At 34.4% G+C, this 72,089-nt stretch overlaps 1 protein-coding gene across 1 annotated transcript; it reads right to left on the minus strand.

The window, feature by feature from the left end:
- Window positions 1-23,765: 23,765 nt before the first annotated feature.
- LOC149545624 (disease resistance protein Roq1-like) lies at window positions 23,766-58,657 on the minus strand. Its single transcript, XM_089790743.1, has 5 exons — window positions 57,982-58,657; window positions 56,759-57,875; window positions 56,371-56,646; window positions 24,536-25,954; window positions 23,766-24,347 (listed from the first exon to the last, which is right to left on the minus strand). The coding sequence occupies exons 1-5, from the start codon at window positions 58,515-58,517 to the stop codon at window positions 23,877-23,879; spliced, it is 3,819 nt and encodes a 1,272-aa protein (XP_089646869.1). The 5' UTR covers window positions 58,518-58,657; the 3' UTR covers window positions 23,766-23,876.
- Between the last annotated feature and the right edge of the window lie 13,432 nt (window positions 58,658-72,089).

Here is a 72,089-nt window from a genome sequence, read left to right on the forward strand (position 1 = left end):
AAGCAAATGGAGGGGTTTATATAGAGCTCAAGATTAACTAACTCTCGCAAGCCGACTTACCTAGGAATTAATACCCCAAAGGCATCTGAACACGAGACCCAAACAGAGGACCCAAAATAGAGCCTAGTTAGGGGTGTATTGCCCTCTAATAACCAAAGCTATGAACCTCCAAGATCCTTTTGGGATCCCAAAATAGGTCTCGAATCCCATAAATCAGGCACATAATTTGAGATATAGTCATTTCAGTGTGGATAGTAGATTCAGAGTGGTTAAATGAAGGGAAGGGAGGACCTAGGTGAATAGATCCTACCTCAAGCTTAACACCATGAACATTAGATGCTTTAAAGAGGATCTATTAGGTTTTACCTCAATTGCACCTAGGAGAAAGGATAGAAAAGGGAAGAAAGAAGGAAAGGTGCAAAGAGAATGATGATCTTTCCTTAAATGGGTGTTGAATCATCATTTAATTGAAGTTCTTCCAATTTAAGATGGTACATGAACTATCTTATAATCTAATAAAATATTAAATGTCTAAAAGTGGCCCAACCAACTTAAACCAAATCTAACTCGTGCATATATCCATGCAATCTAACTGAACAATAAGAAATCCATCAATTTGAATCTAAAATATGTTGACAATCTAGGGTGAACCCACAATAGTGGGTTACACTTTTTTGCCTAAACTGTCACTAAACTCTAATTTTTTAAGAAAACGTTCACTTTCAAATGCAAATTCTGGTTTAATGGTTAGGAATTTGAAGATGAAGTAAACTAGAGTCTTTTAGGATTTTGTGTCTAGATTCTAAATCTATTTTTTAATTTTTTCTAAAATTGATTTTATTGAATTATTTTTTCTCCTACGAAAATTGGTATGATATCAAAAACCTGATTTTTAAAGAGTGACACTGTTTTTGAGACACAACTTTTTTTCTACAATAGATATCAATGTGATTCTTTCAAATTTAGTTTTTTAACATCCATACCTAAACCGTAGAGGTTTTCTTATATCTTTATTGTTAGTATTTCATATTTTATTGTAGTTTAAAGTTGGCATAACACTAATTTAGACATACGTGGCTTTTGACACATGCAACTTATTATATATTTACCCAATTTTTAAAAAGAAAAATTTGATTAAAAGGTAACTCAAATACAGAGACCGTACTTATTTTTCAAAAAAAATATTTTTATATTTACTATTTTTTCATGAGCGTCGAATATCTCAGTTTATTTTTTATAATAAACCTATATTTAATTCATGTTAAAAAATATATACCTAGAAAATTTGAAAAGCACCAAATTCATAGTCATTAGAAAGCTAGTTCAAAGTACTTCAATCATGTACAATTTTAGGTCTTCAGTGCTACATTTGAACCTGGTAATTTAGCTCCGAAGAAAGGAAATCATTGAAAAAACTTCAAACTATTCATGTGGGCTTCTATCTAGCTAGTTTCGATAGAAACTTAGTTTCTATCGAAACTATTTTGTAAACTTCCGATAGAAACTAAATGTCTTAGTTTCTATTGAAACTATTTGCGGTTTACACTAGCGGTTAGCAAATCGCTTTCATAGTTTCGATCGAAACTATCAAGCTAGTTTCGATCGAAACTATGAAAGCGGGATAATCCCAACCCCGACCATAGGGGTGTTTCTCTAGTCAGCTCCTTAGGGTTTTTCCCTAGTCGGCTAATAAGGAGGTTTTTTTTAAAAAAAAAAATTGTATATAAATATGAGTTTCATTTTTTACAATTCGCATTTATGTGAAATCAAGTTATTGGCTTTTGAATTGGGAAGAAAGAAATATTTGACAAACTTCAACCTATTTTTGAATTTTGGAGGAAGAATTTACGACATGGGCAATAAAGATAAAAGAGAAAGTAAATATGCACGAAGAAGAACTAAGGAACAAGAAGATGAAAATCATCAAAAAATGCTAGCAAGATACTATCTTAGATCAGGTACACATGCACAATCTTTTTTCCAATGTATTTAATTAGTTTATTTAGTTAGGATTAGGGTTTAAATCCAATTATCAATATGATATTTATCTTAAATTAGCATTACTAGATTAACTTAATATTAAGAGTTTATTTGAAATTATGTTCATATTTAGGCCATTAGGGTTTATTCAATTATGTCCATATTAGTCCTTAGGGTAAATATTAAATTATGAATAAATTTAAATTATGAGTTTATTTAGCATGAGAATTATTGTGTTTATTCAATTATGTTAATAATTTATAGTCCATTAAGGTTTATTAGATTATGATTAAATTTAAATAAATGAGTTTATTTAGGACGTAGTCAACCAGGACAACCTACCAACATTGGAGAAGGTTCATCCCAAGTTCAAATAGGTACATGTGTATCTCTTGCAAGTATATAATATAGATCTCTCTAGAATTCTAGGTCTCTATCAAACTTTATATCTTTAATTTTTAAATTTATTGAGCGATATTTCCCCTTATAAACTTACTTGAATTTATTTGTTATATCGTGCACGTGCAACTCTAGTAGATGATGAAAATGTTGGACATGAGGAAATTGAAGATGAAGCAATGGATATTGAAGAAGGACCATCTGAAGGTTAGATAATTTAATCAAGTACATAATATTTCACTTAAGTTAAACATGTATATATGTATAAATATATGTCCCCTAAAGAGATTGTATCTTAAGACTTTGTTTCATTTTTTCTTGTGCAGCTCGAGATCAAACAACAAATGAGAATGTCAATTTAGCTCAAATATTGAAGAGAAAAATTAATCATAGAAACATAGATCATTTAATTGAAATGGATGTGAAAAAATTGAGAGAATATGCTAATCAACCTACACATACTACAAAGAGGAAATTGAATAAAAAGTCTAAAGAAATAATTGCACAATTTGAGAATCTATCAACCGTGGAGAAAACTCAACTATTATCAATTTCACTTCTTAAAGATGAATTAAAAGAGCCATTGAGACTATTGGGTATAGATACAAGTATAAAAAAGAGGAGGACTTCTAAACTAGAAAAAGATATTGTTGAAAGTGTTAAGGAAGGCTTACATTCCATTGGGAAAAAAATTAGATCTGCAAATAAATCCATTGCACGAAGAGTGATACTTACATCTATTTTAAATAAGAAAACATCCCAAAATAGACAGATCTCTTCATTATCATCTCATTTTGGGTATAGTCGGAAGACAGTACTATATTATCTGAAAAGGAGAAACAATTTGAATGATAGTACATTAGCAGGCAATTGGGCACTAATGTGTAGAGCTCCTCAATCTGACATGATTGGGGAAATAGTTAAGAACTTAGTTATTCAATTTTGGATTGATAATACTCATCCTTCACCAAATAGAAGAGATATCATCAAGCAGAGGATTAGGCCTAAGCAATATATTCAACACGCAAAACATTGGTTGGATGTCACTCAACATGAATTGTATCTCTCATTTTGTAATTAAAATCCTAACATTAAGATTGGACAAACAATGTTTGAAAGATTGAAGCCCTATTTTATGAAGATAAATAAATCTTTTGAAACATGTTGTTGTCAATATCATGTTGAATTTGATATGTACTATGAAGGGTTTTGAAAGATGATAGAAGAAAGTGGTGGAACTTCTCAAAATACTTTTCCTAAATGACCGAGTCAATTCATAACATCAATCTTATGTGACAAACCAAATGATTGTGGAATAGGCGAAATAGATTGCATAAGAGGAACTTGTGAAACATGTGGTAACTTGACTAAATTTCCTTTGAGAGAAGAAGATACTAATACAACAAGGATGGTAAAATGTAAGAGATATAAGTACATAAAGTCAGAAACAAAAGCTAGAAAAGAATCAACAAGGTTAGAATATGTAGAGGATGAGATATTGGCTGGAGAATTTATGTCAAATTTTCATAAATTGATTCAACCATATATATGCCATGCATTTTTTGCTAAGTGGCAAGCAGAACAATTTCAAACACTAAGAGAAACTTTCCCACTCGAAACAATTCTATCTGTTGTTGACTTTACAGAGAATGACTCTTTCATATCTCAAAAACAACTTCAAGCAAAATACTACTATACAGAGGAGGTTACTATTATGGTTCAAGTGTCTTATCGACATGCACAAAATGATCTGGATGGTGTGGAAAGTACAGATCAAGCATGAGTCATTAAAAAAGAGTATCACTTTTATATTAGTGATGACAAAGAGCATGACACACATTTTGTGGAACATTGTTTTAAGACATTTTTTGAATATTTGAAAAACAAAAACATTAAAATAGAAAAACATTTTGTATGGTCAGATGGATATGCAGCACAATTTAAATCAACTAGACCATTTTATGCATTATGTAGATATCATCGATACCTTAATATACCACACATTTGGAGTTTTTTTGAGAATGGACATGGAAAGGGTGAGCATGATGGTGCAAGAGCTTGTATCAAACATACTTTAAGAAAGTATCAAATGGACTATAAAGGATATCACATTAATAATGCTCATGATGTGGTTGAGTGGTGCAAAACACATTTTTCGGTGCCAACAAATATAGATAACACATCATCACAAGTGGATCGAGTCATACCATTTAGAGTGTTTTGGGAGGTATCAAGTATATATAAATTAATTTGTTCATATTTTTAAATTGAATCTTAAATTTATATTTCATATGTTACCTTAGATGATCTCTAACTAAATTATGGACCTTGTGTACATTCAGGTGTTGATAGAAGATCAATGCATACATGCAAGAGAGTAGAGAAGACATGATCTTTGCATTTAGTTATGAGTACAAATAGTAATGTGTGGTCATTATACACAAGAGAATACTCATTTTTTTGTCCTAATTGTATTGATGAAGACTATGGTGGTTGCATTAATCAAGAACGTGGATATGTGGGTGAATGGACTTTGGTGCCACTAGATGTTATTAATACGAATGAGTTTGAGGACAAAAGCTATGATGATATTCCATTGATTTCTAGTGATTATAACCATATTTCAAAATTGATCAGAGTTCGTATGTATGAACTATATATATACCTGGATCATGTACATGTATACATTTTTCATAATTTTGGTTAATTTTTATTATATATATGTACTTATGTAAATGATGTGTATCTAGAATTTTGACATATATAAGTTTGTGTAGGAAATGTTTTTGCAGTCATGGCAGAATCGAAAAATGTAGAAGGTGCTAGCTATTATTTATTACGTTGCACCATGGAAAGAGAGAAGCTAACAAAGACTGAAATAAGTGATGAAATTATTTTTCCCACAGGTTAGTATATAGTTGAATTATGTATATATGTATGTCAAGTATCTATATTTTTAATGAATTTAAATTCTTTGACTTAAATTCAAGATAAATGTATTTTTTAAATGTGTACATGTGCAAGTTTTGTTGTTGTACAAGGAACATATTTGAAGCAAATAAAAGTACTTAAAAATGGGATTCATTTCACTCATTATCAACCTAACAATAAGGTATATCAATATAGTAACCATGTTATTGCCACTGGTCTAACTCTTCATCTAGTCAAAGGACCTGGAATACGTAAGTGGAGGCTCCATATTGATGATCGTGAGAAAATATTAAATGTTATCCAAGAACGAGCTGATCCACTTGATATTACACAGAAACAACTCCTAATTTGAAATGTAACTCAAGAACAATTTTAAATTTGGTTCAAACTATTTGAAATTTGGTTGAACAATCATTTGATCAATTTGAAATTTGGTGGAATAACTAATTTTCTAAATTGAACTTTTACTCTTTCATTTTTAACTTGATGTCTTGAATTCAAATTGTCATAAAGTCACTAATTATAGAAATTATGAACTTATATGTATGTGTGTACACTAATTACTTGACATGTGCACCTTGAGGGAAAGAAATTTGAACACCACTTGTCTTAAGGGGATGAAATTAGGAATTTGTAAAATTAATTATATTGAACTTTCTATTTCACTTAAATTGTCAATTTTAGGACACATGTACACTTTCAATTTAATTAATTAGGACATGCGCTTTCAATTTCAAGACATGTGAGCTTTCAATTTTAGGACATGTGAGCTTTCAAGTTCAAATTGTGATTTGTTTAACTAAATTTTGAACATGTACATGTTTTAAGTTGGACTTGAATTAGAACATTGGGCTTAAGAGCTCGATAAAATTCTAGAATATGTGTACAAATTAAAATTTCACTATGATTAAAATTTGAAATGTAACTCAAGAACAATTTGAAATTTGGTTCAAACTATTTCAAATTTGGTTGAACAATTATTTGATCAATTTGAAATTTGGTTTCCAATAACTAATTTTCTAAATTGAACTTTTACTCGTTCATTTTTAACTCAATGTCTTGAATTCATTTAACTTTCTATGATGTTGAACTTTCTATTGCATTTAACTTGTCAATTTTAGAACACATGTACACTTTCAATTTAACTAATTAGGACATGTGCTTTCAATTTTAGGACATGTGAGCTTTCGATTTAACTAATGACTTGACATGTGAGCTTTCAAGTTCAAATTGCAATTTATTTAAACTAAATTTTGAACATGTGCATGTTTTAAGTTGGGCTTGAATTTTAGAGCATTGGGATTAAGGGGATAAAATTCTAGGATATGTACATACAAATAAAAGGGATGAGTTCTATAGATTTACTCAAGTTAGGAATTATGTACAACTAATTACCTGATACTTGAACATTTAATACATGATATATTACCAAACATTTAAATTACATGAACTATATATATATATATATATATATATATATATATATATATATATATATATATATATATATATATATATAATCAATGTACATTAAACATGCACGTACATATCTAAATAAATTACTTACATATCTTAGATAGAAACAATTTATAATATACTAGATCTAGATCTATAATGTACATTAGATTCCACAACATAATGTAACATTTATCAATCATCTCGAGAACAAATAACAAAAACATGTATCAATCTAGAGATCTATCAGAAGATAATATCAAATATAAATAGCGTGCACACATGTAGACATGTAGATCCAGGTACATCTATATCAAATCAAATATAAATATAACATGCATCATGTTTGTATATAAAGTGTCTATTTAATATATGAATGTCTCTCTGGATGAAAGTCTACAACAAATCATCTAGATAAAAAAAACTATAGATCATCAGGTGCAGGACTATCATTTCCACACCTCCTTACAACGCGGTCTGAAGATTAACTAGTATCAAGGTGCTCACTAGGATGTGCTAACTCCTATATATAAATTCAAGAGAAAGTGATATCAATACATACATACATTTAATCAAGAGAAAGTGATATTGAAATACATGTACACATAATCAAAAAATAAATAAACATTACCTATCCACTACTAACATCATCCAATGAGTCTCAATGATGTACATGATCTGGCATCAAAGCTGGAGTAAAAAGAGGCATGTCCCCCTACATTGTACATGTGCACGTGCAACACATCAAATTAAAATTTCTCTACATGATTACATTTGAATCTACGTGCATGATATACATACATGTGCCCACATGCACATGTCTAAATTAAATTAGTTTCAAATGATTGAAATTTTAACATGAACAAAAAAAAAATTACCTATGTAGATTGTGGCATCTGATAATACTCAGACTACCTAACATTGATCGTGTCCACTAATGCATCAAGATTTCATTGCATCGCATCAATGTCAATCTCTGCATCTACACGGGCCCCATGACTGGTGACTAGCACATGTGGACTATGCAGATGAGATGGCATAGAAGTAGAATCATCACGTGTCAACAAGTACATCCATCCTATGGTCGACAAGCTCAAATCAACATCATCAAGGCCCACATATGAACTCTGAGCCTGCACTGTAACACTGGTTGAAGGGTCTGTGGTATGTATATGTCTCTCTGGAGAAAAAGAATGGTTACTAGATGGATCATCATGTGCACTACCACCATGACCACTACCTGATCGATGAGAGATATATGGCTAAGGATGTGTCCTAGTACTACCATGGACATGACCTCGAACATCTGATATGGGTATGCCAAGATGCTCTGATACAAATCTATATGTATCTAATAAATCCTCAGCTAGACCAATCATAGTATCTCATGCCAACACTCCAATGAGACCCTCTAAGCTAGCCACTAAAGGGATGCCTGTTGCACTGTACAAGTCTCCTGAAGATGAAGCATAGGATGATGATCCAGAATACCGACGAGACATCAAATACTGACCAACCTAATCACTCGAAATAGATCTGACAGCTGCTACAATCTCTCCAACTCCCTGAAGGACCCCACGTAACTGAGTACTACGCATGGCCTCATCAGCTGATGGACCTAACATAGGGGAAATAGTAGGTGCCCTCTCTCCGACAATCGATCTATGTGCTAGTGGGGGATGACCTGCCTGCCTATCAGCCAGTCTAGCATGCCCTTGTCCTAAATGTCCTGGTAAATTTGTGTAGTTCATCGCCCTGCGTAAGCAAACCTCTGCATAAAGTTGTCGGGCAAAATAGAGTGGAATTTGGTCGTTATTTGGATAATGACCATGGGCAGCAAGGAAGCGTGGGTATATCAATGCATCCATCTATGGATCTGTACACTTAAGGGGAGAATACCCTCTCACATATTTTTTGAAAGATAATGAGGGAAACATTCCCTCTTTAGGACATCTTTGGGCACCAAGCCCTGCACCTCCTAGAGTGAAAGACCAGAGGAGATCTCTCGTCTCTTACTGTCAAGGACAGTCTATATAGTATGTGCAGAATATGGGGCAGCGCCATGAATCTCATCTCAAATAAATGTTAGGCTGTGTAAGATACTCTGGCATGTACTGTTATAAACACTAGAGCATGTTCCACTAGTTAGGGATTCCTGAAGTCTATGAATCTCCTGGTTAGTGCGATAATGGGGGACATGATGCTGCTCAGGGGGGATAGGCTGCTGCTCAAGGCCTAGGATAGGCTACTCGGGCCCGGATATAGGTTGTTGCTCAGGGCCTGGGATAGGCTGCTCGGGCCCGGGTATAGGCTGCTTGAGGGGGACAAGCTGCTCGGGGGGGATAAAAGGCTGTTGATCAACCATGTCAATGTATGTAGGTGTGTGTATAATGTGTAAACCTAAAAATTTAAATTTAAATTTATGACATTTAATAAAATTGAAATTTATATTAACATATGTATGTACAATTTGACAAAATTAAAAAACTTGTATCTAAATTGTTTTAATAAAATTAAACATGCACGTACATGTCTACATATATATAAAAGTCCTAAAACATAAATGAACATATACCTTAAAAGAAAACTAAATTTTAAAATACACATGTTGTTATATATAATGTTTGTAACTCAAGGACCTTTTAAGAACTACATGTGTGCAAGTTATATTTCTACCTAAGTTAGATTGAATGTTCAAAGGTTTTAGACATATTTGTGCACATAAACTTGTCAAGTGTAATTTAGGTCCACAAAGTAAATATGTGCATATATATGTATATATAGATATATGCATATATGTACATGATATGTATATTTGCACATATATCTATCATGTGTGTGTATATATGTGCATATGTGTGCATATATATACACATACGTGCACATGATATGTGCAAATATACATATCATGACACATATGCATATATAGATCTATTTATACTCTCTCTCTCTCTCTCTCTCTCTCTCTCTCTCTCTCTCTCTCTCTCTCTCTCTCTATCTATCTATCTATCTATAGGATAAATTTTAGGTATAGGGTTTTGCATTGAGGTTAAATGGTGTGGTTGTTTAAATCATGGTTAGCAAATTAGAGTTAAAAGTTGGAATAAAAATATAGTTAGGTTTGGGGATGGCTAGCGTAAGTGTTACTTCTAATATTAAGCTTTAGGGTCAAGGTCAAGTTTAACATCATGATTAAGGTTTGGGTTAGGTTAACTTGTATTAGTGATATAATTAGGTTTAGAATTATTCTTAGATTAGAGAAATACTTTTTTTAGGATTATTGTTAGTGTAACTTTGGTTATGATTAAGATTGTAGTTAAGGTGATGGTTTATGGTTAAGGCTATAATAAAGGCCAGTGTTAGGATTCATATAATGCACCATGTAGGGTTAGAGTTATGACTTTGATTAGGGATAGGGTTATGATTAGTGTTTATATTATCTCTTAGTTAGGGAGAGAATTAGAATTTGGTAGGGTTGAGGTTTAGATATGGTTTGAAAATATTATTTGAGGTTAAGGTTAGGGTTTACATCATGGTTGGTCACAAATAGGGTTTGGGTTAAAATGACATACCTAGGTTTTATGTTTGGGTTATGGCTAGAGTCAACATTAGGCTTTATAGTTGAAGTTTTACATCACATAGTAAGGGTTTGGATTAATGATATATAGTTAATTTTAGCATCATCTTAAGTTAGAGAAATAATTATATTGGGGTTTTAAAAAATTAGGGTTAGCATTTCAATTATGATTAAAATTGCAGTAAAGCTTATAGTTGAAGTTAGAACTAATGTTAGAGATTTTTTTAAAGGTCATGGAACTATGGCTAGTTTTAGAGTTTAGATTAGGTAAAATAGTTAGAGTGTACTTAAATAAACTTTAAATTAAAAGATAATATTATATATTTAGATCTAATATGGATGAAAATTTATCTTTAAAAAATATCTTATTTGCATATTTAGAGATTCACAATGACATTAGAGGCTTAAGCATGAACAGTAAAATAAAATATATAAAGAAACATATATAAAAAATAATAAAATATACAAAAAAACATATATTTAAATACTAAAAAGATATAAATTTTAACTAAAACAACAGAAGAAGGGAAAAAAAAATGTTTCATACCTTTTTTGGACGGTTGATAAGGTGGATGCTGGTCTCTCTCTAACTTTCGATCGAAATGATGAGGGGACAATCGGCTGCTCCCCTATTTATGCTAGTGCATTAGGGTTTTGATTAAAAATTAGGTCAAGTTTCGATTGAAACTTTGAAACCCGCGCAGAAACCCACGTTCCAAGTTTCGATCGAAACTTTGGTATTTAGTTAGTTTCAATCGGAAGTAACTTTCCATCAAAAGTAGAGATTTTCAATCGAAACTTTTAAAATCAATTTCAATTGAAATCTCTCAGATTATTTTTTGCCTCCACACTTTTTTGAAGGAATTTCTTCCTCCAAAAAATTGTAACCCACTATTGTGGGTTGACCCTCCGTTGATCATGATTAATCCAATTATTAAAATATAGATATGTCATTCTCATTCCTAATATATACTCATTATTGTTGAAAAAAATATATTTAAAATATGTAAAATTTTCTTATTATTAAAACTGATTTCTTCATCATCATCAATCAATTAATTTTTAGGTTGATTATGGGTTAAATCTGGGTTTATTTGTACATTATTCTATATGCTTTCCTTTTTGTATTTTCATTACTTCTATTTATAAAGATTGTTCCACCATATAACCATAAGGTCATCATGGTATACCATATTATAATTTAGAAGGAATGCATTTGTATTTGACCTTTTTACACCAACTTGGCATATTGTAACCCTCTAGTTCCTAATAAATTTGTGCATAACATCAAGTATAATACCAATTTATGGTTTGTCATACCATTGCAAGATCACTCTCATAATCCCCCCATCTCTCCCACCACCTTATTATCAAGTATTTGTTTCTCATATATCCATCTAACCCTTTATCTACATTTAGATTACACCCATGTTCTTTGAATTCATTCATCCTATTGAGGGGACATGTTTTTATCTCCTATTAATATCATCTTTCATAAATCATATCTCTCCAATGTCTTGATAATTATGCTACTAGTATTCTCTCATTGAACCAATAACAATATTTAATATATTATTCCACTTATTTTGTTCATGATGCCATATTAAAGAGGGAAAAAACTAGAAATCAAAACTTGTATACATTTCGTTGACATTATATATTCTTCTTTATCCTTAATTCAACTTCATCCAAGTTTGATATCATAGAACATATTTAAACTTATCCAAGGCTTATGTCTTGGTAGGTATCAAAACTTGTAAATGTTTATGATGAAGAATAATCTGTTAATCCTTTTCTATATGTAATGTATTATTGAGATATCAAAATTCATCAAATTCCAATAGCTTGAATAATGTTTAACTTATATTGAGGCATCAAACCTCAACTAAATAAGGAACAAATAAATTTTCAATCTCTAGTGATTCTAATACCATTGAAGGTTTCAAACCCCCTCTGTGACTAATTTCACAAAAGGTATAGGGCTTCAACAAATTTTGATAATTTTTATACTAGTAGACCCTACCCATCATTGATACCTCATATCAGTTCCAAACCTTTCCTATATTTGATACAGATTATGATATTGGATCTTGTAGCATCCTAAATCATAAGAACTTACAATCTTGGTCCTTTGGTTTTTTTATTTTGGTGTCCAAGACTTATACGCCCTTTTTTCTTAATCATGCCCCAATTTGGAACAAATTTTAAAAGCATTATATCAAAATTTACTTTGAATTAAAACTTGAGTCATTTTTACCTCCTTAAGGGAAACTTGAAATATATGTTGAAAGTTGTAAATATTCTGACGTGTATGTTGAGAGGCTCCCTTAACATGCTAACTTGAAAACAAATTTGATTTTTAGTTTTGTATTATTATTTTGAGGGGGATTTCGAATCCTAAGTTATGCTACTTCACCTATTGAGAATTGAATAGACTTGGAAAGGTCAAAATAAATAGAAACCTCACTTATTCTAGTCACGAATAAATTGAGCCAAGGAAAAGGAATCAATCTCATATCAATCAAGGTAATCAAGCATAAGGATTCAAGAAATCAACCATCTAAGGAGTAATCAAGTAAAATTGAACATCAAAATGGAAGATAGAGTAAGGTCTAGATCTTCGCATATGTAAAGTCATTCATGGTCTTCCTAGATCCTATATCAAATATCAAGAAAATATAAAGATAAATTTCATGCATCTTCATGGGTGATTCATCTATTGTGATGATATAAATTTATCAAGCTTTTGATACTTATATCATGCTTCTTCATTTATACTTTTTCAATTTGATTTCAAGGTTGATTTTTATATAGGATTTTGACCAAGATAAACCCCTTTCTCCCAACATTTTCCTTTTTTAACGTGCGAAGGTTACAAGTTGCAAAACTTCATTCACAAATTCACTAAGGCATGATAGTATATTTTAGATCCAAGCTTCTGTGTCAACTTTTGATAGAGGAAGGGTAACTCCCACAAGCATAAGTCACTTCATTCACTCACTATTAACTACATCACCTTTGACATGCATAATTGGTTGAAAGATTTTCTATAGGTTACAGCCTTTTCTAGTTCTCAAATCTATATTAAAAAAAATTGTGTCAATCTATTTGTTGTCTATATGTATAGATTATGCCCATTGCATCCTATTTAATCCTACTTGTTATCATTTCCTTCATTTTGATTTCTATCTATCTATCTAATATTTAGAAAATGGTTAAAACCTTACACTTATTCAACCCCTGAGTTTAGTTTGTCTATGTTGGAAATGATTGAAAAGATCATGAATGAACAATAATGGAACTGGTAAAGAATGTTTTCAATCATTTTTTTGTCATTGATGTCAAACTTGCTACTTGCAGGAATGACAATTGCTTAAGTGATCCAAATAATATCAATTGGTTGATTGATAAGGAGGAGGCAATCAATAAGATGTAACTAGAGAACCTAGAGAAAGGTTGAAGTTATGATGTTATAATGAAGTATAAGGATCAACTAAGCCATTGATGAAATAGTGTATTGATGACATACTCTAAGAGGATGGATAGACTGAGACACATCAAAGATGTAAGGTTTAACTAAGTCATTTGTAAAGCCTAACTAAGTTCATTTGAGAGAGTCGAGCAAGCTAGTTAGAGCCGAGCAAATTCTTGCTTGAAGCCGAGCAAGTTCAACTTTAGTGTGTGCCGAGCAATCCTTCAGGTGTCAAGTAACACAAGGTTATTCAAGTGCTGAGTAACTCAAGAAAAGACTTCAGGTGCCGAGCATCAAAAAAAGGTAATGGATGCTGAGCAAAAAATTTTAGGTGCCGAGCATCAATAAATGCAGTAGAAGCCGAGTTACACAGAAGGAGCCAAGCATCAGTAAACCAATGATGCTGAGTTGTTGCATTATTTGTTAAGACAAAAGATTCACCAAATCAGTAATGATAAGTTTGTTACATTGAATTTTTTGAATTAGTTGGATGATAAGGATGATGAGTAGATGTCACAGAATTTTATGTAAACCATGCAAACAAATTCAAGGAGAATGTTGATGGATTTATCATGAAGTTTCTGGAAGAAACAATTTGGAGGGAAAACAATATCATTTTCTCAGATCAAATCAAGATTTGAGTGGGAAATGAAGAACATAACTTCTTTATAAGGAGTTACAGGTCAGAGATGAAGTGTGTGTGAGAGAGAGTTGGTCATAAGAGTGGTCGTGTGAAGAAGCCAAGAGAAGGCTAGTGTGAAGTGTCAAGAAGAGGACATAGTGAGGAGTAAGAATAGAGCATCAAGACTCTGAGTTGATCAAGTGACAATAGAGTGTGTTGGCATAACGAGTGGAAGAACTCAAGGAGACAAATCTTGAAGGGTGAACAAGTTGTCAGCACTGCAAGGAAGAAAAGCCAAGCAAAGAAAAGAACTGAAGAGTGATCTGAAATCTGCAAGGTTAGAGTTGCTATCTTTATCAGGTCAAAACCTTTCTAATACTCTCATACCATTGTATTAGATATTGAAATCCTACATGGCTAGGTTAGCTTAACAGTTAGGTGGATAAGCCTCAGGAAAAGGATAGAAGATCCCTAGGAGAAGGATAAGAGATCCTCACGAGAAGGATAAGAGATCCTCAAGAGAAGGATAGGAGATCCTTAAAGAGGGATAAAAGATTCTTTTGAGAAGGTGACTATAAATCCCATGGACTTGGGTGGGCCTAACAGCTCTATGTAAATCCTTTAACAGGGTGGCATTCTAAGTTGAATGTTCTTAAGTCCTCTAATAGGGCACACTCCTAACAAGGTGTAGAAATCCTTTAACAGGGTCACATTTAATAGTGTGTTGTAGCCTTTAACAAGGCAGGCCTTTAATAGGGAAAACCATCAGAAGTGGTTGAAATCAATTGTGCACTAATTATGTGGGTGTCATCCCCAACCCAATTTTACCTTCTTATTCCTAGAGGGTTTCTGGGTCACCAAAATCATTTGTGTTATGTGGTGATGCATGTTTACTTTTCATGATTGTTTAATGTTTAATTGCATGCATGATAAGAAAGTAAAATGGATAGTACTTCTGATTCACTCTCATTTTATTAGAAAATTTGGATTGGAAAATATTGGACCTTGAATAACTGATTCACCCTCCTCTCAGTTATTCTAAAGAATTCTAACAATTGGTATCAGAGCCCACTGCTGATTTGTTTCAAGGTACTAGCGGTAGGAAGATCAAGATGTCCAAGAGAGAAGTTCCCAAGCTAAACAAAGAAAAATTTGTTGCATGGAAAAGTTTGATGAAGCTACACCTTGGATCAATAAGTGACTATGCACAGACCTCAATCACAGTTGATCATGTAGATGCTGCAGGACCCCTCACTGTAGATGACATGAGCAAGAAGAAGGAGCACAATCAAGGGAAGTTAGATATTGCTTCAACACTAAGCTATGTCGAGTATGATGACATCAAAGAATGTGGTACTACACATCAAATGTGGGAAACATTATCAAGAATCTATGGAGGAGATGAGAATGTCAAGAGAGCTCAAAGAGAGAGCCTAAGAGGAAAGTTTGATTATATGAAAATGGAAGAAGGAGAGAATGCTGCTCAATATGGTGCAAGGATGAAAGAAGTGGTAGAAGAAAAAGTATGTAGCAAATACTTGAGAACTTTTCTTCCTATCTATGCTATAAGAGTATCAGCCATCCAAGAGCTAAGGTGTGTACTAGGCAACACATTGTCATTTGAAGGAATAATTGGAAGACTCACTACCTTTGAGCTATCCAACTTTGACAACTACAAGCCAAAAAACTTTGAATCTGCATTCAAAGCCAGGATGACAATAAAAGACAATGAGGAAGTGCAAACAAAGAAAAAGAGTGGACAAGAAAAGTATGTATCTAGTGACAGTAGCACTAATGACGATGATGCAGACCAATTGGAGGCATTACTAGCAAGAAGATTTCATAGAGGAAGAGGCAAATTTAGAGGTAAGGTGCCGATCATTTGTTTCAATTATAATGAAGTTGGTCAGGTCACATTGCAGCTAGATGCACACAAAAGAAAAATTACAAGGATGGAGGCAACTTCAAGAACAAGAAAGAGGACAACAAGGACTACAGAGGTAAAGGCAAAAGATGCTATATTGTTGAAGAAGAATCTGATGAAAATGATGATGAACTAGTCTATGTGGCTATTAAAGATGAATCAGATGAAGATGAAGCAACTGCCCTGGTAACATGTATGAACAAGAATAACAAATGGATCATAGATAGCAGATGCTCTCATCACATGATTGGAGATAAAAGTAAGTTCATTTCCTTTACTCAATATGAAGGAAATAGTGTTAGATTTGGTAACAATGCACCATGTCAGATCAAAGGGAAAGGTAGTATCAAGCTTACTGAAAAGATATCATGTGATAATGCATACTATGTTGAAGGCCTAAATTATAACTTGTTATGTGTCTCACAATTAGGCAATATAGGTTGTAAGGTTGAATTTGAAAATAGAGTTGCCAAGATCTATGATTATCAAGGAAGTCTAATAGGAAAAGGTGACCAGATATGGAAGATGCTTCCTGTCTCATTGTTCAAACTAATGATGTATGGTTATGGCACAAGAGGCTATGTCATGTAAATTTTGACAATCTGATAAGCATCAGCAAAATGAAGAAAGTCAGAGCTCTACCAAAGTTGAAGAAGCCTAATAACACCATGTGCAAACAATGTCAATTAGGGAAGATGACCAAGTCAACTTTCAAAAGCAAGGCTTATACTTCTAATGAAGGATTAGATCTAGTTCATACTAACTTGTGTGGTCCTATTGAAGTGCAAAGCTAAAAAGGTGATAGATACATAATGCTATTTTTAAATGACTATTCAAGGATGATGACAGTCATGTTCCTGACACAAAAATTAGATGTGTTCCAAATGTTCAAATGGTACTTGGCCAGAGTTGAGAAAGAGACTGGAAAGAGCCTAAAATGCCTCAAATCTAATAGAGGAGGTGAATTCACATCAAAAGAATTTGAAGAATTCTGCAATGAAAGAGGAATCAAAAGGCAGACATCAGCACCTAGGACTCCATCTCAAAATGGTATAGCAGAAAGAAGGAATAGATCATTTATTGATTGTGCCAGGAACTTAATGATGGAGGAAAATGTTGCACTCAAGTACTAGAGAGAAGCTGTAAGTACTACACTCTACACACTCAATAGAGTTCAAGTCAAGAAATGTACAAATGCAACACCTTTTCAATTATGGTATGGGCATTCTCCTAATGTAAAATATTTTGAAATATTTGGATGCAAATGCTATATATATAAAGAGTCTAGAAATGGAAAATATGATGCAAAGAGTAAGGAAGGCACATTTCTTAGTTATTCTACTAGAAGAAAATCTTATAAGTGCTTGAATGTTAACACTAACAAAGTAGTAGAAAGCAAAAATGTGAAATTTGATGAGCTTGCAGAAGTTCAAAGTGTTAAGAACACCAAGAAAGTAGAAGAATACAAGACCTTTGTATACTTTTATGAAGGTATACCTAATAATGGTGAAGTTGCAAATCAGAATGACAATCAGCAACAAAATCCAGTATCTGATGAGTCACAGATAGTGAATGTTGAGCAGTAGACACATTTAGAAGCCGAACTACAGAATACAAAAAATGTTCATTCAGATTCACAGAGCAGTCAACATGAAGGAAATGAACAAATACCTGATGAAAATATGCATGAAGATTCATATTCTAAAAGAGACAACATGCAAACAAGGAAAGAACCAGTATTGGAAAAGTATGTAAGAAGACATCATCCTATAGATCAAACTATTGGAAATAAAGAGGCAAGACCAATGACAAGGAATAGACTCAGAAGTGAGACATGTCTGCTTAGCAAAATGGAACCAAAAATAGTAAGTGAAGCCATAAAAGATGATGACTGGTACAATGCTATGAAAGAAGAAATAGAACAAATTGAAAAGAATAAGACATGGACCTTAGTCTCAAGACTAGTTGACAAGAATGTAATTGGAACCAAGTGGGTGTTTAGAAACAAGTTAGATGAAAATGGTGAAATCACAAGGAATAAGGCAAGACTAGCCTGTAAAAGGTATGCACAAGAAGAAGGACTAGACTATGGACAAACTTTTGCTCTAGTTGCCAAAATGGAAGGAGTAAGGACCTTACTGGCATATGCAGCTTTCAAAGGATTTAAAGTCTATCAAATGGATGTTAAGTCTGCATTTCTGAATGGTATACTTGAAGAGGAAGTCTACATAGAGCAACCATAAGGATTTGTTGATGAAAATAACAAAAACAAGGTATGTAAATTGCATAAGGATCTATATGGATTAAAACAAGCCCCTAGAGCTTGGTATGAAAGACTTCACAAGTATCTAGTGCAAATAGGATTTGGAAAAACTGATGATAACAACAACATGTACATCAAATCAGAAGAAGGTAAGGATATCCTTGTATCTGAAATCTTTGTGGATGACATACTTTTTGGAGGAAAGGAAGCACTTTGCAAAAGTTTTGATAACAAAATGAAACATGAGTTTGAGATGTCTATGTTTGGAGAAATCAGTTCTTTGTTGGATTGCAAGTACATCAACTAAAACATGGTATATTCATGACACAATCAAATTACATCAAAGAGATACTTAAGACGTTTGGATTGGAAGACTCCAAACCAGTCAATACACCAATGGCAATAGGACATAAGCTATCCAAAAATGATGAATTTGTTGAAGTCAATCAAACAATGTACAGATCCATGATTGGAAAACTACAATATTGTGTACATAATAGACTAGACATAGCATTAGCAGTTGGAATAGTGATTAGATTCTCTGCTAATCCTAGAGAAAATCATCTCATGGTAGTAAAAAGGATAATGAGGTATCTCAAAGGAACTGATGATTTTGGCTTATACTACAAAAAGAATGAGAAGTTTGAGCTCAATGCATACGCAAACGCGGATTGGGGAAGCAACATTGATGACAGGAAAAGCACAAGTGGAGGAGCATTATTCTTAGGTAAAAGGCTAGTTACTCGAACTAGCAAGAAACAAACATGCACATGTCATTCCACTGCAGAAACAGAATATGTGGCAGTAGCAGTCAATTGCACGAACGTTGTGTGGCTCAAACATCTATTGAAAGGAATGAAAGAGGAGGTAACCAAACCTGTGATACTGTATTGTGATAATAAAAGTGCTATAAACATATCCAAGAATCTAGTAATGCATGGAAAAACCAAGCATATTGCAATCAAGAATCACTATGTTAGAGAATTGGTGGAAGACAAACAAGTGAAGATGGAGTACATTCACACAAAGGAATAAACTACAAATATCTTCACCAAACCATTGCCCAAGGATACATATGAATATCTTAGAGGCAAGTTGGGGGTAATACCCCTAACTCAAGCAGTCTAAAGCAACAAAGAAGCTGCCCTGCATCAACAGGAGTAGATCCTTGCAATATTAGAAAAATGATGCAGAGGATGACAATAGGAACAGAAATTCCAGATCAGTCACAAGCATGGTGACAGAGGGAGAAAACAAAAGATGCAAAGCTTATATTCTGCATGATTGAAGATGCTACATCTTTGACATTTATGTCAAAGAGGGAGATTTATGAAAAACTGATCAATAAAAGAGTAAGAGGGAGATGTATGAGAATGTATGAGATTAGTAGTAAGGATGTAGTAGTCAAGAGGGAGAAGCAGAACAAAGGATTCAATTTGTACCAGCAAAAGAGGGAGACATGATACAAAAAGGAAGATATATAATGACAACAAGTTTTCTATTTGGTATATAATTTTGGTGGTAACTAAGTTGATCAACTTAATCAATTGATCAGTTTGGTTTGCCATCAATGCCAAAGAGGGAGATTGTTGGAAATGATTGAAAAGATCATGAATGAAGAATAATGGAGCTGGTAAAGAATTTTTTCAATCATTGTTTTGTCATTGATGTCAAACTTGCTACTTGCAGGAATGACAATTGCTTAAGTGATCCAAATACTATCAATTGGTTGATTGACAAGGAGGAGGCAATCAGTAAGGTGTAACTACAAAACCTAGAGAAAGGTTGAAGTTATGATGTTATAATGAAGTATAAGGATCAGCTAAGCCATTGATAAAATAGTGTATTGATGGCATACTCTAAGAGGATGGACACATTGAGACACATCAAATATGTAAGGTTTAACTAAGTCATTTGTAAAGCCTAACTAAGTTCATTTGAGAGAGTTGAGCAAGCTAGTTAGAGTTGAGAAAATTATTGGTTGAAGTTGAGCAAGTTCAACTTCAATGTGTGCCAAGCAATCCTTCAGGTGTCGAGTAACACAGGGTTATTCAAGTGCAGAGTAACTCAAGAAAAGACTTCAGGTGCCCAGCATCAGAAAAAGGTAATGGATGTCAACCAAATTTCTTCAGGTGCTAAGCATCAGTAAATGCAGTAGAAGTTGAGTAACACAGAAGGAGCTGAGCATCAGTAAACCAATAATGTCGAGTTGCTACATTATTTGTCAAGACAAAAGATTCACCAAATCAATAATGATAAGGTTGTTCCATTGAATTTTGTGAATTAGTTGGATGATAAGGATGATGAGTAGATGTCACAAAATTTTATGTAAACCATGCAAACCAATTCAAGGCGAATGCTGATGGATTTATCATGAAGTTTATGGAAGAAACAATTTGGAGGGAAAACAATATAATTTTCTCAGATCAAATCAAGATTTGAGCGGGAAATGAAGAACATAACTTCTTTATAAGGAGTTACAGGTCAGAGATGAAGTGTGTGTGAGAGAGAGTTAGTCATAAGAGTGGTCGTGTGAAGAAGCCAGGAGAAGGCTAGTGTGAAGTGTCAAGGAGAGGACATAGTGAGGAGTAAGAACAGAGCATCAAGACTCTGAGTTGATCAAGTGACCATAGAGTGTATTGGCATAATGAGTGGAAGAACTCAAGGAGACAGATCTTGAAGGGTGAACAAGCTATCAGCACTACAAGGAAGAAAAGCCAAGCAAAGAAAAGAACTAAAGAGTGATCTGAAATCTACAAGGTTAGAGTTGCTATCTTTATCAAGTCAAAACCTTTCTAATGCTCTCTTACCATTGTATTAGATATCGAAATCCTACATTGCTAGGTTAGCTTAACAGCTAGGTGGATAAGCCTCAGGAAAAGGATAGAAGATCCCTAGGAGAAGGATAAGAGATCCTCAGGAGAAGGATAAGAGATCCTTAGAGAGGGATAAAAGATTCTTTTGAGAAGGTGACTATAAATCCCATGGACTTGGGTGGGCCTAACAGCTCTATGTAAATCCTTTAACACGGTGGTATTCTAAGTTGAATGTTCTTAAGTCCTCTAATAGGGCACACTCCTAATAGGGTGTAGAAATCCTTTAACAGGGTCACATTTAACAGTGTGTTGTAGCCTTTAATAGGGCAAGCCTTTAACAGGGCAAACCATCAGAAGTGGTTGAAATCAATTGCGCAGTTATTTTGTGGGTGTCAATCCCACCCTAGTTTTACCTTCTTATTCCTGGAGGGTTTCTGGGTCACCAAAATCCTTTGTGTTATGTGGTGATGCATGTTTACTTTTCATGATTGTTTAATGTTTAATTGCATGCATGATAAGAAAGTAAAAAGGATAGTACTTTTGATTCACTCTCATTTTATTAGAAAATTTAGATTGGACATTATTGGACCTTGAATAACTGATTCACCCCTCTCTCAGTTATTCTAAAGAATTCTAACAGTCTAGTGGGTACTTTACCCTTCCTAATGAGATGGAAGAAAAATAGAAATTAGATGGAAGAAAAATAGAAATTGGTATATAATATTTCCTACCTTGTTTGATCATTCCAATGAACAATTACTCTATCAACATCTAAACCTTACGAATCCCTTTCAAGGTTGATACCCCAAAGTATCAAAGTTCCTATTAATTCCAATACCCCAATGAGGTATTGGAGTCCTTTATCTTGATGACCTAGTCTATTTAGTCTCTTTTACCTCTAATACCTTGACAAGGTATTATAGGTAATTCTATTTTTATACCTTGCAAAACCTTCATAAAGCCCTCCAACTACACAAAAACATTCATTGATGCCTCTCAAATATACAAGAACGCACATTTCATTTCTCTCCTCTTAATTTGTCATTCTTACACATGTAAGAAGACTTGGTTTCTTCCAATGGATTTATAAATCTATAGATGACTTTTTTTTTTTTTAGCTCAAACCATATTTTTTTAATCTATTTATATTCCTCAATCTTGAATCTAATCTCAACTATTTAATTTTCTTCTAAAAGAACTATAAATTAAAGTCCATGTCTAGCCCAACTTTTATAGTTGAAAAGGTATTATAGGTAATTCTATTTTTTCTACCTTGTGAAATCTTCATAAAGCCTTCCAATTACTCAAAACATGCATTGATATCTCTCAAATAAATTAGAAGTTGCACTTCATTTTTCTCCTCCTAATGTGTCATTCTTACACATGTAAGAAGACTTGGTTTCTCCCAATGGATTTATAAATCTATAGATGACACTTGAATTTTTACCTCAAACCATATTTTGTCATCTATTTATATCCCTTAATCTCTGAATCTAATCTCAAATATTTAATTTTCTTCTAAAAGAACTATAAATCAAAGTCCATGTCTACCACTTTACAAAGTCATGAAATTTTATCCAACAATGATTTTTTAGCTCACCTAAGCATGCAAATTCATTTGAATTCATCCATAAATTATCTTCTATATTGAAATATCATATCATGAAGATTGAAAGAAGCAACTCTAAATACATCAAAGGTACAATTACTCTTTCACTCAATTGGAACTTGAGAATCTATAAAGAAAAGATAAAATATTATAGATCTCTATTTAATCATTATCTCACTAGGTTTAATTTTTTTATTTCTTTGGGAATATCAAGAAAAAGTAAAGGAAAATAATTTGAAAGGATGAAAAGGAGAGCACGATTCAATTTTGTTTAGAGACATACATTATAGATAATAAAAGAAAATGAGTGAAATATAAAAGAAAATGATTGGTTGTAAAACTTAGGCTTGCTTGAAAAGAAATGAGTAATGTTAATATTTTTTATTAGAGAAAAATGAGTCATATTGAAAATTTTTAAAAATATTTATTGTTATTAAGATAGCAAGAACTATCAAATGATAATTATTAAAATCAACATTTGAAATTGTCATTTGTCTATTTGTCTATTAATTAAAAAGAACTATTAAATTAATTAAAAAGTTTAAAAAAACTTCTCATTAGGTAAAAGAATTTCGAAGCTTAGACTACAAAATAAAAATAAATATGATAAAACAAAAACTTAAACTTTTATATTTATTAATATAAAATAAAATTCATCTTAAAAATAAATAAACTATACTCTCTCAAAAAATTAAAAGACAACTCAAACTCTATAAAGAAAGATGACATCTTTTATCCTTCTTAAATAAAATAACATAAAAGAAGAGTCATTTAATAAATAATATAACTTACACGCTTTTTCTACCCTCCGTCTTTGATGCCTATATCTCAATCCCCTTGATGTAATTTATCAACAATTGTATGATACACACCCATAACTTTCCGTTCTTCACCGTTCTTCACCTTTATGTGAAGACTCTTCTTGATTATCCCATACTTGGTTAACTCAAATCGAAAAAAATAGTCCAATTCATAAACTCCCTCTAAAAAATAGTATTCTGAAGAACCAGATGAAAATATCGTAATTATCCATTCTCCTTGACGCATCTTAATGCTACAGAAGTCGCTAAACAGTGGACGTATGTTTATATCCTCCGCTAAAGTAGAGCTGTCAACGGTAACCAAGTAGCATACAACTACTGCTTCAGTATTAGAATAAAGTATGGCAGAAGTTCCACAACCACTATTTTCAATGATTTCATGGACGCCAATACAATCACAAAACAGATCTTTGTTGAAACATGACTCCGCTCCGCCCACTGCTCTTCCAATCATCATCATTCCGTGTGACGGCACACTCTGAAATGGAGAAGAAAATATTCTCAGTTCGTGCCGAGTATTTCTTCCCAATTACAGATTGGAAAAAAAAATCGAAAATATGACTATACTATAAAAACAAATTCAGAAATAGAGATGAAGATCAGAAACGAAGTAAAAGAACGCTTATCATACATATATGATTGTCTTAAAAGTATTGATATCATTACCTTCAAATTATGAATGCAATTACGTATGAATGCATTGCTGCACTGACCAAGTCCCATCCATTGTAATGCAGGCAGCTCTTCAATACCTGATATTTTCTTATATATTTTCTTAAGTCCGGAGAGACTTGGCAGGCCCTCAAGCTCAGGACACTCACTGATAAATAGTTGTCTAAGTTTAACAAGATCACCATTTCCAGACACTCTTTGCAAATCTCTGCAACGTGTTATAGACAGACTGGTGAGTGTTGTTGGCAGAGTTATGGTCTTTAGCTTCTTACAATCTTCAATCTTGATTTTCTCCATGCAGCTTAGTCTGGAGAGACTTGGCAGCTCCTCAAGCTCAGGACACAACCAGATAATTAGCTCTCCAAGTTTAACAAGATCACCATTTCCAGAAACTCTTTGCAAATCTCTGCAACGTGTTATAGACAGACTGGTGAGTGTTGTTGGCAGAGTTATGGTCTTTAGCTTCTTACAATCTTCAATCTTGATTTTCTCCATGCAGCTTAGTCTGGAGAGATTTGACAGCTCCTCAAGCTCAGGACACAACCAGATAATTAACTCTCCAAGTTTAACAAGATCACCATTTCCAGACACTCTTTGCAAATCTCTGCAACGTGTTATAGAAAGACTGGTGAGTGTTGTTGGCAGAGTTATGGTCTTTAGCTTCTTACAATCTTCAATCTTGATTTTCTCCATGCAGCTTAGTCTGGAGAGACTTGACAGCTCCTCAAGCTCAGGACACAACCAGATAATTAGCTCTCCAAGTTTAACAAGATCACCATTTCCAGACACTCTTTGCAAATTTCTGCAACTTGTTATAGACAGACTGGTGAGTGTTGTTGGCAGAGTTATGGTCTTTAGCTTCTCACAATATTTAATCTCGATTTTGAGACTTGGCAGCTCCTCAAGCTCAGGAAAATCACTGATAGTTAGCTCTCCAAGTTTAACAAGATGACCATTTCCAGACACTCTATGCAAATCTCTGCAACGTGTTATAGACAGACTGGTGAGTGTTGTTGGCAGAGTTATGGTCTTTAGCTTCTTACAATCTTCAATCTTGATTTTCTCCATGCAGCTTAGTCTGGAGAGACTTGACAGCTCCTCAAGCTCAGGACAATCACTGATAATTAGCTCTCCAAGTTTAACAAGATCACCATTTCCAGACACTCTTTGCAAATCTCTGCAACTTGTTATAGACAGACTGGTGAGTGTTGTTGGCAGAGTTATGGTCTTTAGCTTCTCACAATAATTAATCTCAATTTTCTCCATGCAGCTTAGTCTGGAGAGACTTGGCAGCTCCTCAAGCTCAGGACACCTCCAGATAATTAGCTCTCTAAGTTGAATAGGATCGCCACTCACTGATACTTTCTGTAAATCTCTGCTACTTTTAGATAATTGATGCTGATGAGGAGAGATCTGCATGGAAAGATTTAGAACTTCATTTCTAGGATTACTTTCAGTTCAATTATTTAAGATGCATGAATGATATCTTTTGACAATGATTAGATTCTGTTATTTCACAAATAAAGCTGCATGTAAAGCGAAACTTTTCTAGATTTCTCTTACCGTTTTCATTAGCTTCGATAAGAATTTTTTTGGCATCGATTTCGATAGCTTTAAAGGCTGGAATAGCGAATTACAATAGTGAAAATCTTTGACAGAAAACTTTTATGATTAATTTCTAACTTCTCGAGGCCACTCAATACCACCTTAATACTACTAGATATTACTCCAATATTCCAATTTACTTTCCCATTCAGAGCCCTCTATTTAAGTTGAATATTTACTTGAACCTTTCAATAGTAATATGGCTCTGATCTTCATTCAGAAAGAGTGGTAAATACAAATTAAAATGGCGAACTCAGTAAGCACAGTGTTTAAAGCAAATAATGGAATTACTACAAAATATGCTTTCTTTCAAAAAACTAAGCCAATACAAAATTTACAAAAATCCTATTTCTTCAAGACAAAGTATGCAAAACAAGGCACCCTAAAAATTTCAAATCGCTTCTCCATTCTCCAATCAACGGATGAAGATGGTCGATCTGCTCAAATAAAAACTATGCACCTTCCCAAATGGTTACAAGTAAGCATCCACCTAACAAACTGAGGCTGTAGGAAAAGGTTTCTTTTTTTAAAACAAACTATGATAAACCAGTCCTTACAACAAGCAAGGGTCAAGATGGATGGATTGTTGCAAATGTTAGAAATAAATGTCATCTTTGTTATTCTTCTATCCCTAGATCTCTTAAACCACAAGATACTACGGATCCAAAATTACCCCTTAATTTTGGAAGATTCATTTTGAGAATCAAGATATATCAAAGATAAAACTTCGATTAGCAATCTTGGTCACTTGTGTTTTCAGTTGCTCTGCAACCTATTAATTTAAAGAATAAAAAAACTAAAACTATAATGTTAAAATGTTTTATTTTTTAAATATTTATTTATTTTAAATTTCTAATTTTCCATGCGTCGTTATTTTTTTTAAATATTTATTTATTTCTACCCTGCCCTGATGTGGGTGCGCTGCAGAGAGTACACTATTCTTTTTCGACTGTAAGTATAGTTTTTTTACTTCTATTTTAATTTTAAATGCATTGTCCATAAAATAATTTACCCAACTACTAATAATTTTTCGTTTTTTACATTTAAAACTTAAAAATAATTTTAAAAGTAAATTCTAGCAAGTATTAAGCTTTTTAAAGTAAATTTAAGATTTTATATAATGTTTCTTAATGTTATCCTTTAATATTAATTTAAGAGGCAATATTATTTTTCAATATTTAAATTGACGAATGAATAAGTTTTTTACTTTATTAAAAAATATTATAATTTCTTTTGAGAAATTACGATTGTATAATAAATGGATAAAAATTTGATTTAATTTTAAACGTTAAAGTTTTGCTAATATAATAGTTATTTTAAATATTTTAAATGTTATTTTTTTGCTAATATATTAGTTATTTTAAATATCAATTGGATCATGGATTTGAAGTAATATTTTTTATATTTGGTCATAACCCAGAAGGCCTTATAGTTCGGCATGTATGCTAATGATTGGATGAATCAATAAAGTGTTTCCTTTCTCCCTCTCCTTGGTGTTGTTCTCTGTGTTGTTTGCTTATGTTGTGTTACTCAGCAAGGTGGTTGGATTAGTTAGGAGTACCTCTGGCCATAGCTATTCAAATCTCTTCTTGTGTCACAACATATGCAATTTTAAAATACACCAGTGGGAAGCAAAGTGCAGAGACACATAAGAGTGAGCAGAGAAAAGAGGTGCATAGAACAACAATGTATGAGGTAGCAAATGGAGGGGATGAAGGAAGACAAAAAGTCAAGGACTCTGGCACTAGCTCCTGGGCTCGTGAAGTGGAGGAAGCATTCCCATAAGACACCATCCACACTTAGGCAGTGAAGAAAAGTGCAATTCACGCAACTACGACTGTTTTGGATCCTACTCATCCTTGATCGGATCAAGTAGCTCAATGGGTGTTCGAAGGCGAAAAATGTGTGGATAAATGCTTGCCCTCTCCCTTGGATAGAGCATCTTCCAGGCATCCCCTTGGTTTGTCAGACTCTCATGGGCTGGAGCTAATCCCTAATCATCATTTTTTGGGAAGGAAACCTAAGGGGCATAGTCATCGTTCACCTAATCCCATCCCAAGATCCCTCTATGGTCAAATGTAGAACATATCGATATTGATGTCACCAAGGAGGTTGAAGAGATTGAAATCCTTAGCAATCTCAATTTCATTTGTTGCTTCACCAATATTAGGCCTTCTAGAATAGTGGTAAATGAGTGGTGGATCACTCAAAATTCAAAGATTGAAGTCATTATGAAATTCTTGTCAAACCAATTCTTTATGGTGGTCTTCGCCAATGATGAGAGTAAGAAATGAAGCACCTGCACAAAAATTTGGTTCTTTGAAAAAAAACCTCTATGCATGATGCCCTAAAATCACAACTTTGATCCCGTGAAGTTTCATCCTTATGAGACTCCTATATGGGTGAGGTTCCCAAATTTACCATTGAAGTATTGGTCTGAATGGTGTTTGGAGAAGACTTTGGGCACATTAATTGGCATTGATCTTTGAAAAATATGTTGCATTCTTTCTTTTTTTTGCTCCATTTAAAAATATACATATGAAGTAAGCTAACTGTTAAAATTAGCTGAGTCATGACCATGTGAAATGGCAAGGTGATTAATCATTATAATTTCATATGAAGAAGAACATGTTAGCTAATCATTATGATGTTATTATAAGATTATCTTGAAATCTTGGAAAGTTGGTTATTCATCATAAATTATAGGAAGTGAAATGGTGGTTAGTCATTATGATAATAACTTCTTATAGTAATTGTGATTATATGGAGGAATATGATACTATCATGGTTAGCTAGTGTCGATAGTAAAGGCCTTGTTGTCAGCAAAGGGCAAGGTGGTGTTATTCTTGTTGGCATCTTTTAAGGGGATTGGCACCTCTATTCTCAAGGTATGTATTGCATGTGATGAGACTAAATTGTAGTCCTAAAGGCTTTTCTCGTACCTATACAGTAAGAAAGTGTCACACTCTAAACCCTTCTATCCAAGTGATTCCATGAGTTTGGAATACTTGGATGCCAGCTTAGAGCTCCCTATCCACAGAGTGCAAGAGAGTATGTTTCAAGCATAAGAAGGCTCTTAGCTGAGCCTTAGAGATACTCTTCTTGCTAGTAAACCATATGATAGGAGGTTCTTTGAGACAAGATGCAAGAGTGCAAGTGTCCACAAAGGGATTCCTCAAATATGTAATGCAAGCATGAATCTACGCTAGAATGGAATGAACAAATGCAAATAGATTAAACAAATGAGATGTGTTACAAAACTAGCCTAGTTATGCTATGTGATATTAGGTTGTTGCAAAAGAGAAGCTAATCTACATGCAACTACACTAAAATTCGATGGATGATAGCAAGTAAACAAGAAGTAGAAGTTCTCCACAAAGCTCTTCAAATATTCAAATGGTAAACCTGTAGCATAATAATACTCAAGAGTGTGGATCCTTTGAGGGGGAAAGCTCTCTCTCATTTAAAGATTTATGTACAGTGGAAATCAAGATCAAATGATGGATGATCAAGGGTGGAGTTTGAAAATGAGATTGATCCATGTGCACACACAAGTCAACCAATAAACAAAGAGTTGACTTTGCATATAAGACAAAAAGAGTCTTTTCGTTTAATTTGAAAAATAGAAATAATGCTTTATGTGTGCACATTGAGTGGGTTAGGAGAATGAGGTATTTTATAAAATTAAAAAGGGACATGTTATTTTAATGAAATAATGAACCTAGGATAGTGTAGTCAAACTATAGATTATAATCAAATTAATTGATTTTTAGCAATTTGGTCTGGGTAAATGATTAAATATTTTAGCCAAAATGTTGAGAAGGGGGCTAATAGTCTAGACAACCATTTATAGGTGATTGCAATACCCATTGGTGTACTTCAAGATATTCCCACTTAGAAATTCTCTTTTTGACACACTAATACTAGATATTTCTTTGTTATTAATGTATACTTCCCTATTAAATTTGAAATTTGTGGCAATAAAATATTTACAGAGTCCTCTCTTTTAGCTTAAGCATGTTCCTTCCTCAGATTTGGAAGACCAAAGACATAAACTACAAAGATTGTAACCAAGGATGCAAACGCCAAAGTTCATGCCTATAGTGTGGTGGGCTTTGATGTAAGTGTTGACATATCATTCAAGTTTGTTATTAGTGACACACACTTATTCAAATTTTGTATGGCTACCTGAGCTCACTATACATTTTATAGTGTTTTCCAAGCATATCAGTGGTTACCAAGCAGATATAGTCAGTATGAAGTCTAGCAGTATAAATTGTGCATTTCAGTGTATGCTGAGTTTATCAATGTTTACCAAGTTCACAGTTCATGTGAAGAAGCTAGTGTTTACCGAGTTAAGTCATGATAAAAAAGTGATGCCGAGTTGCACAATATCTACTAAGTCATCAGTGTAGACCGATTTCAACACTACCTTGAAAGTGATCATTATGGACCGAGCTTCTACATCTACCGAGTGCGTGACGATGCCAAGCAATGATAGTGGATGCCATGTTTAAGAACATCACAGAGTCAGTCTTCAGAACCCGAGTGTCTTCATGTGGGTCAACTTTGTAATATGTGTGTTAACTTGTATAACGGCTGACTTTGTAATTATGTAATTTGGATTAGTATATATATGTAATGTATTGCATCATATCAAAGAAATGAAATATATGAAGGAGTGTATGAATGTGAAAGTGAATGTGCAAGTAATACATTAGAAGAAGAAGGAATTGTAAAGGCCATATTAGCATAAGGTGTAGCAAAGTCTTATCTATCACAAAAAGGTGATCAATACTCAAAGGGAATCTCATTCAACAAATTCAGATACAGATCAGAGATCTACTATTTAATCCTAATAGGTGAACCAGTCAAAATCCTCTAACAAGGTAGACCTAACAGTCTCTTCATAAATTTCTTTACTGAGTGCATACTTCATTGTATGCAAAAAGGTCTCACAAGGTGGACCTAGTAGTCCTATTTGCTCCTAATAGAACAGATCATCAGAAATGATCAATGTAAGCCTTAATAGGCCAACTTTATGTTGCAATATTAAAGTTTGTGGGTATCATCCCCACCCTAGTTTTACTTTCTATTGGAAGGTTTCTGAGTCACCAAATCTTCGTGTCAAAGTTCTATGTTTTTAGTTTCTCATGCATGCAACTTCTTATAAGATAATTGAATTATTGGATTAAATTATTAAAGGTTTAGAAGTTACTGATTCAACCTTCCCCTCTCAATAACTTAGCATAGTCTTAAATATATCCAACAATTGGTATTAGAGCTTTTTGGTTCTCAAGAGAAAGTTTAACAACATGAGCAAAGATCAAGGACTTGACAAAGCTATTGAAATGTCCCTTTTCTAGTTTTATATGATATTTCAAGCCTCTAATCAGATTTTCAAAATCAAACAACCAATATTACAAAGATCCACCAATTTCTCAATAAACCCCAAATCGGGTATGTCCGAAATAGTGCCAAAAACTTCACAACTTCACATATTATTAATAAATCTGAAAATGGACTTTTTTACAGAAATTTCAGCAACATAACAGCCTACAAAATGACATTTCTAGATCTATATAGCATTTACACAAATCGCCCAAACATAGGACAAAAACCATGCTCATCAGACTCCCGAAATTAACACAAAAATGCCTGGAAACACCACAAAAACACTAATAATCTATCTCAGAAGTTTAACCACATCCCAATACATATATTCAGCTTTTATTTAACATCTTAAAGTCTGAAATACAGCAACAACCCAAATTGATACGAAATACTCAACTGAAATCACCAAACTCTCACAAAAAACACACCCTAAAACTCACAAATTTGCACTGTTTAGCACAAGGGCAAACTCTGCATGAGCTTGCACATGGAATGGCTTCAAACTCCCATCCTTAGCCTTCTTGAAAACCTACAAAATCCTATCCTTGGGTCTCCTTCTCCATAGGTTTGGCAGCCTCTGAAGAACAACAAAGCAATAAGCGAAAATCAAGTTTTGGAATCAGCCCAAAATGCCTCCAAACCCCTCAAAAGAGGGCATAACCCTAACTCATGTCCAAGAGGGGTTAATAAAACATATTTTAATAATAATTTTCATTTATTAGTCCAACGGTTTTCAAAGATTAACCCCCTTTTTCTAAAACTTCACCTTCTTCAGCCCGCTTGCCTTGGCAAAAATTATTATTTTTAATTATTTGAAAAGGGACATGACAAGTCCTCCCCTCCCAAATATTGCTTGTCCTCAAGCAATGGCTGAATAATAAACCAGTCAATCCACCTAGATCCCAAATGTAGTGATGAACTATACTACTATCAATTAACATAGGCTCCTGCAATATCCTCTGCAATATAACCAAGAGGAATCCATAACCAAACTGACAATTACAGCTCAACCAAACTCCAAAATCACCACTACCACAGTCAAAAACCCACGAGACACAAACTCTTAGAGCATTAGAACCCAAGTAAAGTGGACAAATCAAACTGCCAACACAGTAAATACCATCAACGCATCCCGCTGGCCTATATGGAATGTACAATCCAACTCTGCAACAATGGTGGACGCTCCTGAATGAAACTGTACCAAGTATGGAGAATCCACACATTGTACAACTCTTGCAGTCAACACAACTCTGCAAATCACCGGCCACTGTCTCATAACCATAACTCCCATGCACTGCTAATGATGAAAAGACATTACAAGATAAATAGCAAGAAATGGAACCCAAACCAAATTTGCCATGAACAAGTGATACAGCCCAGTGTGACTAACCACCAGCTAATTTAGGAGATGTCATAGCCAAAGGAGTAGAATCAATAACAACAACTGCTGAAGCATCACTCCCAAACTCCTGCTCTAAGTCATGTATTATCAAGCTGTCAACTGCAGAACCTATCGCCATGTCATGCTCATCACAACTCTCATCCCGAAGCATCAAACCATCCCATAACTAATGACAAGCACTATGAACCAAAGTACATCTCTGTATCATCATCTCATCAACATGGTCATCAAAGGTAAATTGATGAGCATACCTCACAGTGTAGTGCCGATAGAATGCACCAATCTCAATCGGTGGCTCAGACTGCAATCCAGATGAAACTAACTGCAATTGATCAGTAACCAAGTTGGAATTGACTACTACCTCCGAAGACATTTCCAAGGGAGTAATATTACTAGCAGGAACCATGCCAACTGTCGGCTCACCAACATCACACATGATCTTTGATACAACATCTCTAGTCTCTGTGCCATTAGTACTAGAGGCCACCACCATGTCAAGCATACCACAACAATTTGCTGCAGCACCCAACTCAACTGAACCTGACTCTAGTGGGAATGAACCCGATATGCCAATGTTAGTATCAAGGATGGATGCATCCCCATCTCCACTGTCTCTGACAATCTTGACCATGGACATCCTCAAATCACTAAACACCACAGCTTGTGACTATACAAAATCTAGTAAAGATTACAGTCGCTCCAACTCCATGGTCACCTTAGTCAAATGAAACTACGACTCCTTGAAAGCCAACTGTGTACTCTCAAGAATCTTAGAAGTCACCTCGAGTTGCTGAGTAAGCTCACTCACCTCATCTTCCTTGGCCAATAATGTGTCATATGTTGTACTCCCCCACTCCATAAGATAATCTCTGTCAGCTACCAACTGCATATAATTCTGTCTCAAAATCTGAATAGCCTCTCATAAAGAGTGGATCTCTGTCAAGGAAAGATAACTGCCTTCCTGCTCATCACTAGCAAGAGAACCCCATCCATAAACTACTAACAACGGACGAGTAGCATCGAAATGCTGGCAAGTGATAGCAATGTCTCGCTCACTAACTCTCAACTGATTAGACACATGATGGCACTAGCTAGACTGTCTCCTACAAACCTCCTCTGATGCACTATCTAAAGGAGTATCCTCAAAGTTACTAGTCTCTAGAGTATTACCATCCATATCCTATGAATCAACTCCAAATCTCATATCAACATACGGAGTGGGTATGTGCAGGATCATGGTGTGCCAAAAAGTGGCAATGTGAAAAAAATAGAGTTTGAACACATCTAAAAGCGCTTCAAAATCCGCTCTGACTTTTTTTCACCTATCTAGGTACCAAACCTAGAAAGTAAGGCCCAATCCTTATCGGATATCCGATTTGAGATCGGATATCGGATCTCATATCGAATATCTGATATGAGATCTGATATCCGATATTGGCGGCATAAAAATTGGAGGGAAAAGGCACAAAAATTAGAGGGAAAATCAAATTTCTAAGTGATATAACTAATTTGAGTTATGAAATATGTAAAGATATAATATATAATATAATAACATAACTATTATATATAAAATAATATATAATCTATATATTATATAATAATATAATATAATATTTTATATATATATATATAACATAATGTAAAGATATAATATATAATCTATTAATATATAATAATATATTATTTTATTATTATTATTATTATCTATAAATATAATATATATTATTATAATATATTATTATTATTTTTACTATATTTTTATTAAATATAATAATGTAATATATTATATATATGTTATTAATACATATTATTATTATTATCATATATAAATTATAATCTATAATATATTATTATTATTATTATCATATGTAAATTATAATATATAATATATTATGTTATTATTATTATAATCTATAAATTATATATATATATGATTGTTATACAATATTATTATTATTTTTACTATATTATTTCTAGTGGAGTCATTTATATGGGTCAAAAGGGCTCACAGGATGACCTATGACCCCTTTCGACACATTCCATGATGACATATGTCCCTAAGGGATCCTAGGACCCCTAGGGACATATTAGAATAGTTTATATGGGTCGAAGGGGGCCATAGGATGACCTATGAACCCTTTCAACATATTACAAGATGACATTTGTCCCTAGGGGTCCTAGGACACTTAGGGACATATTAGAATCATTCATATGGGTCGAAGGGGATCATAGGGTGACCAATGACCACCTTCGACACATTCTACGATGACATATGTCCTTAGGGGTCCTAAGACCTATAGGGACATATTAGAATCATTCATATGGGTCGAAAGGGATCATAGGGTGACATATGACCCCCTTCGACACATTCCACAATGACATATGTCCCTAAGAGTCCTAAGACCCCTAGGGACATATTAGAATCTTTCATATGGTTTGAAGGGGGTCATAGGGTGAACTATGACCCCCTTCGACACATTACATGATGACATATGTCCCTAGGGGTCCTAGGACACCTAGGGACATATTAGAATGCTTCATATGGGTCAAAGGGGGTCATAGGTTGACCTATGACCCCCTTTGACCCATTAAATGATGACATGTGTCTCTAGGGGTCCTAGGACCCCTAGGGACATATTAGAATCATTCTTATTGGTCAAAGGGGCTCATAGGGTGACCTATGACCCCCTTTGACCCATTAGATGATGACATATGTCCCTAGAGGTCCTAGGACCCCTAGGGACATATTAGAATCGTTTTAATGGGTCAAAGGGGGTCATAGATTGACTTATGACCCTCTTCGACACATTACATGACAACATATGTCTCTAGGGGTCCTAAGACACATAGAGATGTATTAGAATGCTTCATATGGGTCAAATGGTGTCATAGGTTGACCTATGACCCCCTTCTACCCATTAAATGATAACATACATAGCTAGGGGTCCTAGGACCCCTAGGGACATATTACAATCGTTCTTATGGGTCAAAGGGGGTCATAGGTTGACCTATAAGCCCCTTTGACCCATTACATGATGACATATGTCCCTAGGGGTCCTAGGAACCCTAGGGACTTACAATCGTTCTTATGAGTCAAAGGGGGTCATAGGTTGACCTATAACCCCCTTTGACCCATTACATGACGACATATGCCCCTAAGGGTCCTAAGAACCCTAGGGACATATTAGAATGTTTCATATGGGTCAAAGGGGATCATAGGTTGACCTATGACCCCCTTCGAACCATTAAATGACAACATATATCCCTAGGGGTCCTAGAACACCTAAGGACATATTAGAATCTTTGACCCATTACATGATGATATATGTCCCCAAAGGTCCTAAGATCCCTAGGGACATATTAGAATCATTCATATGGGTTAAAGGGGGTCATAGATTGACCTATGACCCTGTTCAACCCAATACATGATGACATATGTCCCCAAGGGTCCTAGGATCCCTCGGGACATATTAGAATCGTCATATGGGTCAAAGGGGATCATAGGTTTACCAATGACCCCCTTTGACCCATTAAATGATGATATATGTCCCTACCGGTCTTAGGACCCCTAGGGACATATTAGAATTGTTCTTATGGATCAACTGGGGTCATAGGTTGACCTATGACCCCCTTCAACCCATTAAATGATGACATTTGTCTCTAGGGGTTCTAGGACCCCTAATGACATATTAGAATCGTTCTTATGGGTCAAAGGGGGTCATAGGTTGACCTATAACCCCCTTTGACCCATTACATGACGAAATATGTCCCTAGGGGTCCTAAAACCCTTGGGGACCCTATGACCCCTTTTGACCCATTACTTGACGACATATGTCCATAGGGGTCCTAGGACCCCTAGGGACATATTACAATGCTTCATATGGGTCAAAACGGGTCATAGGTTGACATATGACCCCCTTCAACCAATCAAATGATGACATATCTCCCTAGGGGTCCTAGGACCCCTAGGGACATATTAGAATCATTTTTATGGCTCAAAGGGGGTCACAGGTTAACCTTTGACCCACTTCGACATATTACATGATGACATATGTCCCTAGGGGTCCTAGGACCACTAGGAACATATTAGATTCGTTCATATGGGTCAAAGGGGGTCAGAGGTTGACCTATGACCCCCTTCGACCCATTAAATGATGACATGTCCCTAGGGGTCCTAGGAGCCCTAGGGACATATTAGAATCATTCTTATGTGTCATAGGTTGACCTATGACCCCCTTTGACCAATTACATGATGACATATTTCTCTAGGGGTCCTAGGACCCCTAGGAATGTCTTAAAATTGTTCATGACCCATTACATGATGACATATGTCCCTAGGGGTCCTAGGACCCCTAGGGACATATTAGAATCTTTCATATGGGTCTAAGGTGGTCATAGGTTGACCTATGACCCCCTTCGACGCATTATATGACGATATATGTCCCTAGGGGTCCTAGGACCCGTAGGGACATATTAGAATCGTTTATATGGATCAAAGGGGGTCATAGGTTGACCTATGATTTGCTTGGACCTATTAAACGATGACATATGTTCTTAGGGGTCTTAGGACCCTTAGGGACATATTAGAATCATTCGTATGGGTCAAAAGGAGTCATAGGTTGACCTATGACCACTTTCGACACATTACATGATGACATATGTCCCTAGGGGTCGTAGGACCCTTAGGGACATATTAGAATGCTTGATATGAGTCAAACGGGGTCATATGATGACCTATGACCCCCTTTTATCTATTAAATGACAAGACATATTAGAATTGTTCTTATGGGTCAAAGGGGGTCATAGGTCACTTCGAACCATTACATGACGACATATGTCCATAGGGATCTTAGGACCCCTACGGACATATTAGAATGCTTCATATGGGTCAAAAGGGTTCATAGGTTGACCTATGACCCCCTTCGACCCATTAAATGACGACATATGTCCATAGGTGTCCTAGGACACCTAGGGACATATTAGAATGCTTCATATGGGTCAAAGGGTGTCATAGGTTGACCTATGACCCCCTCCGACCCATTAAATGACGACATATATCCCTAGGGGTCCTAAGACCCCTAGGGACATATTAGAATCATTCTTATAGGTCAAAGTGGGTCATAGGTTGACCTATTACCCCCTTCGACCTATTACATGATGATATATGTCCCTAGGGACATATTAGAATTGTTCTTATGGGTCAAAGAGGGTTATAGGGTGACGTATGACCCCATTTGACTCATAAAATGATGACATATGTCCCTAGGTGTCCTATGACCCCTAGAAACATATTAGAATCGTTCTTATGGGTCAAAGGGGGTCATAGGTTGACTTATGACCCCCTTCGACCCATTAAATGATGACATATATCCCTAGGGGTCCTGGGACCCCTAGGGATATATTAGAATCATTCTTATGAGTCAAAGGGGGTCATAAGTTGACCTATGATCCCCTTCGACCCATTACATGACGACATATGTCCCTAGGGGTCTTAAGACCCAAAGGGACATATTAGAATCCTTTTAATAGGTCAACAGGGTTCATAGGGTGACCTATGACCCCCTTCGACCCATTACGTAATGACATATGTTCATAGGGGTCTTAGGACCCCTAGAGACATATTAGAATGCTTCATATGGGTTAAAGGGGGTCATAGGTTGATCTATGACCTCTTTCGACCTATTAAATGATGACATAGGACCCCTAGGAACATATTAGAATCATTTTTATGGCTCAAAGGGGGTCATTTGTTAACCTATGACACCCTTCGACATATTACATGATGACATATTTCCATAGGGGTCCTAGGACCCCTAAGAACATATTGGATTCATTCATATGGGTCTAAGGGGGTCATAAGTTGACCTATGACCCCCTTTGACCCATTACATGACGACATATGTCCCTAGGGGTCCTAGGACATATAAGGACATATTAGAATCATTCTTATGGGTCAAAGGAGGTCATAGGTTGACTTATGACCCACTTCGACACATTACATGATGACATATGTCCCTAGGGGTCCTAGGACACCTAGGGACATATTAGAATGCTTCATATGGGTCAACGGGTGTCATAGGTTGACCTATGACCCCCTTCGACCCATTAAATGATGACATATATAGCTAGAGATCTTAGGACCCCTAGGGACATATTACAATCATTCTTATGGATCAAAGGGGGTCATAGGTTGGCCTATAACCCCCTCTGACCCATTACATGACGACATATGTCCCTAGGGTCCTAGGACCCCTAGGGAGATATTAGAATGCTTCATATGGGTCAAAAGGGGTCATAGGTTGACCTACGACCCCCTTCAACCCATTAAATGACAACATATATCCCTAGGGTTCTTAGGACCCTTAGGGACATATTAGAATCTTCGACACATTACATGACAACATATGTTCCCAGGGGTTCTAGGATCCCTCGGGACATATTAGAATCATTCATATGGGTTAAAAGGGGTCATAGGTTGACCTATGACCCCGTTTGACCCATTACATGATGACATATGTCCCAAGGGGTCCTAGGATCCCTAGGGACATATTAGAATCATATATATGGGTCAAAGGGGGTCCTAGGGACTTATTGGAATCATTCTTATGGGTCAAAGGGGGTCATAGCTTGACCTATGACCCCCTTGGACACATTACATGACGACATATGTCCCTAGGGGTTCTAAAACCCCTAGGGACATATTAGAATAGTTCTTATCGGTCAAAGGGGCTAATAGGGTGACCTATGACCCCCTTTGACCCATTACATGATGACATATGTCCTAGGGATATATTAGAATCGTTCTTATGGGTGTAAGGGGCTCATAGGTTGACTTATAACCCACTTTGACACATTACATGATGACATATGTCCCTAGGAGTCCTAAGACCCTTAGGGACATATTAGAATGCTTCATATGGGTCAAAGGTTGTCATAGGTTGACCTATGACCCCCTTCAACCCATTAAATGATGACATATGTGCCTAGCGGTCCTAGGACCCCTAGGGACATATTAGAATCATTCTTATGGGTCAAAGCAGGTCATAGGTTGTCCTATGACCCCCTTTGACCCTTTAAATTATGACATATGTCCTTAGGGGTCCTAGGACCCCTAGAGACATATTAGAATCATTCTAATGGGTTCAAGGGGGTCATAGGTTGAACTATGACCCCTATGAGCCCCTTCGACAGATTACATGATGAAATATGTCCCTAGGTGTCTAAGGACCCCTAGGGACATATTAGAATTGTTCATATGGGTCAAATGGGGTCATAGTTTGACCTATGACCCCCTCCAACCCATTACATGACAACATATGTCCATAGGGGTCCTAGGATCCCTAGGGACATATTAGAATCGTTCATATGGGTCAAAGTGGCTCATAGGTTGATTTATGACCCCCTTCGACCCATAAGAACGATTCTAATATCTACCTAGGGGTGTTAGGACCCCTAAGAACATATGTCATCATTTAATAGGTCGAAGGGGATCATAGATACCCCTATGGGCCCCTTTGACCCATAAGAACGATTCTAATATGTCCCTAGGGTTCTTAGGACCCCTTAGGGACATATGTCATCATGTAATGGGTCGAAAGGGGTCATAGGTCAACCTATGACCCCCTTAGACCTATAAGAACGATTCTTATATGTCCTTATGGGTCCTAGTAACCCTAGGGACATATGTCATCATGTAATGGGTCGAAGGGGGTGATAGGTCAACCTATGATGCCCTTTCACTGACATGAATGATTCTAATATGTCCTTAGGGGTCCTAGGACCCCTAGGGACATGTCATCATTTAATGGGTTGAAGGGGATCATAGGTCAACCTATGACCCCCTTTGACACATAAGAATGATTCCAATATGTCTCTAAGGGTTCTAGGACCCCTTTGGACATATGTCATCATGTAATGTGTCGAAGGGGGTCATAGGTCAACCTATCACCCCCTTTGACCCATAAGAAGCATTCTAATATGTCCCTAAGGGGTCGTATGACTCCTAGGGACATATGTCATCATGTAATGGGTCAAAGGGGGTCATAGGTCAACCTATGACCTCCTTAGACCTATAAGAACGATTCTAATATGTTCCTAGGGTTTCGAGGACCCTTAGGGACATATGTCATCATGTAATGGTTTGAAGTGGGTCATAGGTCAACCTATGACCACCTTTGAACCATAAGAATGATTTTAATATTTCCCTAGGTGTCCCAAGACCCCTAGGGACATATGTCATCATGTAATGCGTCGAAAGGGGTCATAGGTCAACCTATGACCCCCTTTGTCCTATAAGAACGATTCTCATATGTCCCTAGGGGTCGTAGGACCCCTAGGTACAAATGTTGTCATTTAATGGGTCGAAGGGGATCATAGGTCAATCTATGACCCCCTCGATCCATATGGATGATTCTAATATGTCCCTAGGGGTCCTAGGACCCATAGGGACATATGTCGACATGTAATGTGTCGAAGGGGGTCGTAGATCAACTTATGACACCCTTTGACCCATAAGAATGATTCTCATATGTCCTTAGGGTCCTAGGGACATATGTTGTCATGTAATGGGTCCAAGGGGGTCATACGTCCTATGACCCCCTTGACCCATATGAACAATTCTAATATGTCCCTAGGGGTCCTATGACCCCTAGGGACATATGTCATCATTTAATGGGTCAAAAGGGGTCATAGGACAACCTATGACCTCCTTTGACCCAAATTAACAATTCTAATATGTCTCTAGGGGTCTTAGGAGCCCTAGTGACATATGGCATCATTTAATGGGTCGAATGGGATCATAGGTCAACCTATGACCCCCTTTTACCCATATGAACAATTCTAATATGTCCCTAAGTGTCCTATGACCCGTAAGGACATATGTCATGATGTAATGTGTCAAAGGGGGTCATAGGTTGACCTATGACCCCATTTGACCCATAAGAATGATTCATATATATATATATATATATATATATATATATTACGTTATTATATTTAGTAAAAATAATAATATAAATTATATTTATAGATTATAATGAGAATAACATAATATATTATTATATATTAATATATTATATGTTATATCTTTACATTACGTTATTATATATATATATATATATATATATATATATATATATATATATTATAATACATATTTACATAGTAATATAACAAAAATAATTTATAAATCATAAGCTATAAGTCTTAAATCCAGTTTTATCTCCAAAATGGGTTGGGATTTCAAATTTTCCACCAAAATTCACCTAGTCATATCAATCGGATATCCGATGTCAAATCCGATATCCGATTTGAAATCCGATATCTGATTAGGCTTGGTATTTACCAAGCCTACCTGGTCAACCCAAAAGACGTGTTTGAAGAGGGATTTAGTGATACTCAGACTTCGAGTAGTCGTCTAACAATGTTATTTTCATTGAAATTGAATGAAATGAAAAAGGGTTTTTTAATATCGCTCTCGAGATTTCATCAATATAATTTCTGTCAAATTCTGAGATTGATAAGTATTTATTAGTTAATTATCAATGAAGATTATTGTAAAGTGTTGATTGACATGCTGATTGAAAAACAGCTATAATTTTCAAACGGTATAACATTTTTTAAATCTAAAAGTTGTGTCACATTCTATGCTTCGCCTAGTATAAGAAAAAATAAAATAAAATAAAATTTGATAAAATTTTCTATTAATTAAGGTGGTCAGACACGGGACTTTTTTTTTCGAAAAAGTTTTGGTAGAAAATTCATATTTAATTATTTATTTGGAATAAAAATACCAAAAAATATGCATCACATTCGGGCATGAGTCTACTTTTCATATCTATAATTATATTAAAAATATATTATCATTTGATTTTGATTAAGGTGGTCAGACATACACCATTTTGTTTTTGCCCTGAAATTTTTGTAGTACTGCATTAAAATTCAAACTTTTGACGAATCAATTATTTTTTTCTCCTGATAAGGCCTAGTAGTTTAGAAACTACATTCAATTTCCTACAGATTATTTTCTTACAACTTTTTTATATAAAGTCCTTAAACACTTTAAAATTATGTGTCAAGTTGACATAACCCTGATTCTCTGATTTTTCACTGCCACTTAAGGCCATAGTTTGGTACACCATGATCATGCACATACCCAGGTATCAAAAACTGTAGCACTACTGTCCAACTCCTCTGTACCAAAAGAAACTGCCGAGGAAACTAAGTCTTCAAAACTGCCCACTGCATCCTCCTGGATGTCATCAATGCAAATATGATCCTGGGACTCATCTGTACACATTGCCAAATATGAAAGATCATCAACACATTCCAGCAAGTATAGTCGACTGGATATATGAACAAAGCCCAACACCAGTGTATAAAAACTAATACCAACATCGGACAAGCTGCTAGTACAAGAAAAGACAACATTGTGCAATCTGCTAATCAAATCCATGATAGCACCCAAACAAACACTGCTACCAAAAAGTGTTAAAGATCTGAAGTCAACTAAATCCCAAATGCCAATATAACAATCTCGAGTCCATATCCGTAAACTAGAATCAGCTGGTAACTTAAGAAAACTCCTCACCTGAGTAATGTGACCAATACCAACTAACTCCACATACCTGTCATGATGAGATAATGAAGTCACAATACTGTCTTTGTTCACTTTTAGCTGGCTGGACAAATCATGTGAAGTACTACCAGCCTCAACCTCATGTGACGAAGCATCTAACTGTGCCTGGGACTCTTTCTCAGCAAAGTCATGAATGCTCAATGTCTGCTCATCTCTACCAGGTATCTCACCATCATGCACAACAACATCCTCATAATCATCATCTGAACCCACTACACTGTAGTCAGTGCCTGTTGTAACTATACCATCCTGAATACTTGTGACATCACCCTTTGACGACCTGTATACAATTGTCTCAATTTGAGTATCAAGTTGACCATTACTATCAATCTGCATAATATCCTTTCTCACTACCTCTTGTGGCGGAGTAGAATCTGAGACCTCTGCTTGGCTATAAGCTAGTTTCTCAAACTCCTCATGCAAGTTCTTGGTAATTGTGTCATCTGCCCTATGAGAAAATTTGCCAAATAGAAATCCAATCAACTTATCCACCTTAGCTGGGTCGGACAACATGTCATTCATCATACGGTGGTGCTCAACCAACTGTTCAGACATTTCATGGCTTATTTTCCTAATTTTATCTCGAATGTCTAAATAACCATCCTTTCTACTGTTCTGACTCTGGATATCAATTTTTCAAGATTGTGTCCTCTAAGACTCTGTACTATACCTGTCCATTCTAGATAAAGTAGAATGTAACCCCAATAGGTTATAACTTCTTCAAGCACCAAGAATCTTTATACTTCAATTGTTTGACATTTCGTCGAACACTTTGCAAGCAAGGGGTCGTATGACTGATATAATTTTTTAGATTGTTGCAAGGACTCTTGTTTCAATTTGCATCAAAGAGAATGCTTACAAAAGGACTCCAGATTGTCTAAACAATGACCTAACATGAATGTGCAACTAATTTGGCTTTTATTCAATACAAATATGAGACTTAAACTACTTGCAATATGCAGCTACAACAACTAGCAATTATGACAAATACCTTGGATGTCTTGGAAGAATTTCTTTGCCATTTCATCTGGATCAGCTATACTTTTTTCTTCCTTGGATTTTTTACTTTTACTTTCAACTAGAGGTTTGATCAAAATTTCTTTATTCTTTTCTCGCTGCAAATATCCCTTTTCTCTTTCACTTAGTTGCATGCAACCATAAATTTTGACATGCAGCTGATTAGAAGCAACATGCAACCACCAAATTCACCAAGAACTAACATGCAAATGATTAGAAGTAGCATGCAACCATAAATTTTGACATGCAGTTGATTAGAAGCAACATGCAACCATAAATTATGACATGCAAGATTTGGGTAGTTGTCAAAACTGACAAGCAAACTTCTACAAACCCTTAGGCTGGCAAGATGATGGCTCTGATACCACTAAAATGTCCCTTTTCTGGTTTTATATGATATTTCAAGCCTTTAATCAGATTTTCAAAACCAAACATCCAATAATACAAAGATCCACCAATTTCTCAATAAACCCCAAATCAGGTATGTCCGAAATAATGCCAAAAACTTCACAACTTCACATATTATTAATAAATCTGAAAATGGACATTTTTACAGAAATTTCAGCAAAATAACGGCCTACAAAATGATATTTCCAGATCTATATAGCGTTTACACAAAGCGCCCAAACGTAGGACAAAAACCATGCTCATTGGGCTCCCGAAATTAACACAAAAATGCTCAGAAACACCACAAAAACACTAATAATCTATCTCAAAAGTTTAACCACGTCCCAATACATATATTCAACTTTATTTTAACATCTTAAAGTCTGAAATACAGAAGCAACCCAAACTGATATGAAATACTCAACCGAAATCACCAAACTCGCACAAAAAACACAGCCGAAAACTCACAAATTTGCGCTGTTCAGCACAAGGGCAAACTCTGCATGAGCTTGCACATGGAATGGCTTCAAACTCCCATCCTTAGCCTTCCTAGAAACCTGGGTCTCCTTCTCCACAGGTTTGGCAGCCTCTGAAGAACAACAAAGCAATAAGCGAAAATCAAGTTTTGGAATCAGCCCAAAATGCCTCCAAACCCCTTAAAAGAGGGCATAACCCTAACTCACGTCCAAGAGGGGTTAATAAAACATATTTTAATAATAATTTTCATTTATTAGTCCAACGGTTTCAAAGATTAACCCCCTTTTTCTAAAACTTCACCTTCTTAGGCCTGCCTGCCTTGGCAAAAATTATTATTTTTAATTATTTCAAAAGGGACATGACAGCTACTGATAATGAAAAATTGGATATGGAAATGGCCATTGCCCAACTAAAGAAAGCAAAAGAGAAACTCTCCCAATCCTTGAAAAGAAGGAAGAAACTTTCAAGTCAGATGAATGATCATCTCTACATTAAAGAAAGAATTGAAGACTTTTTCCCTTCAAGTAGTTCAGCTGAAGCAAATAATGCAATCAAAGAACTCCTAGAAAAGAATGGTTCACTGCAAGAAGAAGTGAGAAAACTAAGAAGAGAGCAAGAAATCTAGTCAATAAGGCTATGTGAAATCATGGAAGAGAAAAAAAAGAAAAAGAAAAAAAGAAATGGAAGGTAAAGATAATGAGATTCAACATCTATCCCTCAAGTAGACTGACTTCATTAGTCAACTCACCAATGCAAATGAAGAAATCATGAACTTGAGATCAAAGAATGAAAGATTGCAAAATGATATAAATTCTGAAAAGCAACTCAATGAAAGGATAATGAAATCTCAAGCAGACATGAATCAGTTGAATGAATAGAATCTCTATGAACAAAATGGCAAAGCAAGAATTGGATACAAAGAAGAAGGTGAATCCTCCAAACAAGGTGCTCAAAAGAATCAAAGACCTACTTGCAATCACTATGGTAAGATAGATCATACATCAAACAAATGTTGGAGTAATGGGAAAGAAAAATTCAATGGAAAGTGCTACAATTGTAGTCAGCATGGTCATAGGGCTAATGAATTTAAAGAGAAACCAAGATTTGAAGTCAAATGTCACAAATGTAAGAAAAAAGGACATAAGGCATCAGAATGCAAAACCAAGACATTCAATCCAACAGAGCAAATTGTGAAAGCAATATTTGGTTGGGACTACAATACATGGTGTAGATGTCACTATTGTGGAGAATTTGGACGCATTAGCATGAATTGTGTTAAACATCATATGAGAAAAAGAGACACCACCAAAAGATGTATCCTATATATAGAACTTGGTCGTCTCGCCAAGAATTGCATGAATATAGGTAGAATTGAAGACAAAGAGAAGGAAAAAGCTGACAACATCTGAAAGCAGATGAGATAGCAATGGATTCCTAAGGCTACCGAGGATACTAGTCCAAACAATGATGATCAAGCCACTCAAGAATTGGATGACTCCACTTCAAATTAAGTTCTCAAAGGAGAACTGGAACTAGGTTATCAAGATAACATGCAAATCAGTTCCAGTTGAAAGGTGACAAAGATCCAAATCTGTATTCAAGATACAAAGGGATCACTAAGCAAGATCGGTATCAGTTATCACTGAGTTACCTTCTTTATCGAGTAAGGTCAGGTCATAGACTTTATCAAGCAAGATCGAAAGTGATAATGACACCTATGGTTACTGAGTTTAGAAAACATCACCGAGTAATCAAAGTAGAACAGTGGATGACAGTCTGTCAAGCATGATGTAAACTAATCTACCTTCATACGGAGCATTAATGATGAAATTTTATCAAAAGGCATGGAATCAAATTCATTCCTTATCTTGAATTTTCAAGAGCTATTGCGAAGAAGCAATTTTTAGTGCAATCAAGTGATTAAGTGAATTTCTTGCAAAAAAAATTTAACTTCTCTCAATTTACTGAGTGAAGCTGGCATCAAGCAGCAGCAAGGTCAAGAAAGGGTCTAACATGTTGGTTCATGGAGTTGAATGGAAAGCATTAGATTTCAAGTTCACTCTAGTAGTTGCTAAAACCCTAGACCCAAGCAGTGCGCAATCACAAATTCCACCAAAGGTACTTCTTATTAATGACATTTGCACTCATTTCAAATGTGTTATTCAAGAAATTGGTACACTAGAGGTGAATGATGACCTAGGTCAACTATGTGTTAATGAAGTATTGAAGCCTGAGCATAAACATTTGGAAACCAAAGGATTAACACATATCCTTCATATGTCCCGAGAGTTTCAAATCAAATGGATTAGGTTTATCCTTATCCGGGTGCATAATGGGTAGCTGTGACTTGAACAGCCAATTTTGATAACCAAGAAGATGATTCATTGAATCACTAGCCTCCCTATGCTAGCCAAATCCAAAACAAAAAAAACCCTAGGTCGAGCAAAGTTGGAGAAGAAAACCCTAGCTGAATGTGATGACAGGGGAATGAAAATTAGCAATTTTATTGATGTAGAGTTGAAGTTCGGCATTCACATAATTGCACGCAAAATATATTGTTCAAGTAGGTTGAATAGTGTGTGTCATGCGAAGCCGTGGACTTGGCATATAAGGTAGTAAAGAACAATTTATCATTTGACCTTGTCGAGTTGTTGTTGAAATAGTTCAACAAGAATATGGAAAGCATTAGAACATCCAAGAATAACCCGTGCAAGTTTGGTTCACTGTTAACCTGCCTATTCTTTTATGTTCAAAAGTTTTTCCCATCTAAAGGCACTATTGTATGGAGAAAAGATGTGCCTGTGCTCTACCAAATAAATGAATATATTATCAAGATGGGTGAGAATTATAATAGCATCATGGTCAACTACTTTGATGCATTCAAAGAAAAAATGAACAATAGGTTCAAAATTCCTAAGAAGTTAGTTGAGGACTACAAGGATGATGAATGTTTCATGGTTGACGGTGACAAAGTATACATTCAAGCAACAAGGCCTAGAATTGTGTGGGTGAAACCTCTTGGATATGAGGTGAACATTGATGAGACCAAAGATATCATTGAAGCCCTTGTCAATGAGCCAGTTGATCCTAAAGTAGCTTACATTGGTACATATGATGAAACTAAGGCTAGGATTGAACTTGAAATAAAGCTCCCACAAGCAGTAAATAAAGGAAAGAGGAGAATAGCAAAACTGAAATCAAATACACCTCTCTTTTTAACTAAGGGAAAAGGTGAGGATGTGGAGGAAGCAGAGGATGAGGAAGAATCTAAGAAAGAAGAAGAACCTTTGAAGAAGAAATGCAAAGTGATCATCACCTAGCCAACCAAGCCATCCATTGCAGTCTTCACAAGGAGGTCAAGGAAGAAGGATGACAAAGAAGGAGGTGACATCATATTCAACTGACCTCCACCCACCGTCCAAGATGGGCTGAAAGAATTGAAAGCAAGAGCTGGTATAACCAACTTCAAAGCTTTGAAATATGAGACCAGGACTGAGGTTGAGAAAAAAATAGATCGAAGATTTGGTCATGGATAAAATGGGTCAATGGAAGTATTCACTCAACTAGCCAACCTCTCAGATTCCCAATGTATTAATGGAGACAATCAGGCCAAGATGGGAACATGCCAAGAAAACTATCAAAGATATATACAGGAAAACCCTAAGGCAGCTACTATCGAGCATGTCAGATGCTAAGGTGAATAAGTCATTAAAGAAAAATGAAGATAAGATGACTGAATGATATTGAATATGTTGTGAAGAATGCAAACAATACTTGGAAAAATGTTTATCATCTTCATAAACCAAGTGAATATCTAGTTGAAGTAAAAGATGATGATGATGATAAAGATAACAATGAAGAGGATGATGAAGAATCAACTCATTTTTTCATAGTTGATTATGAGGAGTACAAGGAGAAAGAAGCCATCGAGGAAGATAAGCAATATGATGAGGAAATTGACCCAGTCAAGATAGTTGTGGCAATAATTTCCTCACTTCCTCACTCTTTGGGAAAACCATTGGCTACATCAAGCATGGGGATAGCTTTAGCAAGTTTAATTGTGACTACTAGTGATACATCAAATGTCCAATCACACGTTGTCCCTACTCAGCTTAGCACATCAATGATAGAAGTAACTTCTACTTCATCTACCGAGCTACAGACTCCTTCATCAACTAAGTTGCTATCATCAGTTATGGATATAGTGGCTACTACAGTTTTGAATACTTTAGTGGTAAGCACTCTAGTTTTGTCTACTTCAGTTTTGGATTCTACATTTTTGACTTCATCAATTTTGGATTCCTCAAGTATTTCTATAAGTATTGCATTACTCAATACAATATCAATTTTAACTACAAGTCCAAGTATGTCAACTATTGTCTCCATTCTGAATATAAAGGCAATAAGTACAAGGATAGTTGAGCCTAAGGCTCAACCAAGTACAAGATTTTTGGGGAAAGGAAAGGAGATAGAAGAAGACATTGATCTAGATTAGGAGACAGTATTCCCCAATTGGGATATCTACAAGCTCACTCCAGATCAAATGCAGATATTTGGTGAACTCCTCTAGAAAAAGGCTAAAAAACAAACACTTAGAGAGGAGAGAGATAAAGCGTATAAGATTATTGGGGATGCCAAGAACATTTTGGCAGAGGCAATAGGAATTGAGGTTGATTCTTCTCAACCTATTTTGTTCCAATTAGCAGAAGCAGTCCAAAAATTCAATGAGGAAACAGATGGACAAGACAAGCTAATTAAGAAGGCTGAAAAGAAATTTGATAATAAAGTGTTGGAGCACATTGCTTAACAAATTGCAATTCATCAAGTAGAGCTTTCTACAATTTTGGTCAATCTTGAGACATCCTGTTCAAATGTGTCATCACTTTTTGGGAAGCTATGTGATGTCTCTGAGTTCACAAAGGAAATAAAGGACAAATTGTCCAAAATTGATATAGATCTAAAGGCTAGTGCTCAACAATTGAAACTTGACCCTAGCTCAAGCTCTACACACTTCAAGAAAATTAAATTGTTGTCAGATATACAGGCTGAATTGTTAAGAGAAGCAAGAATCCAATCAAAATTGATTGATATAAAGAATATGATCCTTCCAAACATGGATACAATGCAAAAACATATTGTATTTTCCAAGACTTTAATCCATGACAATAACTTCTCTATTGCGGAACACATGATAGAGCTATTTACAGAGTTACAAATTGCACTCAATACATGTAAGATCCTACAAGAGAATTGGGATAAAACCTTGGCAGTCATTCTCAAGATACATTTTGAATTCTTATCTCATTTTGGTGTCTCTATGTAAATAAATCAAAATAAATCTTTGGCATTACTATCAAAAAGGGAGAGAGACACATAGTATAATGTATATTGTCTAGATATTGTTTTGAGAGAGTCACAGATTATGGGGGAGAAACATGCTATGGGGGAGAATGTATATAGTTGAAGAAATTTTTAGATATGTTCTATATATCAGAAGATGCATAGTATACTGTAGTATACCTTACAAAATCAGTTTTGAAAAATCTCAAAAATAGTATATTCTACTGAGCTAGTATCATGCGGTGATGAATATAAGGCATTCAATTTTGGCAAATAAGTGTTTTTTTATTAATGCCAAAGGGGAAGATTGTTGACATATCAGACAAGTTTGTTATTAGTGATACACACTTATTCTGATTTTGTATGGCTATTGAGCTCATTGCACAGTTTATAGTGTTTTCCAAGCATATCAGTGGTTACCAAGTAGATACAGTCAATATAAAGTCCAATAGTATAAATCGTACATTTTAGTGTATGTCGAGTTTATCAGTGTTTACTGAGTTCGTAGTTCATCTAAAGAAGCTAGTGTTAATCGAGCTTATGGTGATAGTATTTATCGAGTTAAGTCATGATAAACAAGTGATGTCGAGTTGCATAGTATCTACCAAGTCACCAGTGCAGACTGAGTTCAAGACTACCGTGAAAGTGATCAGTATGGATCGAGCTTCTACATCTACTGAGTGCATGGCAATGTCGAGCAATGATAGTGGATATCGTGTTTCAAAACTTTATCGAGTCAGTCTTCAGAACCTGAGTGTCTTCATGTGGGCTGACTTTGTAATATGTGTGTTAACTTGTATAATGACCGACTTTGTAATTATGTAATTTGGGTTGGTATATATATGTAATGTAGTGTATCATATCCAAGACATGAAATATATGGAGTGTATGAATGTGAAAGTGAATGTGCAAGTAATACAGCAAAAGAAGAGTGAACTGTAAAGGCCATATCAGCATAAGGTGCAGTAGAGTCTTATCTATCATAGAAAGGTGATCAGTACTTAAAATGAATCTCATTCAGCAAATTTAGTTGCAGAACAAAGATTTACTATTTCACCCCAATAAGTGAACTAGTCAAAATCCTCTAACAAGGTAGACCTAACAGTCTCTTATAAATCTCTTTACCGACTGCATACTTCATTGTATGTAAAAACCTCTCACAAGGTGGACCTAGCAGTCCTATTTGCTCCTAACAAGGCAGATCATTAGAAGTGATTAATGTGAGCCTTAACAAGCCAACTTTATGCTACAATACTAAAGTTTGTGGGTACCATCCCCACCCCAGTTTTACTTTCTATTTGGAAGGTTTATGGGTCACCAAATCTTTGTGTCAAAGTGTTATGGATGCTTCTATGCTTTCAATTTCTCATCCATGCAACTAAATCTGATATGATAATTGAATTATTGGATAAAAAAATTTAAGTTTTAGAAGTTATTGATTCACCCCTCCCCTCTTAGTTACTTAGCATAGTCTTGAATATTTCCAATAATAAGAATTAAGTCAAATTGTACAATTAATTATGAACTTAAATGGAATACCAAATGTCACTTAAAGCTTTTAATTAGACATAATGCATGAGCTTAGTTCTTTCAAAGATGGTTGATTTAATGTATCCAAAGAAGGTAATGAGATTCTCATGTTAGTTAGTACCACATATTAGCCCGCAATTTGACCGTTATGAAATGTCAAAATAGAACATTAAGATTAAGATTTAATTAAGGACAAGTATGGAGATGTAATAGATATATTACATGCCTTCAAAATATATTTTAAATAGAGGATAAGAGATAATAGGAGATTAGTTGGAATATGATTTATAAGACAATGAAAAATTAGAAAAAGATATAATCATTTTAAGTTTCTTTTAATCTTTTAAATTTTATGAATTGATTGGTCAATTAAATTGAAAATTTGAATTGAATGATTCCAATACTTTCCTCCAGGGACTAATCTCTAAATATGAAAGTGTATGTTCTCATGTAATGTCAATATTAAAAATGAATGAAAAATTAATAAGAGAAATACAAAAATATAATATGAAAAATAGCAACATCTCTAACAAATATATATTCTATTAACTAAATAAATTATAGAAACTGATAAAATATTATTTAAACAAAAAACTAAATTAATATAAATAAATAAAAATTTATGGTGTGGTTTAGAATGGTCAATTCATGAATTGTCACCACATGCATCATGAAAGGGTGCGTTCAAAGTGGGTAGTGAAAATAACATGCCATCGTTTTCCATATCAAGGCGTGATTTGTAGAACATACCAGTGGAAATGTAGTTACTACGGAGAAACGATTAATTATTTCAGTCAAGGCAATACTTTAATAGTTGGTTTGGCCGCCCACTTATACTGTACATATAAAAATAGGTAACATAAGCATATCGACAAAGCCTCATGTAGTGGGGAGCATTTATATTTCCTATTCGATCGAATAGAAACATGTAGCAGTGATCAGTAATTTGTTGCAAGTTGTCAATCAGAATACAAAAATAGTAATTTTACCCACTGATCGGTATTTTGTTAAAGATAATTGAATCATCATGAATGAGAATGTAAAATGTTTGATAGGGCCACGAACTTTTCACGAAATTGATCTCCTATATCGATGCTTCCTTCCTTCCTTTTGCACCTTGCATAAGTATTCATCTGATGAACAAATAGTAGGGGAATTTGACAAGCGTTACAATTTTCTCGATGTACAATAGTTATTTGAACTGGGAAGAAGATGCAATAGAGGAGAGGTGCTAGAAAACAATATCAATTACACAGATGATGTAGGGCTATGTTGACGCCCTTCAAATTAGAGGGATCGGATATCTGTATATAGTAACTATCTGTGTTGTAGAAATAGCTCTTCATCACTCCAGGATTATTAGGTATATTTTTCCTTGTAGTTTCATTTCTCAATTCTTTAACTCCGGGTTCTATATATATTTATATATATATATATATAATGCTACATGATTTGGAGTGTGTTCTTTTGGATGCTAGGTGAAAGACGGACTCAGAATTGGTGTAAGCATAAACAAAGTCATGTTGAACGATCCAAACTTCTATCTATAATATAATTTGTTCCCTTCTGAATATACCTAGTACTAGATAAGCATAACTCAATTATAGCGCACAAAGAGAATGTCTCATGATTCTAGTGACCATCTCGTATCCCATTTAATAAAAAAAATCCCAAAGCTGTTCTTAAATTGATAGTCATGGAAACCATGAATTTGTGGGGTCAGGGACATTCTCTGTTACAAATTCTAATAGTCTCTAAAATTCCATTGAGCTTTACCTCTAAGCTTGCTCCCTGATCAGATTTTCCAGCAATCGAAGTCACTTTGCCCAAATTTGTGCTTCACCTTAAACTTGTGACAAAATGAAAAAAATAACTTTAAAAATAGTCTAATCTCCAAATCTAAAATGTAATACAAATTCTGATCTCCAAATCAAGATGTATATTAAACTATAGGTTGTAGCCATAACCAAATTTCAAAATATACAACCATTGGGTCACTACTGCAATGTTCTCAGCTGGTCTTTAAACATGAAAGACTTATATATGCCAACCAAAATTTTTGCATGACAATGCATATAGTTTCTGTCGAAACTAATTTCTAGCCCCTGAAACATAACATGGGCCAAAATCACTCAGTTAAATAAATCCCTGCTAGTCTTCAAATCAAGTTCTATCAATACTCGAATCTAGAAAAGAAAACTTCAGATTCTGGAATTTAGAGGATACTATCCCATGTTCATCTTGCTATTTTAGTTTTCTAGCATCCATTGAAACCTACACCTCTGTTATATGGCTATGAAAAATAGTTGTTTGTGAAATTGATATAAAAAGGAATAGCATTTGACAATCATATTAATTAATTAATTTGTTGTTGGAGTCACATGCTAGCAATAGGCGATTCAAAATCTGTGCAACTCATAGTTTTGCTAATGGTTTGTGACATTATATAATTTGTAAGAACAAATAAATTATTTCGTAGTGGTAATGAAGCTAAAAAAATGAGTAGTCCCTGCAATCACTAACAGGATGAGAAATGTAAAAACTTTCCCGTTATATTTGTTGAGAGGAGCAAGAGAGTTGAACTCCAAAATTCTAGGCAAATATGGATTTGTTGGGAAATGACGACCATAAACTACATGATCAGCTACATTTACAAGTTGAAACCCAGATTTTTTGATCAATTACTTCTACAAATTGAAACCTAAATGTAATATTTTCTTATTTCTTCACCTATAATTCAAGGGTTACATGACAAAAGAAAAGTACATGTTTTATTATTTATTTTACAAGCTTCCAAATACAGATCGATGAAGCAACCATTTGGCATACCCAAAATCTTACAAAGGCAGACTCAACCTTTAGATCCTCAAATCTAACACTATCACCCAGAGTACATTAATACTCAACTTGGAAGAGATTATATTCTCTTATTTTACAGGGATAGCCATTTGAGGCTTTTCTACAATAAATTCCTAATAATGCAACTTTCTCCGAGATCTTACAACAACATTGATTGATAATTAAGAAACCAACTCTTACCATTTGATATAGAAAGTGCTTCCAATCCAAATTTGGAGTGGAAACAAATTTCTCTTAAATTTAATTGAGAAGGAAAGTTGTAATAGCTATAGCAGCTCCAATCATAGTAAAAATAGTGGTAGCTTCAAGCCTCATATTGTAAGCAGTCTATATCATACGTTGGCAAGACAATGCAATGGGGAACTAGATAGAAATCATAAAGAAACTTCGAGATAAAAAGTTTCATGAAAATTTGGAAAATTCACAAAGAAAGTTCCAAATTAAAAGATCAGGAAAAATTTGGAGAATCTTCCCTGTAAATTTTTTTTGTTTTATTTTACTCGATTTTTATAATTATATATAACTAAGATGTAATAAGATTTGTATTTAGTTTGAAGTTGCTCAAACGAAGGAGAAATGAGATAAATCATATTTTTCAATTATTAAAAATATAGTATATAGTTTCTTTACAATAAATTTAATACTGTATTGTGATTGGTCATTTGACTAGTCAAATGAAATGAAAAATTTGGGACTAAATGGTTACGTGTAGAAGGAACTAATAAGATAAACCTTGTGTTAGATTGGCAATCTTTGAGCATCTAAAAACATATTTTCAAAAAATAAAAAGCCCTAGAATCTTTGAACATTTATAAACACATTTTTTATATATCTCATATTTTTTAATTCACCAGCTCTTTCAATTGGAGATGCCTCAAAATTCTAATTTTTTTAATTATATAATGCTCTCAATAATTGAAATTTGAAACAAAAATAGTAAAGAAAAACCTTGTATTGGAAATCTATAGGCATCTATGAACATTTAACCAGCCGATACCGCTATTAACTCTGAAAACTCTTTCAAATATGTTCGGAATATCACATGTTTCAAGTGAAAGGGTGCCTAAAATTGAAAACATTTTTTAATAAAACTCTCAATCCTGAAAGAGAAAATCCGAATACAACCATAAGATAATGCATTCCACTATATAACCTTACTAAATACTGAGAAGATTAAAATACCTCTGTGTAATTCCCCCACAATGTTTTGAATGATCCACCAGAAATTTCCAATCGCTGCAAATGTTGAAGAGGAATCCATGCGGGCAATGGGGGCAAGCTTGGTGGTAGTGTCATGTACCACTTGTTCCTCTGAAGCTCGAGCCATAGTAAGGAAGCTGACGACTCAACACAACTATCTGATTGGCCTAAAAAGAATCTAACTTTACAGCCCATGGACTGATCGACAAAGGAATGGAAACACCTGGTATCGGTTTTGGCGAGGATATTTTGCAATTCCTGCATACACAGAAGAAAGCAGTGCAGTTGTCAGTTTATGTAGTAACAACTTAAATTTGGAATATTATAGTACTAACTACAGCTGCAAACCCGAAAGGGTAACGAGTATAACCATGGATTGCAGATCCTGACGACGCCACAGACGATGAGGAGGACTGAGCTCAAGTGCCATTTCTCTTCCCAAGTCTCTCAGGTGGTCATGCATTCTGTAACAATCACCCAACTGGTCTTCTTCTATAAGGCATTTATCTTTTAGTGTTTGCAGTGCAGTTTGAGCGCCCCATCCTGATATCTCCAACATTCGTTCGGCTATACGCTTTGGTTCCCCCAAAAAGAAACAAGCCATATCCATGAAAACTTGTTTTTCTTCATCCTCCAATGCGTCAAAACTTATTTTCAATTTCTGTTTTACATCTCGAGGCAGTGTCCTTTTAGCTTTTACCAAATTCGCCTCCCAAAACTTGAGATCTCTACCATGAACAAGCCGACCCAGAACCAAAAGAGAAAGAGGTAACCCTCCACACACATCCAGAAATCGGTCAACCAAAGCCTCATACTGAGCATGTGGAAAAGCTTGGTCAAACGCATGCCAGCAAAAGAGTTGCATCCCGTTGCCTCTGTCCATTCCTTTTAAAGGATAACCAATAGTAATCCCTGTAGAGATCATCACTCCAACGTCGCGAGTTGTTGCAATAATAAGACTATTACCTGATTTATTTAAGGTATCCATGATCAATAGAGCCTCTAACTGCTCCACATGATCGATGTCATCTACAACTATTAGGAAGTTCAAAGGGATTGTTGTTGTTAGAAGACTATTGAGATAGCTTTTCCCTTCCTCTATGCTTGTAAAACTTTTTTCTCTGTCAAAAAGATCTTTAGCAAGATTACTTTGCAGACGATGTAGTTCACCTCTCGCAGACGCTTCTCGCACATCAAACAGAAAGCTTGCTCTAGAGTATTCTGAAAGTTTTCTATTAAACAACTCTTTAGCCAGAGTTGTCTTCCCAACTCCACCCATACCAAAAATGCCAACAACATTAGGCCTATTTTTCTTTTCTGCCAGGCCGCACTGGTTCTCAAAATCTTGTACAAGTTCATCAAGACACCGTCTTTCAAAATCTTCCACAAGATTGTTAAGCCCTACTGGATACTTTGCAACATACAAACATCGTCTGCTGTGTACTTCTTTTTCCACTGCCGCTATTATGGTTTTGTAGTCGCTGAAACTTTATAAAATGAAAACGGAATTCAATGCAAAAATAGTAAGCAGAACTTGAAGGGAAAACAGAATCATATAGAGTGGTACAGGTACCAAAACCACAGAAAGGTTACCTGTGAAATTCTACTCCAGCTATATATGAAAGAGTTTGAAGAGCTTCCTTCCACTCGTTGAGTTCTTTCTGGGGGTACCTGCCTTTATTTTCATGCTCAATGAACGCACCGGCATATCTTCCCTTTTCAATGTGGCGAAGTTCCCATGGCTCCACTTGATAAAACACAGGAATGATTTTGACCTTACTTTCTATCATGAGAAGCAGCTCAGCCAGGCACCAGGGGGACTCTGCATATCTTGGGGAAAAGATGGCAATGTGTACCTTAGCAGAGCGGATGGCAGTCTCAATAGTAGATGTAAATAATTTCCCAAGTTCCTTCTCTTGAGAATCAAGAAACACCTCTATTCCCAATTGCCTAAGAGAGTTGTAAAGCTCCGTTGCCAAAGTCTCTTTGACATCGGGGCCTCTGTGATTGATGAATACATCAAACAATCTCGAGGATTCAAAAACCTTGGCTATTTTGCCAGGAGGTTCCATTTCACTGAAAGCATTTGATTCCCGAATTTGCTTGTGAGATGATGAAGAAGACGCCATTACTTGCAGTTCAAACACTAACAGCACTTGAAAAAATAGAGATAGAGAGAGAGAGAGCAGGGCATATGGATTTGATCGCGGTACGCGTAATGTAATATGAGCCTTTTGGGATGAAGAGGCGTAGAGTGAATCAAATAGATCATACTGCAGGTAAGCTTAATCTTTTCCTTGAAATTACTATGACATGTACAATGAAGAAGGGAGGTTGAGTGCTTTCCCCGAAACATGAAAATGGAAAAAATGGGGAAGGAATTTTCCAGGAACTTCATAAGTCCCCGGTGTGAGAGGGGTAAAAGGGTAGGAAACTGCCTAGAACTTGTTCAAACCCTAGTCTGTGTAGTCAAAAAAGCAGGGGAGGAAAATGCCTGGAACTTATTCAATCGTCGGTGCCTGCAGGGAAAAAAGAATGGTGGGAAAATGCCTCCAACAACTTGTGAAGGCCCTGATCTGTACAAAGGCGGAAAAAGGGAAGAAAAATGGCTATAAAGGGCCCCCGTGTATAAAGGGCCAAAAAAAAGGTCGGCAAATGCCTAAAACTTGTTCAGTTCATGGTCCGTATTGTTAATAATGAGGGAGGAAATATGGCTATAACTCATTCAGTCCCCGAACTGTACAGGAAAAGCAGGGGACAAAAATGCCTATAACTATACACGAAAAACAGGGGAGGAAACATCGAAGGGAAAGACAAATACTTTGAAAAAAAGATGAGTTGTTACATCCCCGATTGTACGGCTGTCGGGCACTACGGAAAAAGTTGGAGCCTCCTCAAGAAAGTCAAGGCAGTTCAGTTTCCGCGAAACATCCGATGGAATAAAGGAAAATTCTACGGAAGGGGAACCAAGGTGAGCAGCCTAACTTTAGCGGTTCACTAAAATTGTCAAGTGGGTTCTCAAATTTTTATTTTTCGTTTTTTTAAAAATTTAATTAGTTTAGCATATGGAAATCTATTTGGCACAATCTAATCTTACAAAAAAATACCAGAGACAAAATAAAGTAAATATTTTTTTTTTGAGATTCATGAAAATATGGTGAAACTTTTGCAATGTTTTTGCAGTTTTTGACTACAAACTATGTAGATCATGAAGATCAAACACTGGAATTTTAAAAAAAAATCATGATGTTTTCGATCTTTTGAAAATTGGTCAACTGTAGATGGAATATTTTTATTGCACTAATATAAGGGTTTTTAGTTCATGTGCTCACATATTGACTCCTCTCCCCTACCAAGACAATGAAGAGGTTTGGTCCATATTTGAGTTCTTACATCATGTTATCAAGCCTACAAAACAAATATATTGTAAACACAAAAATATTAAAATATAATGTTTTATATTTCAAATATTATTAAAAAATACAAATTGAATGGTGCTCTCTAGCAAATTAGATTGTACATAAACAAAAATTAATATACATTTTTAAAAATTTCTTCAATACAATTATTGTACCTTTAGTAATTTTAAAATATGGTATTAAAATATGGTATTAATGTAATTTCTAATTTTATATCCATATTTTTTTCTTTATGTAGAGATCTTTTAAACTTCAATATAAATTTTCAATGCATTTGATGAATTTAATCATTTTTTAATCTTGTTTTTCTCATTTATAAATAATTTTAATCTCAACTTTACCTACAAAATTATTAAACTAGCACTAAATGGATACCAACTGTGAGTAACAATGTAGACTTCCTTATGTCAAACTCGTGTATGTATGCATAGGTTGCGGCTAAGAACATAACTCACAAAATACAATATAAAAATTGTCATTCTCATGTATTTAAGTAATGATGGAGATCTCTTCAAGTGTGGTAAATTTTTTGAATCAAGAAGTAAGTAGTGTCAAACTTGAATTTGAATCTAGGTGATATGGATGGTGATGGAACTAGTGTAGATTATGGGGGTGGTAAAGGCTTTGTTGTCATCAATGGGCAAGGTGGTATTACTCGTGTTGGCATGAGCCTTTTGGGATGAAGAGGCATAATGAAATAGACCATACTGCAGCTAAGCTCAATCTTTTCCTTGAAATTACTATGACCTGTACGATGAAGAACAGAAGTTGAATCCTTTCCTCGAAACATGCAAATGGGAAAATTAGGGAGGAATTTTCCAAGAACTTCTAGGGGTAGGAAAATGCCAAGAACTTGTTCAAACCCTAGTCTATATAGTTAAAAAATAGGGGAGGAAAATGCCTGGAACTTATTCAATCCTCGGTGCCTATAGGGGAAAAAATGGTGGGAAAATGCCTCAAGCAACTTGTCAAGGCCCTGGTCTATAAAATGCAAAAAAAGGGAAGAAAATTTGGCTAGAACTTATTTAGTTACTGGTGTATAAAGGGCCAATAAAGGTAAGTAGATACAAGGAAAAAATGTTAGAAAATGCCTAAAACTGTACAGGAAAAATGGTTGTAACTTATTTAGTCCCTGAATTGTACAGGAAAGATAGGGGATGAAAATGCCTAGAATTGTATAGGAATAACAACGGATAGAACATTGGGGGGAAGGGAAAGAAAGATACTTTGAAAAATATGAATTGCTATGTTTGTCAGCCACTACAAAAAAAGTTGGGGCCTCCTTAAGAAAGTTAAGGCGAGTTCAGTTTCTAGGAAACATCCAACAGAATAAAGGAAAATTCTAGTTGAGGGGAGCCAAGGTGGGTACCCTAACTTCAGGGACCACTAAGATTCTCATGTGGGTTCTCAATTTTTTATCTTTTATTTAATTAGTCTAGTATGGAAATGTATGGAATCATGTTTAATGGTGTGTTGAGGTGGCATCACATCACAGGTGGGTTTTTTTTTTTAAATTCTCTCTTTCAAAATATGCATTGATGGAATATTTTGTACCACTATAAGTCTCTTTTGTTCATATACTAGTCTAAAATGATCACCTAACATATCAGCTTTTGGACCTACTCACATATTGACTCCTCTCTCCTACCAAGACAATGAAGAGGTTTGGTCTATATTTGAGTTCACACATGTGGTTACAAAACAAATATATTGTAAACACAAAAATATTAAAATCTAATGTTTTACATTTCAAATATTATTAAAAAATACAAATTGAATGGTGCTCTCTAGCATATTAGATTATACATTGAAAAAATTAATATACATTTTTTAAAAATTCTTCAATACAATTATTCTACCTCTTCTAATTTGTAAGTATCAGTTTTGTTAAAGCGTTTAGCTTTGGTCTAACAATAACTATGAATCGATGGTCATATATATTTTTTCTAAGATCATTTAAGGCATGATTGAAACTTACTATGATTCCTTTGATATTTAGATCACTATCGATCTATACTTTATAGTGGATCATAGATCATAATGTTTGGTAATACATTGTTAGACTTGTGTTAAGTCTATAACAAATTAGGAATGATTAGTTAACACTAAACAACTGTGAGGATGAATGTTCATGTCTCCATTCGATGACATGACCATTCACCCCCACACCCTTCCACATGATATGTATACTTGAACCTCCTAAATAAACAAGGTATCAAAATCTATTAATGTAAGCATATCAAAGTATCAAAGGACATTCTAAGTTCAAGAATATTATTTTATCTCTATTATTTCTACACTAACTTCTATAGATTATGGAGTGATCTATCCTTCGTCGACAATGTTCATACTTGCATTAAAATTGTGCATAAGTCTGCCTTTGAATTTGAAATTTGGTAAGGAACTTTACATGGTATCAAAGCAGGCAAACCCTAGGCCTATTCAAACTGAAACATCTATAATGGATTAGAATGCCTCTACAATGTCATATTAGAAATATGGTTCAAGATGGTCCTGATGGAATATCAATGTCTTCTTAAATGATTGTAATATCCCTAGTGTTCAATGTTTGATGTGTTTGGGCCTGGTGCGAAGAGTATAAGATCGAGCATATATTTTGAAAAGGTTATTGATTTATTTTTCAAATGCAAAGATCCAATGCATGTGGACTATTGGTCTTGGTTTACAGAACTTGTCATGACATCTACGTGTCCTCCAAAACAAATATGTAAGATGGAGGAGGTTGTGTGAAGGTTGGATAGGGATGGGCCACTAGATGTGGAGAAATTGAGAAAATTTTCTTTTCAGACTATGTCTCAATAGTGTGCCCAAATATAGAAGTGAGACCAGGAGACCAAATTGCACTACAAACTGATAATGATGCCACAACTTATGCCATCAATGGTCTATGGAAATTGATTGGCCTAATATTTTATTCTGTATTAAGGTGAGAGAATAAACATATTGGTTATATGGATTTAATCCCTATTTGTCTTTGGCTTCTTGCACAAAAAGGATCAGTCTTACAAAGGATATATGCATGCATTACCAAACTGAATAGGTGGTCAAATATCAAGTAGGCATAATGAACATCTTATTAAATCACCTAGATTAGGCTAGTACCAGCATAAGCTTTGACAGTAAAATTTTGAACATATGAAATGAAACCCATAATGGAAAATTCATTGGAAGCACTAAAAATTGGAGATGCTCTCAGCAACAAAGATGAGAATTGAGATAACAGATTATGTATTAATGGTGTTTGGCATTTTAGCTTGGTTAAAACCTAAATCCAAGTTCATGGGCTTCAAGATTGTTGGTCTGATGACTCGTCGATCTATTCAAGCTATCAATTTGCTATAGTGAGAATATTACTTTGCAGACCTGTACACAGACACTAATAACACTTATGACTACCTAATGGATATGCAGAATTGGTCAGAAAGTTCATTCTCTCACATTCACATCTGACTCATGAAAACTCCATGAAATGTGCTAATGTGTACACAAGAATTGATTGCAAATAATTTCTCTTGCAGAGTAAGTTATAGATGGATGTTGTGGTCAATATAAACTTTGGAGAAGAATCCTTGTGGTGTAATGCATAGATCATATGTAGAATGATCTAAGTACTAGAAAGCAAAATTTAGTTGACCTCCTATCAGTCAATGTGGTAGACACACAAAATACACTAGTCAATGTGGCGTCATGACTCTAAAGAACCATAAGTCATTCATTATAAAGGAAACCATAGCATATGATGGGTTAATATTATAATGATGGAAAGTGTGTATATATAGAATATAATCTATCAGTAGATGGTAGAGTCATAAAGATAAATATTCTATGAAGGATGAAAATTGATTCATACATTATATTTCCTATATGGGCTCACCTTATGGAAAGGAAATATTTGAAACAAAAAGATGAAAGCATATGGAATTCAAATTTAGAGGGAGTCTGGCATCTTCGAAGAGGTCAAAATTTAGATGAACTTGAGCTTCAAAGGGAGCAGATGGGTTCAGTCAACTTATGACAATCCCAACCATAGTGGTTGAGAGGGAGTTTCATTATTGAAGGCAAAATACTTATGAGGTAAACTTTATTTAATTGATTGTTATACTAATGAAATCATTTAATTCCTTATGGGCCTTGTGGTAATCATGAGGAAGTGATGACTTCCATATGATTATCACTTGTATTTGTTAATGTTATTGGAAGATGACGATCTTACAATCATGACAGATACCGTGTGATGGCTATAACAGATCATGATAGATGATTTCTAGCATGGTTGATTCATTTCCCTAAACTAGACCATAACCTTCTATATTGTGATAGAAATCGTGCGATGGTTGAAACATATCACAATAGATTATGAATGTTCCTATGGTAAGTGCACATTACCTTTGAACATTTTGAGTTATGGTGAATATTATGAGACTTGATATTCTTGGTCATACCATATCTCTGATATCATATTGAGGGGTATGTGCAGGATCATGGTGTGCCAAACAATGGCAATCTGAAAAATCTGTAGTTCTGAAATATCTCAAACCATTTCAAAATCCATTCCAACTTTTTTCCCATCCACCCTGATACTAAATGAAAACAATTATTATATTTATAAGGTCTACTATATCTTTTGATACCAAAGCTATATGGTCAACTTTAAAAACATCCTTAAAATGTGCTTTTGGCTTATTTTTATGTGATTTTTACTTCAAACATGTAGCTGACGACTTTTTTTCACCAATATTTGATGAAATGAAAAGGGTTTCTTAAGAATGTTCTCATATTTCCTTAAATGTAAGGTTTGTCAAATTATGAGTTTAGTAAGTAATTATTACTTATTTTCTAATGGAGTTACATATAAAGTGCTAATTGACACACTACTTGAAAAACAACTATAACTTTCAAATGGTACAACATTTTTTAAATGTAAAAGATGCATCATATTCTATGTTTCTTCTACTATAAGGAAAAAAATGAAAAATTGAATTTTGCAGAGCTTTGAATTAGTTAAGGTGGTCAGACACGAGAGTTTTTTTATTTCAAAAATACTAAATTCAAAAATTAATTATTCATTATTTATTTAAAATAAAAATACCCAAAAATGTGTGTCACATTTAAGCATGAGTCTACTACTTATATTTAGAATATTATTAAAAAATATTATCATTTGATTTTTATTAAGGTGGTCAAACATACGTTTACTTCTTATTTTTGTTTTGAATTTTTTTTAATATTGCATTAAAATTCAAATTTTTGTCCAATCAATTTTTATTTTTTTGGCCTAAGTCCTAGTAGTTTAGAAACTAGATTCAATTTGCTAGAGATTCTTTTCTCTCAACCTTTTGATATAAAGTTAATAACAAGTAGAAAATTGTACGCCAAGTTGACATAATCCTGGTTTTCTAATTTTTTATTGCCACTTAAGAGCACAGTTTGGTTGACCATGATCATGCACATACCTTGAGGTGATATCTTAAAATGGGTATCACATGTTAGGTGATTCCTCATATTATGTGTTAGGTGATATGTAAAACTAGGTATCACACGTTAGGTGATTCCTCATATCACATGTTAGGTGATATGTAAAACTAGGTATCACATGTTGGGTGAATCCTCATATCACATGTTAGGTGATATGTAAAACTAGGTATCACATGTTGGTTGATTCCTCATATCATGTGTTAGGTGATATGTAAAACTAGGTATCACATGTTAGGTGATTCATCATATCACATGTTAGGTGATATGTAAAACAAGACCATCACATGTTAGGTGATTCCTCATATCATGTGTTAGGTGATATATAAAACAAGATATCACATGTTCAGTGATTCTACATATCACGTGTTAGGTGATATGTAAAAATAGGTTAGATGATACTTCATATCATGTGTTATGTGATCACAAGATATATAATATGGATATACCATGATCCCTTATGGTGGATATCATGAGACTTGAGATCTATGTACACACCATAACTGGAAATAATATCATGAGACTTGATTTTCTTAAATATATCTAGATGATATCACTTTTAGATAAGGTGAGCTTATATATATGTACTTTTTCTTCCCTAGCTAAGAGGGAGTGTTAAAGGATGTAGCTTCAGTCTGACAATAAATGTGATATTCACAATTAAAACCGATGGTCATATATATATTTTTTGAGAACATTTAAGGCACGATCAAAACTTACTCTAATTCCTTTGATATTTAGATCACTATCGATCTATACTTTATATAGGGCCACCAATCATAAAGTTTGGTAATATATTGTTAGACTTGTGTTAAGTTTGTAAAAAATTAGGAATGATTAGTTAACACCGAACAAGTGCAAGGATGAATGTTCATGTCTCCATTCAAAGACATGACCATTCACCCCGACACCCTTCCACATGATATGTATACTTGATCTGCATGAATAAACAAGGTATCAAAATCTATTAATGCAAGCATATCAAAGGATTGAAGGACATTCTAAGTTCAAGAATATTATTTTATCTCTATTTTTTCTACACTAACTTCTAAATATTCTAGAGTGAATCTATCCTTTGTCAATAGTGTTCATACTTGCATTAAAATTGTGCATCAATCTGCCTCCGAATTCGAAATCTAGTAAAAAACTTAACGAGTTTAATAATTTTTATAAGTAGAAGTATATCTATTGATAATCAATATATTTAGCAATGTTTATTTGAAAAGATGTTTTATATTATAAAAGACAACTTTTGAGACGTTCCTTTCTTCATATCTAAGAAAAAACACTAACTTGCAAGTAATATTTTCATTAAATGAAGTCTTGCAAAAATATAATTCTATAACCCCAATATTTTTATATCTACCTTTCATTTTTTCTTTCGTTTCGAAAATGAATTCCTTTTGAGGGATGCTCATGTAGTTGGCAAACATACCAAAGTTATTGGAATAAACATGTTATAGAATAATTAGTTGGTGATGTAATGTTTTTGTACTTCCAATTACTTTTGGGTAGTTTCCAACACTATGCCCTCTTAACCATCTATGCCCTATATTATTAACCCCTTCACATTAGAAGGTAGCAACCCTTGGATTGTATATATTGCATTTGGTAATATAATATACATCTTTATGTCATGTTTTTGCGAGTAGTATTTGTTTACGATATTACTATATGGTAGGTTATGGTATTTTGTTTACGCTACATGATCAAGTAGTCCCTTTTGGGGGTAAACAATGGTCTTCTTGCAAGACACTACCCCCATATATTTAATTCATGTACAATTAATATGAAATCTAGATCATAGTATTATAGTTGAGTTTTTGTCTCTTCAAGTAATATGATTAAAATATAATTAGTACAACAAATTCCTTCTAAGAATCAATTATGTATAAAATAAGTGTAGTTGTAAGGGATTTTTAAATAGGTGGAAGACAAATTCACACTTTTGTACCTACTTGAATTGTTTTTATTCTTGTTATGGAGGTTCTATGGTTGGATGCCTTGGAAAATAGTATTCACAAGCTTTTAATAATATCCATCTATTCCCATAAAACTTCTTTCTTTTGATAGATTCTATGGATAAGCTAGTCAATAATAGTTGAGATCTTAGTTGGATTCACTAAAATTCAATCATCTAATATGATTTCTTCTGGGTGAATTTCCCTAAAGTTTATTCTTTTATAGTACAATTCCTACAAACTCTTCATGCTCTTATAGATTCCTTGAATCGATTGTAATATTATCGAAGAACATTATAAACACAAACATACCTATGAAATTTTTTAGAGTAATAAGGTATTCTCTTGTTAATTAAATCATTTTGAATTATTAAGTCACTTATTATCTCTAGTTTACTTAAGCTACATTTTAGGCATATAATAATTCACTATTTTATTGATTATTATCATACAACCTAGGTTAGTTAACTTTTAGGGTTTTGATATCCTTTTGCAAGGATTCATCTCTCTCTCTCTCTCTCTCTCTCTCTCTCTCTCTCTCTCTCTCTCGTTATCTATATATTGAATTTGATTCAACATACATTCTATTGGTTCCTGATTTGACAAAATTTTAATAACCTTTTGAGAATATAGTAAATACCTAGGAATTAGCTAAATACCATAACAAATATTCTCATGCAAGCCAATAGGATCAACTGACAAGACTTTACAGTCTTCTTCCCTTTGAATTCTACAGGAGTCATGTGGATATACCTCAGAATTTATTATTATTTTCCTTTATAACAATATTCACCATAAATTCCTCTATAGAAGACATTTTCCTTTGATTCTTCTAATTTAGAGACAAGGTGAGAGATGCACAATAGCTAATTCTCCATACCCTACACCTTTCTAAACTAAGCACATGCTAACTTTATAGATCTACATAGAATACATGAAACTATAAGCATTTGATTTATGAATTTTAACACCATGTAGATTAACATAATTGTCCAATATCAATCTATGACCAATGCCTTATCCATTTGGGCTAGTTACTCACAAGGTTGGACCCATCAATATCATATGCATTCTATCACTTTATGAAAAGAAAATCAATGCTCATTTTCAAACCTCATACTCATTAGAATATCATTAAATACCTTCAATTTTCTTAGAATCATACCAAGAATTTACATAATCAATTTGATTAATAGTAAGACATGAATCAAGATATTATTCAAAATGAATTATAGCTAAGACTTAAAATACTTGTCATTAAATCTCATAAAATTGAAAAGTAACACAAGAAGAGACAAGATTTGAAATAATCAACTAAATATTTTTGTATTTGTATTGATTTGGTTGGAAAAATACAATTAGCCTAGTATCAACCCTCGTACAGTTAAATGGCTCAAATAGATTGAGAACACTATGATTCTATATTTGCATTATATGGACTAGATCAGAAATTTTCACTACACAATCATGGACCAACCCAAGGACATGGATATAACATGTTCCTTTTATAATTTGGATCCTCAATCCAGTCTTGCAAATCCTTTGATAAACAAGGATTGCAACAAGCTTTAGACATGGGAGAGTGATAGACACATGTCTTCTAATTTAACAAGATAAAAAATATAGTTACAGAAGAGACAAAATGTCATTATCAGTAGCTTTACAAAATAGTTACTAGACATACAACTGGCAATTTGTGTGTTTCAAAAGAAGCTTCCTAATCTTTCAAGTAGGCAAATCCATAGTGGGTCAACCATGAAAGTAAGATACCCTATTTAGATAGTTGTTTCTTTCCTTGTTTTTTCTTACTTGTCTCTTTTAGTTGTTGGTTCACTATCCTTTTCAACTTCAGGGGCAACCTCCTCAATAGGTTGTGTAACCCTTTCTATTTCATCTTGGCCATGTGCTAAGTCTTTAATTTCCACCTTTGGATCTTCTATTTTGGAAGCATGTCTTGTTATCCACTCCTTGTAAATAGTATCATTGGGCCAATTAAACTCCATGATTTTTTTTCTATGTGAGTGATGTCTTTCCATTTTGCCTTCAATTTTTTAACCTCAAATATGTACAATTTGTAAAAATTCCTTGCTTCTACCATCTTCTCTACGTTTTGTGCAAATAAATCATTATCATTATTGTTTATTATATCATTCATTTTGTTGCACAACAAGGTATAAAAATCTTATCTCATTCCTTAAAAGTTTTGAGACTATGATCCTTATTGAAAACTAAGGGAAAAAGGTCGAAACTCTTATTCTCATATTTGGAGAGATAGAATCTCATCTTTCTCTATACAAATGCCATGTTTACATCAAACTCTACTAAACCTATTACCTGATCACATGTCTTTTTAATTGAATCATCAATGTGGGCTTTGTCTATGATAGTCATGCATATGTTAATCATCTCTTCATCTTGATTAACCTACTTGTGCAAAATTTTCCTTAGCACATCCTCATTGTCATTAAGAGATTTCCCAATAACCATTTTGATATTTTGTGGTGAACCAATCTAGAATAGATTTTAGATGCAAGGTGTAAAATGGTATTCCTCACCTTTTCTTCATATCTCTGCACCACTTCTATCTAAGAATTCTTAAGATTATTTATTTCTTCCTCAATTTCTTCATTCAATGATTCTCTAGTGTGTAATGGAGTCTAGAAAAACACAAAGATTGGGCCATTGGGGGGTGGTGGCACTGGTGATGATGCAGTCATCATCTGAGATGATTTACCCAATATTGTTTGTATCCCTTATTGCTTTTAAAATATTACAATGATCCTTTCTATTTCACTAATTCTCCTTCATGTTTCATCGTATGCTTCCAACACCTTCTCATACATGTTATTCAAGTCAATAAACTTCTGCTTGTCTTTCCTAGCAACATCCAAGTTAAAATTGGTCATTTCTTTATTCGTAAGGGTTGATTCTACATTGTCAATTTCTTCCACCTTGAAAACCATCAAACTTCCCATCTGGTTTGCATCAAAGGCTTTTTTATGCCTTGACTTATCTCTTTTTTGTAAAGACCATAACATTAGAGATGCTTGGTTTTTGCTAAACTTTACTCCTCTATGAGCCTTCTTAACTTCTTCTTTTGGTTTGTATTTAGTATTTATCTCTTCCCTTGTGGTATCAAATATCTTAGTACTAGCAATATCTTATTTAGGGAGAATTAGCACACTAGAATCATTTAGCATCTATCTTCCCGCTTCTAGAGTAATTTTGCTGAAAATTTCCATCATTTCTTCTTTTATTTCATCTTTTATAACAAAGTCCTCTTTATAAGGTTTCTCTTCTTTCATCTTTCTACATTTGGTTTCAAAATTTGTCATGCTTGACCTCCATAAAAATTGAATAAAATCTCTTGACTTAACAAAATTATCATTTGATATGAATTGTTTGCAGGCTTGCTCTACTAGTAGATCTAACTCCTTACCTCTAAAATTTTCTATTGTAAGATCCATAATTGGCATTAGAGTTGTATGCAAATTTATGTGTCAATGCTTGAATATCAAATCTAAGCTAATAAACACACACACAATGAAGGATTGAAATCAAATGAAATCTTTACCTTTCCTTACCATATGAAACGTGCCTCCATTTTCCTCCTAGTCTTGAGTCTTTTTTATTTGTGAGCCCTCAGATTTTGATTAGCTCCCCTCTACAAGATTGCTTCAAGATGTTGGATATTTATGAGCTTCAATACTAGATCAAATGGAATGATCCTAAAATGAATAAATGATGAACATGGATGATGATGCAAATGAATTATGACAATAGATGATAGATTGCTTGAGAATGCTTCTAATGCTAAAATTGAGTATGAATATAGATGTTGAAATGAGGAGATAAAGGCTCCTTTTATAGACTTTGGATAGACCCTAGCCTAGGTGGCAACATTTGATGGTGGAGAGATGATTAAGGACACATCGACAGATGAGATTGAGTTGATTGAAGAGATGGAGGAAATCAAGGATTTGGTTGAGTTATGAGAGGAAATTTAGGCAAAGGAAAGACACTTGGCAGTCATCTCATCAAGACCTTATTAGAGGACTCCAACTCTTGAGAAAATTCCAAGGACAAGTGTCTCACAAGCCCTTGTTGACTACATGAAGTGGATTGACTGACTCCAAGTTAGTAGAGGAGGAGGAAAAGAACTTAGTCTCCTAGAGACATGTGTCTTAGAGATTGAGTTATTCAAGGCCACATCTCCTCTTTTAATCCCATAAAATAGTACACATGGTTAAGGATAAATAGGATTTTTATTAATTAATTAAAATTAATTATTGGTGCAACTATGAGGTGGAACATGACTTAGACTACTTAAGTGGACTGAAAGACTTAGTCATTTAGGTGAGTAGATAATTAAGTAATTTAAATAAATTACATAATAAAATTAGTTGAGAGACTTAGGATAGTGTAATTGACCTAGGTGAATTAGTTTAATAAATTACATAATTTATTAATACTAATAGAAGAATAATTTTAATTAAATATAAAAATATTTAATTAATTATTACCAAGTGAATTAACTTAATAAATTGAATAATTTATTAAAGCTAATAGAGGAAAATTTATAAATTAAATATTATAATATTTAATTAATTAAAGAAAAAGTGAATTAATTTAATAAATTAAATAATGTATTAAAGTTAATAAAAGAGGTTATATTTAATTAATTGACTTGATTATTTTTAAGTGTATATAGGAGACTCTTATAGCATCCCTTCTTCTAATTCTGTAGTAGTAACCACAATATCATCACGACTTCCCATATGCTTCAAATGTTCAGTTACTGCTTGCTCATTGTTAAAATGCATAAGGG

This window comes from Cupressus sempervirens, chromosome 7, assembly GCF_028749045.1.
Source record: "Cupressus sempervirens isolate cs-2001-9-10 chromosome 7, ASM2874904v1, whole genome shotgun sequence".
NCBI lineage: Eukaryota > Viridiplantae > Streptophyta > Pinopsida > Cupressales > Cupressaceae > Cupressus > Cupressus sempervirens.

What these genes read in the sequence shown, in the direction of transcription:
- LOC149545624 (XM_089790743.1), bottom strand. Translation starts at nt 58,517, where the DNA reads ATGGCGTCTTCTTCATCATCTCACAAGCAAATTCGGGAATCAAATGCT. An exon ending in GCTGGAGTAGAATTTCACAG is followed by an intron (nt 57,876 to 57,981) that starts GTAACCTTTCTG and finishes CATTTTATAAAG; the next exon opens with TTTCAGCGACTACAAAACCA. An exon ending in GTCAGGATCTGCAATCCATG is followed by an intron (nt 56,647 to 56,758) that starts GTTATACTCGTT and finishes CTGTGTATGCAG; the next exon opens with GAATTGCAAAATATCCTCGC.